Source organism: Zeus faber (assembly GCF_960531495.2).
Source record: "Zeus faber genome assembly, chromosome: 10".
NCBI classification, from domain to species: domain Eukaryota; kingdom Metazoa; phylum Chordata; class Actinopteri; order Zeiformes; family Zeidae; genus Zeus; species Zeus faber.
Window position 1 is genome coordinate 14,561,462 of NC_137199.1, and position 70,787 is coordinate 14,632,248.

At 44.4% G+C, this 70,787-nt stretch overlaps 6 protein-coding genes across 11 annotated transcripts; 1 reads left to right on the forward strand and 5 right to left on the reverse strand.

The window, feature by feature from the left end:
- Nucleotides 1-6,554: 6,554 nt before the first annotated feature.
- On the forward strand, nt 6,555-10,735 carry LOC307235879 (signal-transducing adaptor protein 1-like; the record flags this gene model as incomplete). The annotated part of the gene is made up of 10 exons (XM_080008137.1): nt 6,555-6,644; nt 6,761-6,832; nt 7,073-7,189; nt 7,450-7,506; nt 7,982-8,166; nt 8,343-8,477; nt 8,622-8,691; nt 8,995-9,097; nt 9,217-9,390; nt 10,719-10,735. 10 exons carry the CDS (start codon nt 6,555-6,557, stop codon nt 10,733-10,735), a joined length of 1,020 nt encoding a protein of 339 aa, XP_079864263.1.
- On the reverse strand, nt 10,418-19,382 carry ankrd13d (ankyrin repeat domain 13 family, member D). 2 transcript variants are annotated; one of them, XM_080007694.1, is made up of 16 exons: nt 18,970-19,382; nt 18,739-18,874; nt 18,516-18,640; nt 18,009-18,054; nt 17,283-17,426; nt 16,516-16,705; nt 15,868-15,934; nt 15,511-15,592; nt 15,338-15,399; nt 15,115-15,245; nt 14,460-14,617; nt 13,728-13,841; nt 13,300-13,470; nt 13,037-13,116; nt 12,077-12,307; nt 10,418-10,995 (listed from the first exon to the last, which is right to left on the reverse strand). In XM_080007694.1, the coding sequence occupies exons 1-16, from the start codon at nt 19,048-19,050 to the stop codon at nt 10,921-10,923; spliced, it is 1,893 nt and encodes a 630-aa protein (XP_079863820.1). In that variant the 5' UTR covers nt 19,051-19,382; the 3' UTR covers nt 10,418-10,920. The 2 variants fall into 2 exon arrangements, with proteins under 2 accessions (XP_079863820.1, XP_079863821.1); XM_080007695.1 differs by having other exon boundaries at nt 13,300-13,475; nt 18,970-19,379.
- Nucleotides 19,383-20,472: 1,090 nt separating this feature from the next.
- Nucleotides 20,473-36,775, reverse strand: kdm2ab (lysine (K)-specific demethylase 2Ab; the record flags this gene model as incomplete). The annotated part of the gene is made up of 22 exons (XM_080008451.1): nt 20,473-22,104; nt 22,441-22,656; nt 22,776-22,922; nt 24,557-24,720; nt 25,288-26,321; nt 26,943-26,972; nt 27,103-27,324; nt 27,843-27,929; nt 28,011-28,139; nt 28,771-29,034; nt 29,735-29,812; nt 29,913-30,211; nt 30,885-31,011; nt 31,892-32,007; nt 32,113-32,266; nt 32,485-32,578; nt 32,886-32,992; nt 34,035-34,213; nt 34,598-34,644; nt 34,760-34,838; nt 35,034-35,172; nt 36,740-36,775. The coding sequence occupies 22 exons, from the start codon at nt 36,773-36,775 to the stop codon at nt 21,923-21,925; spliced, it is 3,930 nt and encodes a 1,309-aa protein (XP_079864577.1). The 3' UTR covers nt 20,473-21,922.
- Nucleotides 36,776-39,448: 2,673 nt separating this feature from the next.
- Nucleotides 39,449-54,202, reverse strand: stx3b (syntaxin 3b; the record flags this gene model as incomplete). Of its 5 annotated transcripts, none has more annotated exons than XM_080008717.1 (11): nt 54,013-54,202; nt 47,553-47,627; nt 47,352-47,451; nt 46,281-46,355; nt 46,111-46,181; nt 45,741-45,849; nt 45,204-45,277; nt 44,548-44,682; nt 43,767-43,877; nt 43,415-43,525; nt 39,449-39,526 (listed from the first exon to the last, which is right to left on the reverse strand). In XM_080008717.1, the coding sequence occupies exons 1-11, from the start codon at nt 54,040-54,042 to the stop codon at nt 39,449-39,451; spliced, it is 969 nt and encodes a 322-aa protein (XP_079864843.1). In that variant the 5' UTR covers nt 54,043-54,202. The 5 variants fall into 5 exon arrangements, with proteins under 5 accessions (XP_079864843.1, XP_079864841.1, XP_079864842.1 ...); XM_080008715.1 differs by lacking the exons at nt 39,449-39,526; nt 43,415-43,525 and adding exons at nt 40,064-41,731; nt 42,175-42,297; XM_080008716.1 differs by lacking the exons at nt 39,449-39,526; nt 43,415-43,525 and adding an exon at nt 40,064-41,731.
- A 1,893-nt stretch (nt 54,203-56,095) lies between these two features.
- On the reverse strand, nt 56,096-58,672 carry ran (RAN, member RAS oncogene family). The gene is made up of 7 exons (XM_080008010.1): nt 58,611-58,672; nt 57,735-57,797; nt 57,533-57,617; nt 57,181-57,306; nt 56,833-57,020; nt 56,563-56,733; nt 56,096-56,437 (listed from the first exon to the last, which is right to left on the reverse strand). The coding sequence occupies exons 2-7, from the start codon at nt 57,768-57,770 to the stop codon at nt 56,393-56,395; spliced, it is 651 nt and encodes a 216-aa protein (XP_079864136.1). The 5' UTR covers nt 57,771-57,797; nt 58,611-58,672; the 3' UTR covers nt 56,096-56,392.
- A 4,683-nt stretch (nt 58,673-63,355) lies between these two features.
- On the reverse strand, nt 63,356-67,654 carry ndufs8b (NADH:ubiquinone oxidoreductase core subunit S8b). Its single transcript, XM_080007875.1, has 7 exons — nt 67,629-67,654; nt 66,275-66,335; nt 66,106-66,171; nt 65,909-65,998; nt 65,261-65,433; nt 65,033-65,161; nt 63,356-64,268 (listed from the first exon to the last, which is right to left on the reverse strand). The coding sequence occupies exons 2-7, from the start codon at nt 66,321-66,323 to the stop codon at nt 64,137-64,139; spliced, it is 639 nt and encodes a 212-aa protein (XP_079864001.1). The 5' UTR covers nt 66,324-66,335; nt 67,629-67,654; the 3' UTR covers nt 63,356-64,136.
- Between the last annotated feature and the right edge of the window lie 3,133 nt (nt 67,655-70,787).

The following is a 70,787-nucleotide window of genomic DNA, read 5'->3' on the forward strand; positions in this document are numbered from 1 at the left end:
GAAGGAGGACTTCAGGTGAAGGGGAGTGAGAAGAGTCGGCCGTTTATCATTATAGATTTCTTTCACCATGATTGCGATTTATTGTGGAATGGCAAGTACCATATAAATATAATATATAGGTATAATATCGAGGACTTTCATTTGACGTTTGAACCGGACATTTCCATGTTGGTTACATGTTGTGTGCTCCTAAAACTCAGTCCCGAGTTACAGGTTGAATTATACTGAAGCTCGGTGACCGAACCACATTCCGTTTCACTGGAACTCCTGTCGAACACTGTCAGGTTCTATTATCGTTTCAAAGTGAATAATGAACAAGAGTAATCACACAGTGTCAAAACCATAAATCTCACTATTGCGGCGACTGAAAAATTGCGGCGGTGGTCGGTATGTGCGGCTGTGCCGTCAGGTGAGATCACATGACGTATTTATCGTTGACGAACAGCAGCTATACCCAGTGAGACCAAATGATGAGGACGTTTGACTTCTCCGATCACGCCTATAAGCTCAAAACCATCGGCCGACGACGTAAAAAAAAAGAAAGATATTTAATAGTCAACGTTTTATTACGAACACACAATTGCATGAATATCGGAATCGGCAGGTCAGATTGAAAAAAAAAAAAAAATCAGAAATTGGAATTGGCCAAGAAAATGGCAATCGGTGCATCACAAGTTGGCAAACGTGTTTGGTAACTTTGGGAGATGATGCATTTCAGGGGGTGTATCCTAATGAAGAAAGAAACAGTCTTTATTAGTCACGCAACACACCACACTACAACACATGCTTGCACACACACACACACACGCACATGCTTTTGATGGTGGCCGGTGAAATGGATCCTCTGCTTTTGACCCATCCTGGCTTGTCCTTCCTTCCGGGGCCACAGCCAGGAGCAGTGGGCAGCATACGTGGACGCGCCCGGGGACCAGGTGATAATTGTCCATCGCTGGTCAGACGATGATGGGTGCATGTTTTTGAGGGGGGTCCTTACTGACGTGAGGTGGAGGAAACCCCATGTGAGCACGGGGAGAACATGCAAACTCCACACAGAAAGGCTCCTATTTGGGAGATAACCCGCCGGAGCAATGACATAAATTAGTATACATTGTTTGCTTGCATACGATGTGAGTCGTTTGGCCGCAGGAGCTCAAACGCCACGGGGACTCCCTGCTACACCGGTGTGGTACTCGAAATAGTGGGATCAGCGTGATCGTTTTCAACCCGTCTCTTCCACGCTCTGCCTCCGGGGAAGGAACGTTCTCCACCCGTTCTGCCTCTCCCTGTCCGCCCGCCCGCCCGCCCGCTCCCTCCAGCTCGGGTCAACACCGCACCCCCTAAACGTGAAAGACACGCCCAGCGCTCGGAAGCGGCATTTTTAAGAAGAAAAAATGATAAAATGTAGGAATATAAAGAACTAGACACGGAGAGACTGCACAGGTTTCATTTTCTAGTCTTTGCAGCCGAGCTCCACGTTCCTGACCGGACTCGCCTTTTTCTCAGAATGTTTTGGTTTTTTTTTTTATCATCCCCAAAAACATTTTTTTTATTTTATTTTAATTTTTTTATAAATATTTGTACGAAATAAATATTCGTTCCGCCGGTTTTTCAGGAAATGATACAAGGTCGAGAGTGGGGAGATTTACGGAACGACTTTCACAGAACATCAACACCGGATCCCATTCCCACTGGACGCCGACGCGGAACATTGCCGGTAGATTTACGGCTTTCACTGCAAATGGGAAAGGGGCTTTCTAGTTAAAGGCACAGGGTTAGAGATGGTTACGTTTCGGTATAAGGTTAAGCCCCTTAACATCAGAATTTGCTGATATTGTCTGACTGACATTGTGAGGTGGTCTACTATCAATCTGAGGTGGAATTGTTCGTGGAAACAGGAAGTTTTCTTTCAATCATCATTTCAATTACGCAATACAATTTTCAGGCGGTAGTTAATATTCTTCTGCTATTATTAACTTTATTTATATTCAGGGATTATTATTTTTGCGTTATTTGGTGATTTGGTGTATTTTTATTTTCAATTTATTTGTTCATCCATTCACTCATTATTGGTGTGGGACAGGTTGAAGGTGATCACGCTGATTGAATGGGGGGCCTGTACAGCAAGGCGGAAATCTGTGGAAGTTGCGGGACGCAACTCGATGATCCTCACCAGTGTCCGTGCGGGCACATCTGCTGTCCCGCCTGCATCAGTCGCATGACGAACCCCGTGGAGTGCCGCTGTCGCAAGTGCAGGAGAGAGTTCCCCAAAGGCCGTTTCGTCCACCGTCACCGTCGACGAGCTGCCCTAAGTCTGACACCCCCAAAGGTTGTTGTAGTCATGTTGTGGTTTTTTTTTTTGTTTTTTTTAATGAAATGAAATTAAATGAAATTAAAAATCATTATATATAAAAATTGATTTAATTACAATGTATAGTTAAACTGTCAATTTAATGTTGTAAAAATCAATGAATTTTCAAGTTATTTATGTTATGTTATTTATTATTTATTTTATATTATTTCATATCAGTAGTTTTTACTTTATCGTGACGACACCCGGAATTGAACACTTTTTCATTTTATGTTTTTTTTTTGTTTGTTTGTTTTTCCTACTATTAAGACCCTGGGCATGTTTACATTCCATTACAACATCATATAACAATATCTGTCCTTTTGTGAAAATGTAAATATGTGCTTTTTTATATGTGTTTCTGAAGTGTTTAAAAGGGTATTTAGAATGTATAGAGCTGTGTGTGTTTGTGTGTGTGTGTGTGTGTGTGTGTGTGTGTGTGTGTGTGTGTGTGTGTGTGTGTGTGTGTGTGTGTGTGTGTGTGTGTGTGTGTGTGTGTGTGTGTGTGTGTCTTCTCATCATTAATGTAATAATTTTGCTTCCAATAATTTAGCCCCAGACACAACAGAGGAAAACTTGGCTCGGCTGGATTTTGTTTCATACCGCATGTATGCTGGCCCTCCTTCTGCCGTTTACTTTAATCAGTGAGTGAGAAAACACTTTTGTCTTGAAAAAAGGAAAATCAGTGTTCCAGGGGAAATTATGCCTATGTCAAAATATCGAGCCTTTTGCCTGTAGATTAGATACACACTTGAAATTTGTATTTCATTCTATGGTGATTCGTGATTTCAAACAGTTATTCAATTTGTGATTATTTACATGTAATAACTGGATAGATACAGAGAGCAGTTGAAACTGACTTGATATTTGCTTGAACAATGTAACAAGGTTTTTTTTTTTTTTTTTAAGTCAACATTATTTCCAATGAGGTGTGGGAAAGAGTGTACGACCTTGATGCAATGAATCATTTACATGAACATGATAAGTGGATCCAATGGAGCTGGATTTAACTGTATCGACATCCCCGGATACAATGATGATGATGATGATTCAGTGCCCATGATATTTCACATTATTAATGGTACAGTGTGTAGAATTGAGGGGCATCTAGCGGTGAGGTTGCAGATCAGCCTCCTCAAGGCAGTGCAACATGATCTCTAGAGCCGATGGTTGGTTTGTCTGTTCTGGGCTACTGTAGAAACATGGTGGTGCAACATGGCCGCCTCTGTGGTAATATACCCGCTCCCTATGTAGATAAAAACAGCTCATTCTAAGGTAATGCCAACACAACGATTCTTATTTTCATGGGATTATACACTAATTAAAATGTACTTGTGAATATTATATTCCATTTCGGCCAACTCCATTCCACAAATTATACACACTGCACCTTTAAAGTTTTTGGGTTCTCTAGTTCAGGGGGAATTAGCTTTTTGTTTAACTCACACGGATTCAGACGAGAAGGTCAATACTAATTTCATCCCTGTGTGTCCAGTACAGCGATAGCAACGGGCTGCATGCTAACTGTGTTAGCTCAATGCATGGCTGCGGATGGAAGCAGCTAGCCTAGCTCCTGTGCAAAACACACTTTCCAGACTCGGTGTCTGTATGACAGTAAAAACATGAAAAAGAGATACTTGTTTTTAAAGCAGCTTCACTAGCAGCTACTATTGTTGACGCATAATTATTTATCTATCACTGGGCGCAGTGATTATTTTAGGCTGTGAAGCGCCACTACTACTGAGTCGGGGGTTGCCAAGTGCGAACTGCGATGCCCCGTGACGGAACATTACCATAGACAAAACTCAACTGACAAAAATGGCAACCCCACCGCGCCAGCATGTTGAGTTTCTCAGGTGGCGTACGGACGCCCTTTAACCCTGTGATTGTCCCTTCAACCATTGAATTGATTATAAATACTTTGTGCCACCTTACTGCGGACCTGCTCACTTGCAGAGAACTTCCTAATGCATTTGGAGAGATTTGTGTGCTTTTTATGTTTTTGTAAACGTCAATTTCTCTCTGTTTTTAAGTGGGAGAACTTTGCAGGGACGGCAGGGAAGACAAGCTTGAAGGCCATGTACGTGAACGCTATTGAAACTTTGACGATGAATAATGAAGATGGGAATGCCGCGTGGCAATTTGAAAGCATCTTTTAATCCAATCCCCACCCTCCGCTTTTAGGTACACGATGTTGATTCTTGGGAAAAGACGCTTTCTGGGCAGTTCTGGTGTGTATGGCTTCTCCTCCACCTTCTGCGGATTCTGCTCGAGCTGACCGACCACCTCCTAGTGCTCATTTCCTGTGTGATGATTTACTGTTTGTCACCGTTACTGTCCGGGATGCAGGTGCTTCTTGCTCATGTGTGCGATGCAATGTACTATGCAATTGGCAATCTTGTGTTTATGATTGGAGTTTGGGTTATTCTGTCTTTTTACATGTCTGCATTTCTCATAACTGTTTTTCGACATTGTATTAGGAAGGATGAAAATTAACCCCAGCAGAATGGCACTATTATAATCACTTCGCATTTATAATATAAATACTGGAATGCTCCGCCGTCGGGGATTGTAAATGAAATGTCGGTACAAAAACGTCTATGGGCTCAGTACTGAGCTGTTTGCGCGATACTTTTTAATAATGTTCCATCAGTTGAACTCATACATCATTCAAGATTCAAGATTTTTATTTGTCACATACATATACATACTTTCATACATATATGCAGTGCAATGTAATCAAAATCATAAAACAAGCATAAATCATAAAAGGGCCTCCACGCCCTCTAAGCTTTTTCTTCCTACTTGTGCCGCACATCACAACGCTCCATATCCGCTTCGTTGTTCAGTCCTCACCCTGCATGTGTAGTGTCCATAGTAGTGTCCATACTTTTGTGTATACAACATTTCATTGGTGGTTTGGAAATGATGTAATTGTTGGCATACCTCATTTCATTGAATATTCGTCAGAAAACAAAAACTGTTTGAAAAAAGGAACTGAATCTTACGGCTATTGTTTAAATTATTCGTACAATAACCATAACTTCGCAAGGATATTTGTGTTTCTTTGTGTACCAGGTTTGAGGCTGGACTCTGGTCCCACATCCTTTATTTGTATTGTCAGTGTGTGTGTGTGTGTGTGTGTGTGTGTGTGTGTGTGTGTGCGCGCGCGCTTGTGTGGATGACGTCTTGCTCTCCAGCCACGTTGAGCCTTAGTTGATGAAAAGCGTCCTCACATATGAGTTCCATATCTAACGGTGACGGCATCAACTCTGCACGGGTTTGCTCTTCAGGCCAGTGGTTCCCAAACGAGCGGGGCGGAGAGAAGCTTTTTAAAACCAGATAAAATAAAGACAGGGTAGAACATGAAAAAAGTCACGTTGAAAAAATGTGCGCTCTTTTTCTTGCAGAGGTTTATCATTTTGGGAAATCTAGGTTGTTGCACTGTTTGTAAGTTAAAATTTTACTTTGAATGTAAAATATACAGGATATTCAAGCATGTTCGCGAGAAATATGTCAGAAACAGCAATCTATACAAAGCAGTCTATTTGGAAGTTTATATTTATTTATTTTATAGCTGAAGTGATTTGTCTAATTCATTTAGAAAGAAAGAAAAAATCTCTTATGGAGGTTATACACCATTAATGGTGTTTGTATTTTATATTGTTTATAGAGCTTACCTTGGTATGCTCTGTTTTCTGCTGTGTCCTTTTTGCTGCTGTAACAATGTAAATTTACCCGGTGTGGGACTAATAAACGTTTATCTCATCTTATCTCATACAGTATATTATAAATTATTATAAGTATATTATAGATGAATGCAATTCATTCAAATTAAAGAAGGTGCTGCACAGCGTGTGGATGAAGTGTGTGTGTGTGTGTGTGTGTGTGTGTGTGTGTGTGTGTGTGTGTGTGCTCGGAAGACTGAGGCACAACTCCAGCCCGTCTTAATATGTACAGGGGTCCAAAGTTGAAAAGTGAACACAGCCTGGTGCTTTCCCCCCACCGTAAAGCCACCGCCCCACTTCCTCATGCCCGCAACCCTTACCGTCCAGGGACGGATCGGTCGGCGGTGAGAGCAGAGAGGCGCGGTCACCTGAACAGGCTGGAGCTCGACTGAAGTGAGTGTTCCAAAAAAAGGATATTCAAAATTAAATAAATGAATAAATAGATAGATAAATAGATAAATAAATAAATAAATAAATAGATGGCTGTGGTTCACAAGAGGAGGGCCGCGATCACAGCCCTGCCGCTTTACCACTCTGGACCCCTGCTGAAGAAATACACCGAAAAGAAGGTGACGACACGGGAGGGAGGGAGGGGGCTCGATAGCGTCCTGGCAGTGCTGTACTCAATTATAAGTTTAAAAAAATATATATAATAATAATAGATAAAAATGTTGTGTTGGGTCAGGACTTCAAGAAGTATTTTGCGGAGCTCCGCGGATCTTCGCTCTTCCTGTATGAAGATGACATGCAGGAGACGGTAAGGGAACCGCTCGCTCGTTGTGCATCTCGCTTCGACCTATGGGACGTTGAGAGTTAACGCCGGTTGCCCAACGTGGGGATGAGAGAGGATAAAGCACCTTGAACCAGAGGCGGGGAAAACCCGGTTTCAGAAAGCAGAATAATAATATCATATATAATTGCACATTCCTTTGCGGTATTTCAGGACATGATGGAGATGGGATTCGAGTGTCACTGATTCTCTTTTTTTCCTCGCCAGTACACAGAGCAGCTGGACCTGCTCGGGCTGAAGTGCATGCTCACAGGTTCCCCAAGTCGGGGGAGGCGGGCGGTCGTCTTCACCCTCCGCCTGCACCGGGATGAGGTGCAGCTCAAGGTCAAACATCACGTTTTTCTGTGTTTTCTCGCCGCTGGTGAATTCATGTTTCATCCAATCTTCACCAAGATGTCAGGGGTTCCTCATCATTGATCATCCCGTGGGTTACAGCACACTGGTGCCCTTGCATGGATTTTGAGTTGGAGCTCCCTTGGCTCCCAACTTGATAAAGTTAGGGGTCTGTTTTTTTGTTTTTTTTTAAGTAAATAACAACTGGCGGAAGAGTGGAAACAAAGCGTGTTGTTTTGCTGTTTGCTCAGATGGACAACCCTGCGGCGGCGGATGTGTGGAGGGGCTTCATCATGACTGTAGCGAGGGTACGTTCAGTCGGGTTATTCCATCAGCCCAGCTCCTCTCTTGCTCTATCTACCAGCTGTAAACATGGAAACTAGTATTAAACTTATATCATTTATTTTTGAAGCACGGTGTAATAATAATAATAATAATAATAATAATCATAATAAGTACTGTTTTTTCGTTTTTTTTCTAAAATTATGACGGAAAACTGCAATATGCCTCTTGTACCCGCTCAAAGACGATATTATTCATCAACATTGGACACCGTCCCTCAGGCTCCTCCCTTAATAATTTGACCACTTATGGTTTCTGAGGTCAGAATCCTATAAAAACATCATAAAGAATAAGGTCATGTACGGCAAAAATGCAGTAAAATTATAATTCATGATCAGGGTGGTGTATTTATTGGCGCACACCGTTTATACATAATTATGATCATATTGGGCATAGCTCCTGAAATTCTTGTATTGTGCTGGAATCCCCGTCTACCTGCAGAAGGCGATCCCCAGCAACCTGGGGCTGCTCCCGGGCCAGATGCTGAGGCTGGAGGAGGTGCTGGTCCAGGAGAACGAGAGACGAGCTCCCACTGCGACCCTTCCGCCACTCCCGCCCCGTCCCTCCTTCCTCACCTCCACCTCGTGTCCTCCGTCAAAAGACAAACACGCCTCTGAGATGCCTGCGTCAGTCTGAGTGTCCTTTTCATGCACTGTCCCATTCCCTCTATCTATCTATTGACATACGCACCTAGCCATCCATCCATCCATCCATCTACATGTGCATGTTTATGTGGCTGACTGTGGCAGTTTCTCCCTACCACGCACCACCCAAGTAGCGTTTCCTGGGTTTCTATCTGCAGTTGTTTCTACACCATGACTCGTCAGGAAGCAGAGCAGATGTTGGAGGAGAACCCAGAGTGCGGCAACGTCGTCCTCCGTCCCTCCAGCCTGGCCAACAACTACGCCCTGACTGTCAGAGTGATCCACCCCACAAGGTCCGCACCGCGACCACCACCACCACCACCACCAACCCCACCCCCGGGCTGCACTACTGGCTTCCAAACAGAGTGGCATCTCATTGACATGACATTTTGTTTCAGAGACAGTAGCGGTGACCTCCTCTTCCTATTCCATTTCAGGGGAACCCTCATGAGGAACTTCAGGGTGGCCGCCGTGGAGGAAGGGTTTATCATTGAACTGGATACACCGGTAAGTACAGTAGAACAAGCTGCTTATGCTCATTTACACATGGACAAACCGGATAATCCCCTCAACATCTAATATCCCCTCTCTTGGCTCTTGATTATGAGAGGAATGCATTAACAGGATCAATTTCCCGCAGGAACTGCAGGCCGCCAAAGGCACCACTGCAGCGCATTTGACAATTAAAAAAAACCCCAAAGACTTGACATAAATGTGACCAAAATTTGTTTAAATTCTGTGAACATCCTCGGAATAACTACTAATCTGCGAGTCTGCACGCCTATCTCCTTTTTCTTTCCCCTCGTCTAGGTATCAGCAGCCTCGTTGGATGAGGTTCTTCAATGCTTCTTTCAGCTGACAGCATTTCGTCTTTATCCCTTCAACAAGTCACAGCCCTACAGCACTCGCATCGGTGAGCGTGGGACCGGGTCCTTGCTTACACATGAGCTTTGAACCGGAGTAGGACAGTGCAATCGATATACAGCACGCTCATTCCAGTGTTTGTTTGTGTGTGTGTGTGTGTTTTGACAGATCTGTCGCCAGCACCCGAGTACATCACCATCTCCTCCACAACACCCAGACTGGTCCCGAGGGCTCAAGTGGCGCCCATGGTCCAGTCACAGCCCGAGGAGAGGGACGCGTCTCCCCCGAGCAAGGAGGCTGAAGGCGACTACATAGTGCCCGATGAGGACGAGCCAAAGCCAGGTGTGTGTGGAAAAAAAGGCATGACGGCAACCAAGGAAACGCATCTGTGACCAGAACTCCAAAGCAGTGGACCATCAGGTCCCGTCCCGGGAATCGGCGCCTGATACAAGGCGTCCTGTGCAGAAACATCTGAGCCGCCAGCCCGCAGGGAGTGCGCTGATAAGATACCGTCGGAAATAATGTCATTTGTAATGTGAAGCACGTCACTTTTCAATTTTGGTCAAGCTTACAATAGTAATCTGTATCAATTGGTAGCACTTGTGGTGCTGATGCACCATTTAATCCCGTGTCAAAATCTCAACAGCATGGCGAAGCGCATGACCCAGATTTAATGTATGACACAGATTTTAGTTTGTATTTGATAGGATTTTGACTGAACATCATCAGCATCAGTTGATGCATGTATAAAAAATATGGACACACACAAAGTAGACATCGGTTACGCTGGTGTGATACGCATAATTTGGTTGAAAACGTGGCAACCGCGGGTAATCTTTTTCTGCCAAATGAGAAAGAAAATGCCTATCTTGTGGCATGTGTGAGTGTGTGTGTATATACATATACACACACACACACACACATATATATATATATATATATATAATCTCAGTATTAATCAACCTTAGAAGAGCTTTTCTGTATCTTCAGGTGAATAAAATCAATTTTGGACAGACAGTGTGATTCTTTAACAAATGAATGTATTTAACTGTAAGTTGCAGTCAAAAAGTCAATAAAGATAAGGTGTGCAGGCTGGGTTAGTCTCAAAGACCAAGTGAATGTGGGTTTGAGTCCCGCCATGTTTTAGTGTGTTTTCAACCTGCACTTTATCCTGTTAACTGATTTTATTCTGGGGTTTTTTTGGTTTGTTTTAAGTCTCTTATTTCAATGATTTCAGTTGTTTGTATTGCCCCTGTCCATGAGATGTGCTATCCAAATAAACCTGCCATTGCCTAAAGTTGGCTTCTGTGTATAAAGATGAATAGCCTAAAAAATATAAAAAAAATAAATGGAAACAATTATTCAGGATCATATTTTATTCCCCACCCCTCACACTGAAATTGGCCAACATAAATCTGCTTCAAATATTATTTTTCATTCATTTATTACATTATAATATATTTATTTTTAATTTCATATCATTATCGGCAAGTTTATATATTATGTTTTAAGTTTACGGATCATTATGTGTAAAGTTTAAGGTTCATTTATCACTCAGTAAAAGACAGCAGGATTGTGAAAAAAAATAGATATATAGAAGAAAAACAAAGACTTCCTTTTTCCCCCCCATTCCTATTAGTGTATCTGTTACAACCCGTTATTCCTCCCAGTCCCGCTCACTCCGTGACCAGTCAACAATGGTTACACACACTATCTGGTAGCAGCCTTTGTGAGAAAGAGAAACAAATTCAAATCCAATATAATAAATAAACATATCGGGATAAAAACAAAAAAAGAAAAGAACATCCAAATCCAAATAAATTAACAGGGTTGTTCCGCCAGCCGTGACCCGCATCCACACTGTAGCAGTCGTCACGGCAACATCACTTCTCTGTGAGCGACAGCTGAAGGATCCTCTCGAGCTCCTCCTCTTCCTCCTTTTGCTTCCTGTGATCAGAATGGAAGTTAGGGAGATGCTCGCGGGAGGATTGAACACCGGCTGTACCATCGCTCATTAACCCCACGCCGCAATAACGGCATTAAAATCCTTAAAAAAAAGCAACCTTGTTGTGTGGGAGGAGGGGGGAGCGGGGAGTTGACTGAATGGTTTTGAAGCTGAAGAACATGTTTTAATACTCCGCTTGTTTCAGAGAGAGATCATTTTCCACAATGTCGCTTTAGATCATATTTGTTTTAAAAAACACTTCATGACTTTTACTGAGTTTTTTTTACTGACTCTTACTGGGTTTTTATTATTATAACGCATTTAATTTATAAATCGATTTTCTTTCAAACTCCAAGCTTTGTACAACTAAGTAAAAATACGCATAAAAAGGAGATCAGGTAGATATAAAATATATTAAAAAAAAATTATAAATATAAATATTAAATATATATATACACACACACACACACACATATATATACATACATACATACATATATATACACACACACACACACACACACACACACACACATATATATTAAAAATATAAAAATTCTAGAAAAGTTACAAAAGCTAAAAAATAACCAAATAAATAATAATGTATAATAAATAAAGTTTAAGCAATGTTATCAGAAGAAACGCAAAAGATGTGGAATGTAAAATCAGACATATTAAGGTTTGTAGTGGGCATTTTCCAAGATTTCAGCGAATACCACCAAACACTGGTACTCTGGAAGGGAGTATTAGGATGCAGTATTGATTGTTAAAATCCATAAAGCACAACTCCTGATTGGTTGGATTTCTCAGGCAGCGCCCCCTACGGCTCAGAGTAACGCCCACTTAACTGCTTCAACTCATTTCAGCTAGGAAATGCTTTTCAAGAGTTAACGTCAGTTGAAATTACAAGGGGGTGTGTTCTATGATGCGCTGGCCACGGCCATCCGGCGGAACCCCGCCCACTTTCTGAGCACCCCCCCCCAAAATAAAACAAAAAACAAAGAGGAGGCGAGAGAAAGTGACTCCTCCGGGTTTCGAGGCTCTTGGAACTGGACTGGACCGTCCCTCCCAGCGTCTCCTCACCTGTCCATCTCCTCCTGCTCCCTGCACGACAGCTCCATGGCGAGCCGCAGCTGCTCGTCGAAGCTCGAGGCGGCGCCCTCGTCTCCCGCCGGCCGCGGCTCGGCCACCGCGCTGTAGGACGGCGGGGGGGCGGCGGCGGGCTCCAGCGGAGAGACGGGGGAGGGGGCCGGCTCTCCCGGGGAGCCGTCCTCTCTGCCGGCCAAGGAGATGGACAGCGACTCCTGGATCGCCCTGCCGCAGACGACACAGCGCGAGGGGCGGGGGATTTTAGATGTGGATGAAGGAGCGGGGACGTAGCGTTACCAAGGAGCAACGGTCAACTGGTGAGAAACCTCTAAACGGTAAAAACCAACTTTGGTCAAATTAACTTTGACATTTTTTTATTTGTTATTATGTAAGCGCGGATATCTTGGACGGAAATCTCTGCTCGAGGACTTCTAATTCGCTGGAGCAAAAGACAGGAGTCGAATGGCGCTATATATCTCGAGACATCCAATCAGATTCATCCTTTTCGGCCGCGTCTCCCGCAAATCAGACACGACGCCAAATCGCCCGTGAGACCTCGCGAGCTCCACCACGTCTCCGGGACACAATCGCAGGTTTGATCTCATCTCATCTTCGCCAATTACCGCTTTGCAACCTCCGAGTAACAGCCCTGCTCCTGTGGGGGCGCGAGGGCTACAGACCGCGCCATAATGACATTCTGTGGGAGGACTTCATTTTAAGCCAGGCTAAGCCGCACTAAGCCACCGACGGAGGCTGACGGAGGACGATTCCTTCTCACTTGGCAGAGGCCACAGACCCAATTTGACCCAAAACGACTCCCCGTTAATAATCCGATGCTCATGTGGACGCAGAGGTTCAGAGATATTGTTAAGTTGTACTTAAAGATGCACATGGGCACCAACGATAATATTCCTACTGACGCCTTGAGCTGACTGAGGGTTGAGAGAGTCTCACCTCTCCAGCTGCGAGTCTTCCTCGTACAGGGGAGACTGAGACACTGGACGACTGTTGGTCAGAGCCTCCCAGATGGTCACCTGGACACGCAGACGCACACGCGTGCACACACACACACACACACACACATTCACACACACACATACACACACACACACACACGCGAAAATGACTCAACCAGGAGGAAATGCTGGTATGTACAACGGCGATGCCAATGGCATTTATTTAAAATCCAAAGTGGGATGAATCAGCGGCGCTCTGACCTGGTCGCTCTCTGTGCCGGCATCCAGGAGGCTCTGCTGGATGGCGAACTGCAGCAGGTTGTCGTCCTCGTCCCGCATGGGCTCGCTGCGCCCGGGACCCAGCGTGGTGTAGTCCTCCGGCGGCTCGAACACCGAGGGGTCCACCTCGCAGTGGAGCGGGGGCGGCGCCGCCTGGCCTGCGGGGTGAAGGCGCACGGCGTAGAGCGGGGGGTTTCCAACGTTTTCTCCTTAAAAGACCCCTTAAATGATTCACTCCGATCAAACCCAACCCCCCTCTCTCTATTTAAAAACTGAGATTGTCATTTTTTTTCCCCGCAGATGTTTTGGATTTAATTGGTTTTATTTTTCTAGTAGCGAAAGTGAGGATTCTAGGGCGTACAATACATTGATTAGAACGTGTGTGTGTGTGTGTGTGTGTGTGTAGTTACCGGCCTCAGTCGAGCCCTCTGGCGTGTGGACGGTGATGGAGCTGACCGGCTCGTCGCACCCACACAAGTTGCTGAAGGTGACTCTGGCATTCAACACGTGGAACAGGGGGATCTCTGCAGGACAGAACAACACGTCATCACACGTCACGCACAGACCACCAGGCACGTTCCCCAAACAGGGGAGAAAAAAAAATAAACCAATGCATTTAAAAAAATAAAATAATAATAATAATAATAATAATAATAATAATAATAATAATAAAAAAAAAAAAAAAAAAAAAAAGCATCACACATCTACCACCTTCCCCATTATTCCCCAAAACAAAAGCTCTAGTCCAGTGGTTCTCAACTGGTCTAACCTCTATTTTTCCACAACCTAAACCTGATCTAAGATTTGAACCATTGTAATGCACTCCTCCACAATGCTTGTTCTTTGGCTTTGCTCTGCTTGAGTCAAGCAGTGTCTTTAAAGATCCGTGCGATGAGGTGATGACAGCCACCCTCCGCGGTTTGAGACGGTGTTTCAAAATAAAAGCGCAGAAGTTGAAATTTCGCACACTTCGCGCAAGAACGTGATCCGCCCCTGTATGGCAAACCCCCTCCTGACGCGCTGCCACAAAAAATTACAAATAAAAATTCAAAAATAAAAAGCAGCCTGACCACAGGTTCTCCATTCCAAGTCCGCCACTACCACCAATATCAGGGGTTCTCCACCCCCCCCCCCGTACCCACCTATCTTGACGGGGAATCCCGGCGGGAGGCGCAGGGTGATGAAGTCCCTCAGCTTGGCGAAGTGGGCGTTGGAGATGGCCATGAGGTCGATGATGGGCGTCACCTGCTCGGCCAGAGACAGAGGGTGGGCCTCGCTCAACCACAGCGTGGCCTTGAACCTGGGAGGGAGGGAGGGAGGGAGAGGGACCGAGTATAATGTGCCGCTCGCTAGTTGTTGTCGCAGGGCGGCGCGAGATCGACAAAAATCAAGTATCACAATATATTTATCTTTTCATTACTACCTCGATATCGATAATTTGAGGATATTTTGGGGGTGGCGAGTGGTGCGTTCATACAATTTTTACACACAATAAATAGCTGCGAAACAATAACAATTATTAGTAATGTAGATATCACGATGGAAGTTATTATTAAGTTATTAATAATTACGATTATTTCATATGGATTAGAAGCTATAACGGTCTATGGGTTCCGGAAATTGCATTACTTCACCGTAACATGTAACCAGGAAGACATACTGAATTGTTGGCAATGCCGCTTTGGAGTACGCTTGTCAGCACCTCAATGATCTGCAACACTTCCCACGTTGTGTTTTATCGCTAAACCTTAGCTTTAATTGGGGTTTTTTTCTTCCCCCCCCACAGTGACACGGTACCTCTGGACCTTGCTGGTGAGCTCCACCGGCCGCCCGATGTCCCGGCCATTCAGGTTGAACTCCGGGTCGAAGTATTCCTCGGCCGTTATGGCCGTGGGGTTGTGGGGGCTGGCGCACTGCGACACGTTGCTCTGGGAGAGGACGACACACGCGGATGAAACCCAGTCACCGGTGGGTCCACACACACCCAGACACTCAGGCAAGCCGCCGCGGGGACACTCACCCCGTTGTGAGCGTTGTGCTGCTCGGCGATCCCCAGGAAGGACTGCAGCGGCGTCTTGGACCCTGAGTGGGAACAGGCGGCGGAGACGGGGGGGGGGGAGTCATCTGTCTGTGCGTGTATTTTACAGTTTACTGGTTAAGAAACAAGGCGCCGCGTTCGCCCGTGAGCTTCACCTTTGCTCCTCGACTTGTCCTGGTCCGACAGATGCTCCGTCCGGGATCTGGTCACCAGCTCCACATTGGTAGCACTGTAAACCTAGCCCCCAAAGCGGACAAAGGAAAGGCCCATCAGATCGTTTCATACGTGTTGAACTTCGCTCAGAGCACATAGCGGGGACGAGATCAAATTGGTGAGTCATGACGATTTTGGTTGACCATTACGAGACCGACTTTGACACAATCCCCACTTTGTAGGGCATCTTGTATTATCAAGGCATGTGGCGTTTGTTACCTCAAACGATTGAGAAAAATAAAGGATTAATAAGCTGTGATGAATGCTCCCTCTGACCCGAGGCCTCCACGAGCACTGACCTTGGCTTCGTAGCCGCTGACCACTTCGCTCTTCTCAGAACGCCAGCCCCAGATCCCAGACTTATTCCTAAAGGGGAGAGTTTGGGCGGAGTAGAGGTTATTAGCACACACACACGCACAACCGCACGCGCACACACACACACACACACACACACAGTAAGTTATGATTGGAATGCTATTGGACAAACATGCAAGCAAATGTGAGTAACTTTTGTGAGTGTGAGTGTAAGACCAAAAAAAATCACACGCACTAGATGTGTTAAACTCTGTTCAGTGATTTTGGAAGGAAAAAAAACCCAAAACGATTACAAAAAAAAATAAAATAAGTTGCACATTTATCGTTCTGAAACACAAGTAGGGCTGAGTACCCTCAGAAAGACTTCAGGAGAGGAATACAGATTACTAGGTCATATACGGCTTTTAAATAAAGACGTTTCAGCCTAGTTAAAAAAAAAAAAAAAAAAGCCTCTTATAACAAAAAATATTTTTACTATTTAAGCATCATTTTTTGGCAAGAAAAGCCACAAACAGTTTAGATGATGGATAATATTAATGAAACGCCGCTATTAATTTATCTTTAGCCAGCCCCCAAATGAGGTTCAAGTTTCCCGCGTGGACGGGTCCCCGGCGCAGAGCGGCCCGTCTCACCTTTCGAAGGCGATGTTGCGCGTGTTGAGGTGCGTGGAGACGATGGGCGACGTCAGCCTCTGGGCCGTGTTCTCCTGCGAGGGCTGCATGGCCGCCAGCAGCGAGGGGGCGTCGCGCGGCGAGAGCACCAGCGGCTCCGTGTACACCACCTGCTTGTCGTGGTCCACCTCCATCACCACGGCGCCGTCATCTGCTCGCGATGAGGGGGCCGCGCGTGACAGTTAAAGGGGGCTACGAAAAGTGTTCATTGCGATGACACTCAAACCCCGACCCCACCCCACCCCTCCACGGGTGTATCCGGATATTGATAATTGGCAGATATTTTGGGGATGACTGTCGGTGCTTTCATCAGATATGACCACTGAAAAAAATGTCCTTGGGAAATAGGATTTACGCGGAACCGGTTCAATGTTAGGGTCTTGCACGAGAGACCACAGGGTGGAAGCAGAGAGGCGCTCTGGTCGCTCCAGACAGGAGACACACAGGGAGGGGGAACCTGTCTTAAATACACTTTAGTCCTTAAATACAGAGCGACGCTTGACTTACTGTGAGCTGCGGAAATAAAACCGGCCCAAACAGTCTCCGGACTTCCGCCGTCAAAATCTCCCCTTTAAAAAGCCCTCTCCGACTCCAACCCTTTCCCAGATTTATACCGAGCGTAATGAAAATAACATCACGGGAGTTAGCCCGCTCAAGGAACAGGCGACTCTCTGCGGGAACCTCCCAGACTCGCTAAACAAATGCACGGCGGGTGTGTCGTTGCGTACCTCCGCCCTTGAAAATGTAGCTGCGCCGGCCCTTGAGCCAGGTCATGTGCTCGAAGCCCAGGAGGGTGGTGTCCACGCGGAGGCACGAGCCGCTCTTCCAGACCCTGTACACGTCGCTGGGACACACCTTCGACACCAGCGGCACTGGAGGAGTGGAACGCCGGCCGTGGGTGGATGTCGGGGCGTAGACATCAGGAGAGAGAGAGAGCGAGGGACAGAGAGAAACAGAGAGCAAATTGTATGGAATGTGATAGTGCGACAGCCCCAAGCGACGGTGGTTTCTCTGGGAGCTGTCAATTTGTACGGTGCTGCAAATGATGTGAAATACACCCACCTTAAAAGGGTTAATACCGCGGCTTGTCAGCATTGAATCGGAAAAAGCAAAGCTATGCCACCAGTCGAGAACTCATTCCTACAATTCTCTGTTTCTGGGAACAGGGCAATCAGGCTTTTTAATAGGCTGGGCTAACGTAAGGCCGATGTACGCTCTGGCACCGCCCGTACAGACGACTGGAGAATCCCAAGTCCATTTCCCGGCAAAAGAGCGATGTCTTCGCGGACAGAAAACATAATAGTATGCTACCTCAGACGGCCGGGATTTGCGGTCGTAGTAAATTTTCTCCCCTCCTCACCTCACCTTCTGCGATCTCGGTATGCCCTTATTTGGAGTTCCACATAATTCCCACATGAGTTGAGAAGAAAGATTTAAAAATAAATCAAACTGACCCCAACTGGTGAACTCCCACTTCATCTCCACATAAAAGTCCTGCGCCTGTTGAGACAGTGAATCACCGTCACATGAGAGAATAAACCTGAAGCCTTCATAATGAAAACAACGTTGTGTCATGATGCAGGTGATGGAGATGTGGTGCCGGTGATGACGATGTGATACTGGTGAGGAAGATATGATGCGGGTGATGATGATGATGATGATGTGATGCAGGTGATTAAGATGTGAGGCGGGTGGTGATGTTATGATGAAGACGTGACGCGGTGATGAAGATATGACGCCGGTAACGAAGATGTGATGCGGGTGATGATGATATGATGCAGGTGATGAAGATGTGAGGAAGCTGTGATGCAGCGGATGAAGATGTGATGAGGGCGCCAGAGGTCTTCACGCCAAGCGGCCCGGACCGGAGCGTGTGTCGAACACCATGTCATGTCTTGCACACGCTCCGATGGTCCTCTCCCATCTCCGATCCCCCCCATGGAACCACTTCCCACTGGTACCTGTCTCAGTTTGCTGAGCAGTTCCGGGATGCCCGCCAGTCTCTCGGTGGCCCGCTTGAAGTCTCTGTACTGAAGCACCAACTGGACCAGCTCCGGGTCACCGGTGCTCACCGCCTCCTGCAAAACTAAAAGAAAAACAAAACAAAAAAAAAACACACACACGTCCAGATTTGACCGATTGAAATCGTCCAACACACTCCTGGTCTGACATCGGAGCACCCACTGGTCCAGCTCTGTGCGTTGCAGTAGGTCGGGTCGGCTGAGTGCCGGAGCAGCACCCGGGTGGACTCCAGGTGACCCAGGCACACGGCCAGCTCCAGCGGGGTGCGACCCCGAGGGTCCGGGCGCTCCACGTCGTGCTGCGGGACAAAAGAGCACGGGACGAAACCCGGCGGTGAGAACAAGGAGCCCGCGGGGACCCGCGTCCGAACCGTCGGACGGTCGTCGCATTTACCTGGTTCTTCTGCAGCTCCCGGTCCAGCTCCAGGTACTGGTTGTTCCAGACCAGGGCGTGCAGGGGGACGGGGAGCGCCATGGTTGCCCGCCTGATAGTGAAGCTAAAAAAAAAAAAAAAAAAAAAAGCCGAGGCTTTTATTAAAATACTAAAAACAACTGGTTCTCGCGGTAGAAGTCAGTGGCACCACATTTAGGATGGGTGGAGTCCCTTTCGGTAGGAGCGATCTAACTACACCAGCGTTGTACCCAGGCTACGGCTAGCCTGGCTACGCTGTGACCGCAGGTCCAGCCCCTTCCATCGTGCATGACTTTTATTTATTAAAAAAAATATATATAAATAAAACATGCCCGTCGAATGCTACCGACCAGTCGATACTTTAAAAATCATCTTCGGCTGATCGCGATTTATTTAAAAAAAAAATTTTCCTTTATAGATTTTAAAGAAATGACCCCGCAGATCCTGCGGCGGCCCGCCCTAGTTTCCCGGTTTCACATCCAGGTCAGCGGGGTTGCTCGGTCCCGTGGTGCGGGAGGGAGCGCGTCCGCTGCGGGGAGTTGCGGCCGCGCCGCTCGGTCTGCAAGTGGAGGCCGAGCCGCGTTGTCATCCCGCCGGAGCCGGGAGGGAGGACGGACGGAGGGACGGAGGGACGGAGGGACGGGCGGGAGGGCGGTGGTGACACCCGAAGACGACGCCTGCTCGCCCCACGCGTGTTGTTGTTGTGGTGGTGGTGGTGGTGGTGGTGGGGGAGGAAGTCGCAAACAGTAAAAAAATAAATAATAATAATAATAATTAAAATAAACGTTATTTCTCGCATCGCTTTATTATTCTTAATAATAAAAATAATAATAATAATAATAAATTCTAAATAGCAATCGAATTCTCGACCTACTCGTCCCCAGATAAATGAAACGTATTGGCTTCTCAAATTTCTCAGTCGAGAAATATCAATAAAAAAAAAAACATGCTGTAAAAGAATTAAAACACTATAATCCACCTTTGAAGAGGTTTCTGAAGAGTCGCCACCAGCTTTGCTCTAATGCATTCGTTCTATTGTCTTTCTTCCAATGTGATATTGTAATTCATCTTTTGAATTTTGCACTTACTTTATATTAACTTCAGTTACTATTGTAATTCTAGGATATATGTTTAGAATGGAACTCTATTCGCTGGTGATTTTCTACTCTGACGTTCTTTGCATCGTTTTCAACACTATATATATATTTTTTTAATTAAATAAATGGCGTCGCTTTATTCCCAGGTGAACGCGCCGGCTGGGGCACGGGCCACAAGGGGGCGGTTGGGATCAAATACCTCCCAAAACAAAAGCAGTCAGTAATACAAAAAAAACCCCAAAACAATAAAAGCCACATCATGTTAACAGCAGCCGATGATTTCCCGTGACACCCACACTAGAGCAATCACATCCGAGCGAATCGCCCTTTCTTTCCCCATTTTTATTTTTCTTGAAAAATAACACAAAACAATAAACATAAAGTGGAAAAAAAAAAAAAAAAAAAAGTATTCTGAAAATAATTACAATGCTACAGGATTTCCAATCTCATCTTCTAAAAGAGGAAAACAAATGTACACAAAAGTATATATTTATATATTTATATTCTTTATGGGGTATGGCATGGCAGGGAAAGGGGCCCTCAACAGAGAACCAAAAGGACTCCCAACGGAAATGAGAATCAAGAGAAAACGTTTCTATGTTGAATTCATCAAAAGTGGAATTAAGTGAAAAGTAGGTAACTTGCCTTTGTGATTAAGGGATGAACAAAAGATTGTGTGTATCAAAAAATTGGGCAGGGGGAGGAGTTACTTCTAGAACGTCAACTTTCATGTTCTAAATCTTAGCTCTGTACAAAAAACAACAACAACTAAAACCAGAAAGGAGTTTAGGAAGAATAGCACCTGAATTGTAACAGTTGAGACGCACCAGTTATCGAACATGCACCCTTCACACTGCTTTTGGTTCTAACCCGTCATACCATTTAAACTCACCATTTGTTTACGTGGTATCATCGCTCTATAGATTTGCCTTCTGCGACTCTCATGAGCGCGCGCGCACACACGCACACACACACACACACACACACACACACACACACACACACACACACACACACACACACACACACACACACACACACACACACACACACACACACACACACACACACACACACACACCTAGGTTGAGGTTGGAACAAACATCCCAAATAAAAGATGTGAGGGCCAGTCATAAATACAAACGTAAACTTCGGCTATTTCAATATTTCACTTTACAAGTGACCGACCATTGTGAGTGAGTGATATTTTTGTGCATTAAAACAAAACAAAAAAAACAAAAACATTTGATATCGGTACATTTGATTTATGGGGCTCAGCTGGAGGTGACAAACCAGTAGTACCATTACTGGAATCTTTAAAAAAAAAAAAAAAAAAAAAAAATAGCCCTCTGTCACAGCTCGAGAGTCGAAAATAGATTTAAGAATCTTGAACCTACTCAAAAAAAAGAAAAAAAAAAAGGAAATAAAAATAAAAAATAAAACCTTGAGGCAGCTTTGTCATTTGGTGACTCCCCTGGGTGTATACTTTAACAACAGATAATCTTTTCCCAATAACCCATCTGCTAGAAACACAATGGAAAAAAAAAAAAAATACCTCCTGCTTTGCTGCTCATTAAGTGGTTTCCCAAATTCCCCAAAAACTCCTGAGACATCTTTTTTTTTTTAATTATGTGTAAAAAGAAAAAGAAAAAAAAGAAAGAAAAAAAAAATACAATTGTATTCAGCATTGAATAGAACAAATGTTGCTCCAGTCTGGATAACCCCACCACCACCACCAGTATGTAAGTGCTCCCAGTTTTGGCCCAAACCCTCAATGTCCTGCAGGTGCTAGTGAGCGTCCCTGCTGCTCAGAAGTCCTCTCCGTCCGTCGCGCCGCTTCAGGATATCCTCTGGATCAGCTTTTCGTCCGACAGGCAGTAGAGGGTGTTGGCGGAGAGCTCTGAGATGAAGGCCTCGCAGGCCCTGCGGGAGACTCCTTTGCAGCCTCGCAGGTCGAGCAGAGAGATGCAGGCGAGGCGGCGGAGGAACTTCAGACAGGCGTCCGTCAGCTTGCTGCAGCCTGAGGAGAGGGACGGGGCGTCACACTGTGTGCCATCGTGGCTGCCGGTTCTACGCCTCGTACGCAACCCACGTACAACAAAGAATGAATGCGAGTCGATGGAGTGAAAACGCAACTATTCCATTTTATATTCTGTAAAGGTCAGATTTTGTGGCTTAATAAAGCATTGTGATTTTTTTCCATTATTTTGGGGGCCAGATTTAACAGTATAATACAAACAGTAGCTCCAATAAATTGCAGGTTGGATAATAAAGGAGTAATATATTAATAGTGTTGAGAGGCGCCTGCTAATTCCCATTTCTAGATGGTTGGTCTCATTTCCGTGCCCTCTCTCACCTCCCAGGTTGAGCTCGCTGAGCGTGTTCCGGGTGGAAGAGCCCACGGCGGTGAGCAGGTTGATGGAGTGGTCGGAGAGGCCGTTGCAGTGGGAGAGGTCCAGCCGCGTCAGCTGGGGCATGTGGCGGATCACCAGGCGCAGGGTGGAGTCGGTGATCTCCAGGCCCGCCAGGCGGAAACACTGCATGCTGCGCAGCTGGCTGCGGTTGTCGCAGCCTGGAGGGGGAGGTGGGTGAGCGACGGGGCGCGGATGAGAAACTGGGTCAGAGAGGAATGGATGCTACAAAAAAAAGGCACAAATGCGACCGCGGCTTCAGGACCTTTTCTCTGCTCACCTGGAGGCGTCACAAGATCCCTGATCTGAGAGTCTTTTACCCCGTCTGCAAATCGCAAGTCCAAGGAGCGGAGAAGAGGACAACTGGAAGAGCTGAGAGCAGAGATTGATGACCAGGAGCAACCTGACACAACCAGATCCTTAAGACCTGGGGGAAAAAAATAAAATAAACCAGGGGATAAAGAACTTGGCTCACAGTATGGCCTACGGAGGCTCAAAGAACGAGAGATTTGGTTTTAGGGGCACCGACAAAAATAAGTTCTGTGGGTTTTGCACAGAAATTGGAGGTTTATCAGAGAACAACACACTGCAGTTGACATAGAAATGTATTTGAAAAGATGCTTGGCAGCTTGAAGCAGCACTGTGTCATTTTTGGTATTTGGCGCCCTCACAGTTTCTGAGTGCAATTGCACTTTTACGTCACTCTTAAAACTTGGTCCGGTGTTTGAAAATAATCTATTTTACCGGACAAATAGGAGGCATATCGGTCACATGCAAATAACAGTCTATGGTAACTCAAGACATAATGTACACCTCGGTTACAGAGCCACTTGCACAGATCTCACCGCTTCCCGGGCTCCAGGGGAGCCATGGGGAGAGAGGGCCTCGGGGACAGAGCCCCCTGCCAGTAGGTACCAGATGTGCTCGGCCTGGCAGATTGGCTTGCACACGCGAGTCAGAGGGTGAAACAAACCCCGTGGCGCAATGAAAGCAAGTGATGTGTGGGTGCCGGGCGCACCACCGGCCCGTCTCATCCGCGCCGTTGGGGACGTTTTGTATGAGCCCTATTACCGGACATTTTGACCGGCAAGTTCATATTTATTGTTTGTTTGTTGTTGTTTTTAAAATACATTTTACCAGGCAAATCAATGGTACCACCAAAATGATTCTAAAGCTGTAATTTTAAAGTAAAAAAAAATAGGTAGTGTTGCTTTAAACAGGTTAATCTGGTGTTTATTTTATATTACACTGTGGTTCACGGATGTAGACTACCTTGTAGACAGTTTTGGTGTTTGAGCTACAGCCTTCCTCAAGAAACTGTACTGGCATCACTGAGGATGGAGCTGCCAGGTGATTATACACCAAGCGGCAAGACAGCGACACCTGGTGTTTCGTGGCAGCTTTTACAAGACATTCAGAGTGAGGAATACTTGGTGTGCCGCCTCATTCCGATTTATTCTCCACTCACTATCATATGTTAACAATCATAACGCAATTTCATGAAAGTACAATAAAACACATCCACCTTGTGAAGAAAGGTTATTTGCGACATTGAACATTGGGTAGGCAGTCAATACGCCTCAACCCAACTGATTTCACCCAACTCACTTCCTGTTCAACATTGGCTTATAATTGCTCTTAAACATAGATAGAAACATGATTATGGAATGAGTACAATGATTTTACAACATGGCCGCTGGGTCAGCTCAAATAATTGTGATCAGGCATCTATGTCATAATTGCGACAGTTCTAACAAGGTGGCTCTCTCAATTACTCTGATCCAAAATGCTGATTAAGAATGTTCCTGCTCGGCTGGATGTTTGGTTGAACGTGAGCCCCAAGTGTTTTCTTACTCCTCTTATCGTACTCTTTCCTGACAATAAAAGGCCTTCCAGACTGTCAAGATTGTCCCAGGAGAAACACAGAATCATGCATCACTTTTCCTTTGCCAAAATTCTTCCCTGGTCTAACCACATATTGTATCATAATAGCTAGTCGGCAGGTACGGTATGTGTGTGTGTGTGTGTGTGTGTGTGTGTGTGTGTTTCGGGTATACACACCCGGCAGGCGTCTAATAAGCCAGCTGAGTTGTTTTTTGGAAATGTTGGTCCAGGAGAGGTCTAGCGTGACGGGCTGTCGTTTAATGATCCCAGTCAGGGCCTGGGGGGTGATGGTGCGCTTGATGCTCAGGTCAATTCGTGACCATAGCCGCTTGTCTAGGCACCTAGGGGCGAAAAAAACAACAACAAATGAATGCAAAAAATAAAAAATAAAAATAAAAAATACATCACATTTGCACATAAATCTCAAAACAACCACATCCTGTTGCACAGGCCCAATACACCTACACGAACGAACGATACACAAGCAGCTGGGCCCAAAATAGCTTTTGGTTGCCAAGACTGACAAAATGGTTTCTGATGGTTTTATCATTTTAATTATTGATCCTATACAATCATAATCCATATTTCAATATCAAGAGAGTGGCATTAAGAAAGAGGAAACTTATTAAAAGAAATCTATTTTTGGTAATATTTAACAGATCTTTGTGTGAATGAGTGTCTTGTTTTAATGTAAACAATGCATCATCAATATCTTGATAGAAGTCAAACTTCAGTTTCTAAACCAACGACGAGATTTATTGCGGTTATAATGAAAAGTGGTTGACAACAGGGCAACCGGGTCTCACAAGGTGGTCGACACTTCAATAAATCAGAAATATAAATGAAACCCCTTCGGATAATATCACAATAAATGATTGCACATCACCCTAAACCAGAGCCAGACTTACCATTTGTACCAGTTCTTGCAGACGGCCATGCACACACACAGATCTGCTCGACTCAAGTAGCGGAAGACGGACACCCACACCTCCCTTTCACAGATCGGGCCGCTCTCTCCGTTCTCCCTGTCCAGCTCGCTCCCTCCTTCCTGCAGGGCCGACAGCGGGATGCGGTGGGGGGGCGACTGAGACGATGAGGAAGCACCATTGTTCAGTTTGTCCGGCCTACCGGGCCGCGGTCTTTTAGAAATCTCGGGTCTTTCCACCTGAGAGGTGCGCGGGTGCGAGTTCGCGCTGTGGGTGTGTATGTCGGAGAGTGCCGAGTGCCGATTGGGCCGTGGCCCGTGGCTTCGGATAGGGGGTCGGAGGAGAGGCCTGGGCTGGTTTTGCATCGCCGAACTGGCAGAACGAGGGGCAATGGCCGCCTCTAGTTTGGGGACGATGGTGGAGGGGTCCCGCTTGGCCCTGGAGGGCCTCTGGAGTGTGACGGTAAGATAAGACTCCTTGTCCACGGCCGGGCCGCCCTGCTCCATCTCTTCTCCTTCATCCTCCTCTGCGCCATTTTGGTTTGCCTCCTCATCTCCTTCCTCTTCCTCGTGTCCTCTCTCTTTGGCTGCTCTTCCTCCTCTCCTGGCCTGGGGCTGGTTCTCCTTGTCCACACCCCTCCCTCCATTCTCCTTCCTCTCACCTTCTTCCTCCTCATCACTGCCGCTGCTGCTGCTCGTGCTGGTGCTGCTGCTGCTGCTGCTGTTGTCCTCGCTGTCTTCCATCTCGCCATGGCCCCTCCCGCCCATCCTTCCTCTTCCAGCCCCTCCGCCCCGTAGTCTCACCCCCCTGCCCTTGCCTCTGCGTGGCTCTCCACGGGGCTCGGTTGCCAGGCTGGGGGAGGGCACCACCCCTCCCCTGGAGATGGGGTGAAGTGATTCGCTCCCCCACGTAGAACCCAGGCCTCTCCCCCGAGACAGTCTGCTGGTGGGAGAGCGTAGCCTGGACAGAACACTGGAGCTCAAGCGCCTGGGGGAGCGGTCCAGAGAGGAGTGCTTCTGTTGGGATCAGAAACAATGGTAAAATTGGTAAATAATTAATAACAAAGTAACAAACATTATAATATAACAGTAATAAAGTTTGCTGCAGCAATACACCATTAACTATTCAGTTTTAGTATGTTGTACTAATAATTAGAATTATAAACAGAGTCTCTGCAGGTAACAGAGAGTTAAATGTAAATCATTTTTAAGACCTGTTTCATACAAATCACATTAACAAAGTTTTAGAAAGACCATCTCTTATTAAATATTAGTATTCAGTATTGCAGGTAAGTCCTATACAGGTGTAGGACAGAGATAAGTAAAATAGGGTAGGTTATGAACTTTTTCCTTTTAGGTCAGATAGAGAGGCTTGCTAAATCATATGAGAAGGTGAGATATTGGAAGATTAGATATGGACAAGATAGAGACGGCATCGGCCAGGAGACTAAATGACAGTAACAGTCATAACAAGGGAAGTTTTATAGCACTGTTGTGTACCGTTTCGGTACACAATTGCAGAATACATTGCAGAAACCCAGATAGAACCCAGTTTAACCGCTCTGCATTACAAAAACTCGCCCTTGCTCAACTATTCAGTCATTTTACAGAGCCATTGCAAAGTTGCACATTACTTACCGCTAAGATTTTGCTGCGCTCCATTTTTATCTGTGAAAAGAATAGAAATGTGGGGAAAAGAAGATATACAGTATATATTGACAAAGCTGCTTACAATGCATACAATGCCCAAATAAAAGTCAGATGTTATTAAAGTCTCTTGTTTCTCCCTCTCTCTTACCCTCTTCCTGAGACGGAGCTCCAGTGCATTTGCCCTCTTGCGGTTTTGTTGATGCTGTAAAAGCAGTCTTTGGGAGGGTGGAGGCGTTGCCTGCCGAGCCGGTCGACCCCGTGTCACCTTACTCACACCTTCTTCAACACCGATGCCCTCCCGGTGAGCACGGTCGGATGGCCCCGAGGAGGCGGAGTCCTCCGACTTGACGCTATCCTCATCACTGGAAGACTGGGAGAGAGAAGCAAATCACCAGTCTAATTAAAGCGCTTGTGGTATCGGTCGAATATTGTACTGCAGTATTCTATTCGATACTAATATGACGTTGTTAATTAAGGTCCTTTTTTTATTGTTTATGCATGTCATATTTGATTTGTTTTAACAAACAGTGAATACATCAATTAAGATATACAGTACAAGACTTTATTGATTCCCAGAAGTGATCAAATCAGTAATCAAAATAGTACCCTAGAATGGGAATATGATCCAAAATAGGTATCTGTGCGCCCCCCTTGAAAAAAAGGAGGCAACTACATTAACTTCTGCCTATCAGTAAATGTTTGATTTTTTCTGTATTTTCTTTTTCTGAAAATTTTGGGTTGGCAGCAAGTTGGTTTGCACAGATGATTTAATTCTGACTTCTGCATCTACAGTAAATACATTTGCCCACAGGAACAATAAAGAGCCATCCAATATCAAATGAATAGTGAAATCTGAACAAGTGAGAAAGGCAGAAATCTTGTAGGTACCTCTGCAGCTGAAGCTTGGCCTTGGTAACATTTTGGGCATTCCCAGCAGCTCGGCAGGTCCTTGTTGATTTTCCCTTCACCGGGGTCCTGACAAGCCGCGAAAAAAAGTGAGCTGGGAAATGGGGGGCAAAGTGAGCAGCTGACGAGATATGGGAGTGAAATCCTCACCTTGACGCATTCAGGGTGGCTGATCTGGCTGCAGCTGGTACATTCCATGAGTGTATGGGTGAAGGGGTTCGAATCCTCTGCCTCCCCTTCGCCACATAGTGCACAGCGTGCCGTGTTGGGCAAGGCAGGCTGGACGGACATTAAGACTATTTAATATATTGAATATAAAAACTTAATTTATTGACTTGTGCAAGAAATGCCTTGTTTCTCACCAAATTTTTAGCAAAAGGGTGCAAAGTAGGTCTGGGAAATATATCATTATAATATCAATAATGTGATACAAGGGACTAGATATTAGTTATCTTGATATTGTTACATCGTCAAATGTTGTCTTTAATTAAATAAAAGTACTTTTAAGCTTCATAGACTTTACTAATCGGCAACTCCACCTACTTGGTCATAATATCCACATTACTAATGATTATTTCTCAAATATTTCTCATTCATTAAAAAAGTGTTCAGTGAAGTATTCATAAAAAAATGTTTTGATATTTGACTTTGTAAATATCGCCAAGCCTGAATGCCTGAGCATTAGCACCATCACAATTATTACATAATGAACTGATTGAGATTATATCACAGTTGCCGTGTCCACCCCCGCCACCCTTTGGCGGCACCCCTGAACAGGGCGTCCCCGGCCACCTTCTCATGGCCCGGTCCGAGGCCCAGTAGTTGGGAACCTCTGTATTAATACACACCATTATAAGCATATGCTATGAAAATGTCAACTAAAATTTCAAGAATGTGACGGCGAACTCACAGACAGACACTGCCTCAGGAAGCAGCCCTTCTTCATGCGGCCTGGCCCTCCGAACTTCCTCATGTCGTGGCAGAACTGGCAGTCGCCGCACTCCTTTCTGCAGCAGCCAGCGCAGTACTTGCACCTCACTCGCCTGCGCCTCAACGCCGATATGGAGGGGAACCGCTTGGCAGGCCGTGAGGTCAGGGGCTTGGGGACAGTGGGCAAGCGAGGACGGGAGGGGGCAGGGGGGGACGGGGGCGTGGGAGGCTCGTACCACGAAGGCTGGTGGGCAAGATGTTTGAAAATTTCATGAGATCTTTTTGAAATGGCAGTTGTTGCATTACAGGGTCTCTGCATGAGTGAGCAAGTTCTATTTAAGACATTTTGGAAGCATTTAATGCAAGTTTAGGCTCAATTGAGAAGCAATTTTGTGTAAGAAAAATAGACATAATATTTTCATTGCATGTTTAATATGTTAAACAATATGACGGATTGTTTTTGGGATAAAGATTGTGTTTTATGTTTTTTATGTTCTAACTAAGAACATCTCATTAACTTCAAGTCAGTTCTAGGCTAAAATGTTTTGTTTTTTATCTTCCCCAGTGGAATTGGCAAAATTCTTAAAACAAAACTTATTTTATGTTTTTACCTAAACCTCATTATTTATTTTTTAATCATTGGTTGTCAATATGAGGGACGGGCATCAGAGTCTTTTAAAATGATCCACTATTGAGGATTGCCCCAGTTCAGACTTTATAATACAATACCTTAATCTTTGTTTTATACTTTGCAATGACCCACAGAGACTGTGATTAAATCTGCTTGACTTTAGCAAGTCAGTACAAGCACATCAGTCTAATCACAAAGGCATACTGAATAGGCTTTACATGGCTTAAACGTTTGACAAAAAAATGATCAAATAACTATTCTTAATATGATTTGGACTAAAGTGAAAAAGTAGCCGAATGTATACTCTGCTAACCCTTTTTGGCCACCTGACGATGGGCTCTCCAGTGTAGGACAGCGTGGGGCTGTCATTTGAGTGCTCTTTTAGAAAAGCCTACGGAAAGGAGAGAGAATGGGGATGAGAAGTGCTCAACCAGCACAATAAGCAATTCAATATTCCAAAAGGTGTTTGAGAATAGAGATGGGCTCCCCACCCTCATGTCCTGCAACAGCGCTGCAGCGTTGTGGATCCCTGCCGGGACGCACTTCTTATTGGCTGGCAGCTCCTCCAACTTCCCCAGGAGGTTCCATAGCCCCTCCAACTCGAACGGGGTTAGAATGGACTGAGGATGGTTGGCCGGGGTCTGCTCTTCCACCTTTACCTCTTCTTCATCCTCTTGCTTGATTTCTTTTCCTTCTGTGGTTTTGTTCTCCGTTTCGGTGTCACCAACAACTCCATTCAAAGTGCCATTCTCAGTGTGGCCGTTGGACTGGAAATCCTGACGGGTCAAACCTAAGATGGAGCGGATAGAGGAAGACAGGCATCTTTTATATCTTATCTCACTGACCTTGTGAAAGCAAGGTGTCTGCAAATAAAATGTTAAATTTTCAAAGTATTAGGTCAAAGACGGTGGGTTATGAAATACATGGTTCTATGAACTGCTATTCTCACAATTTCCATTTGCACTCAATCAAGGTAGGTGATTAGGAACTGGGATACATCTAACCATGACATTTTTTGGTTCACTTCACAGAACTTCAGACATGTAAGTACGAGGGGAATCTTGGATTTTTCTCTATAGGTAAGTTTGACAGGTACAGTATGTAAGTATCAAGTGAGTTGGGTTTGTGTAGAGCGGGTAAGTATGAAGGTAAGAAGATTCAATAGGTTCTGCCAATATCAGAAATACTGACAGAACTACTTGACCAATTTTGACAAAAAAGAAAAATAGTCATAACTTCAATTTAAAAAAGATTTATGTTGAAATTAAGAGCTGATAGATTCAAATGTAAGACCATCTAATGACTTTAAAAGGGTACTATTTGTAAAACTGAATGTATGCCATTAAAATATTTTTTAAAAGACATGCAGAGACCCAGGAAAACATCAGCAAGAATAATGCTGAAGACTTCACTACACTCTATCAGTCATTGTTTTTTGTAAACATAGGTATGACGGGCCTCACCTATTCCCAGGGAGTGTTTCTGAAACTCAGGGGTGAGGTGGGAGATGCTGGTCAGACAGTAGAGATATCTCTCCATGACGTACCAGCACATCTCGTAGTAGAATGGGTAGCGGAACTTTGCTGGCACCTGAGAATCGCATGAAGAAGGATTATAAAGGAAGTCAACATGAACATACATGTCTTTCACCATCATGTTGAAACACAAGATAAAAAAAAAAGTGTTTTGCTTTTAATTTCTTTGAATAAATCAATGTTGAAACAAACAATTTTGGTGAAAAAAAAAAAAAAAAAAAATCCCATATTTGATATTGATCCTATATCTATTTAGCTGGCACTTTATAAGAAACAGCCATTGAATCCATTTTCATTATGTATGTCCTCCTCTATATGCTGCTGTGGTTGTTGGGGGCAGGGTCCACCTTTCCCCACCAAGAATGCACTGATCTGGCATGCACAAGAAGTGAAAGGCCGCCGTGGTGAATTTCACAAACCAACATAGCAGTTGTAGTGAGTAAAGGATAAAAAAAATATATCCCCACCACCTCAAGCGAGCAAGAAACAAACTCAAAAATAAATCAAACAATCAGAAGAAGGCAGACTTTAAAGGAAAGTGAACGTCTTACAGAGGAGACGGGTAAACCAGGATGTTGGGGGGGGGGAAACATTGCCGTTTTGAGCAGGGATTATAATCTTCCTCCTCAAGCACCTTTGAGCATTTGGCTATAACCTCTTCAAGAAACATTCCAGGTATTCTGAATGACTGGAGAAACTACATCGTCACTGAATTCTAGTGCCTTAAAGAAGCATTTGCATCAGAAATTGTGTCATAACAAGTTTGCTTGTGTCAGCATTTCACCAATTTGCCAAATAGAATCAGCTACTGAAGCATCCACTGCACAAGCACAAAATCGGAGGCAATTGCCGAAATTGCAGTGAAAACAGCTTGAACAATTTATCAACAGTCATGACGAGAACAAAGAACCTGCGTGTGCATGTGTTCATCTCACCCGTGTACGATCCTCAATGCTGTATATGTTAAGCTGCATGGGGATGTTGAAGCTATGAAGGAAATTCCCCCCAAACACTAGCGTGTCCTCTGGGGTGTACACAGCATGGATCCATCCTAAAACACAGATTACACAGCAGTGGATAAGTGGGAGTGGGCGGAAGGGGTGTTGTGTCCGACATGAAAAGAACTTGATCTGTGTGCGTGAGCGCCACAGCTTACCCGATGGAATCATGAAAGTATATCCTTGCTTGAGCTCGATCCGCTGACAGTCGTGGCATTTGTCCCCGAGGAAGATGTCGCCCTGTTTCCCTGACAAGACCCAGTTCTCATATGTCTCCAGGTTCTGGGGGGTGGGCGGGATAAGCCAGAATACCTGCACGGGTCAGGGGTGGAAGAACCAATATGGCAGTCAAGAAATTTTTTTTTAAAAGCAAGAGAACGGCACCATGTTGCAACCTAGACTAATACACAACATTAATCATGTCTGCATGAAACAACTGATCCCATGGCACTGAACTAAGACACAGAGCATGAACTTTAAATTATAAGTAGCAAAAAGGCATCTTAATGGTACTCAAGACCCAAACGGACCTTTCCGCCACGCAAGATGTGGTACCAAACCGATGTCCCTCCAAAGTCAATGTGGAAATCTGTGAAGCAGCCCTGCACGCTCATCAAACAGTACCTGGGATGAACAATGTTGCGGTTAACCCACACAGTGTTGCCACAACAGAGACAGGATAAGACAAAGCATTGATGAATCGTATTGACAAAATCAAATATCACAATATTTTTTTGACAAACTGCATTACTTCACTGTAATGCAGTTTCACAAACAAAATTGTAATACTACGTGAATTAATTTCTCACATCCCTAGTAAAGACATATATATCTGCACAAGAAGAAACACTGCGATGGACTAATCAAAACATTGACAGAAGGCTTGAGAACAGTAGAAGTAAATACATTAGAAGTGATTTGCTTTACTCACTTTTGTACTTTGGGGTAGTGCATGTCTATGATGGCATTGGTAGTCTCTCGTTGTCTCTCCTTGAGGTGGCGGGGCCACATATTGTCCACCCAGTCGATCAGATCCACCTATGTGGGGAAAGATCCTGTCTTTATATGTGACTGAGCAGCGTCCCGTCTGCAACAGAGCTTTCAACAGCAAAATCATAAATTCATGAGTCCTTTTATGATGTATGTGTACACCGTATTTCCTCAAATAGTGACTGGGGCTTTTATTTATCTCAACTGCAGAGGGTACCAGGCCTTAATTGGAAGCAGGCTTATATTAGACGCAGGCTTTTATAAAGAATTTAAGGTCAGCAGCACAGTGTTTTATCTTGTTTTATCTTTATTTTATTCTTATTTATATTTTTATTCTGATTATCATTACATTCTTGGTTTATCTGTGAGCTCTTACTCTTACCTGTACCTCTATGTTTCATTCTCATTGCTGTTGACACCTGAGTTTCCCCCTGGGGATTAATAAAGGTTTATCTAAACTTAAATCCCTCTGTTTATCTAGTATGAAGCCTCGAGTGCTGCCTCCTGAAAGTCAGTCGGAACCCGTCAGTCGACACAGATTCAGGTAACAGGATGAAACAGATGGAAGCTTACAAAATGCACAGGGATAACATTTCAATAGGGAGTAAATAATCTAAATCAAGGGAATCATGAACATATTTTTATATGTGTGACTCGGACACGGCTCTCCGTGCAGCATTCCTCCAAATAAAACAACTTAAAACAGTGTTAGGATGGGGCACGACTCGCAGATTATCTTCTAATACATAGAGAGGGGGTGATCAGGGAGAGAGTCACAGAGAAAGTGTCCCCATTACACAAGGTTTTGTTCCATATTGTTCCAAACGCACTTGTTTCATTCCATAAGCAGATGCTTTTGCATCTGCTTATGGAATGAAACAAGTGCGTATAAAATAACGTATAAAATAACCTACATCTAAAATTAAAACACACTGTTTTGGCGCGCACCTCATCGCTATTTGAGACGGGCTTTTATTTATTCATGTCGACCACTCCCCCGGAATTTATTAGAGGCCCGTTTTTTATTTGAGTAGTGGTTTATATTTGAGGAAGTATGGTATAAAGAGGGTTATCTTATTAAGTGACTCACTGAGGCTGGACGCTTCACCAGGTTCTCTAGTTTGGTGTGGCTGAACTCCAGGCTGATGACATTGTACAGTTTCTCGCGCTCCGATGGTGGAGTCTCATAGTAGCGGCGCCACTGGGCCATCGACATTTCGATGCCCTTCTGAGTATTCACGTCCATCACGTCCACAATGCGCCTGCTGCCTGTGAGAAATAGCAGTTGGAGAAAATCAGCAACTGACACATAAAAATCGGGCACGAAAACCCAGCATACTGGAGCCACATCAGGTGTTTTCTTTTCAATAGAAGGTTTGCTTTTTATTCTCCTTGTTCAGGATTTTCTTCAAACAAGGAAAATTATACTATTTTCCATTTTCTACTGTTTCAAATAGTTTATGATACTTGATTTTGTTGGCCTTGTATGGCTATGTGGTTAGAGCAACCTTCATTGGTTAGAGAAACCAACCGGCTGCTACTAGCAATTACAATAAAATCATGTTCCAGCATGTTCCCATATGTACTATTAAATTATACAGGTTGAAGTATAAAAGGAGTTGAAAATGGAGGGCTTGTTATCGCAAGACTTACCAACAAAAAACTTGACATCGCTCACACTGAAATCAGGGTCTGGCATTCTGAAAGAAAATGATGACTTGTGAAAATTATGAATTATGATGAAAGCCCCACAAGTGATGGTGCTACTAATAAATAATAACAATAACATAATAACAATAACACAGTTTGTCTTACTCCAAGCCGAGTCCATCAGCCATCTCAAAGATAATGGGGTCTCTGAGCCCTTCCCTCTGGATGTACTCAAATGTGAAATCTAGAAGCAATACATACAAAGACAAAGACACAGTTATTAAAACAGCAACATGCTCAAGCATTCGATGACCTAGGCAAAGACTGACTCGATAACTAATCATAAAGGGCTAGAGGCCATTATCTGACACAGGGCACATAGAGAATAGCTGGCTGTAAATGTCTTTGCACGGCAGCAAAGTTTAGTTTGACATCTGACCTTTGCCTTCCATACGTTTGACCAGGTCAGAATTGAACCTGTCAGACTGCAACTTCTCATCCAGGTCAAAGGTGCGCTTCCCTTCAATTTCGTCATCAGAGATGCCATCGTCCTGGTAGCGACGTCTGGTGCCTGTCCGCTAGTGGTGGTCAAGAGATTTTGAAACATTCATGTCAGAGCTGAACAGTGTATTTGCATGAAACTATAAAATGGCTTCAAAACCCAGATGAGCTATTTGGGCTGTTGCAGTTTTTCCTCATATTCTCTCTTGAAGCCTTATATGAATGTGCATTTCAGATACTGCAGTCTAGTGATGAAATCAGAAAGCAGAGGTGATGCATCACCACTGTGTAATAATGTTGGTCTCTGTTATGCAGGAACATGTGGGGAAGGAGCCGAGTTGCCTTGGGACAAATGTTAGCTATAATGTACGATAACTCTGCAAATATGTACCTAATGCAGCCCTTTGGAATACTCACGGATGAATCATATTCTATGCTATAATAAAAATTCCACAACGCTCAAATTCCAGTTAAAGAAAGCTCTTTCCCAATTGCAAAGTTGTTAATTGTTAAGTTGTTAATTTTCCAATTAACACAAAAGTGTTACAATATAATAATACATTTTTGAAAGTCACAGTTTGAAGACTGTATATATATATATATATTACGAAAAAAACGACAAATGATTCCAAGCCGACAATGACTAGCCAACCAGCAACTCAACAGTTCATATGGGAACCAAACAATAAATTATTACAATAGCCAGAGTTAATCTTCCACATATGCCCCCACTCCCTCCCCCCACTCCCATTCACTAGCTTGGCGAGACAGATGGATAAAGCACAACAACCACACTCCCAAACCACCCTGCCCCCATTCCTTCCTTGTAAGTCTGGCATTATCTAAACTCAGCTGCTCCTCCCATGAATCGTTATGAGCAATGCAAAGCACAACACAAATCCAGATATTAGCCATAACTATCACACTTGGAGAACCCATTGTTTGACTTGGGAACGTTAAAAACGATGTCCATGGCACCCGGAGAAATGCATAAGAATAAACACATCGGCCTTTTAATTCAACGGATGGATCCTCAATTGCCTTTACGATTTATAGTGAAGTGAGTGAAAAGGTGCAAGTTTACATAGAAATATACATGTAATTATAATAATAATAATAATAGTGGTAATTATCGTGGTATTTTCCACTAAATATATAGATAGATACTTTATTCGTACCCGGGCGGAAATTGCGGTGCTGCAGCTCAAATCAAAAGAGGCGTCAATAATAACAAAGGTAATAAAAATAAGAAGCAATACAGCAAAATGCAATAAACATATTAAAAAAAAAAAGCATGGTTTCATCCTGATGAGCTCAACAACGGCACGGATTACTCGCCGGTAAAATAGTACGTTTGGGGGGGCTTCGTTTGGCTTGACAGCAGCGGGGCGGTGTGGGGGTCAACAGCCACTGTAAACGCCAACAGTGAACCTGAACTTGGAACTCACCGCGGACAACACACGGGTCCATTGTCCACGGCGAGTGCAACGACCAGGACGCGGCGGGGGGCGGGGGGGGGGGGTCACGGGTCGAGAATACTAAAGCAGCGGGTTGCGCAACAACTCGGGCAGGAGTCGGGCCAGGTCATGTTTACCCCTTATCCCACCGATTTGAAACGCTTCGGCAACAGAAACGTCTACTCACCAGACGCTTGCTGTATCGGGTGTGCGGGTCCTCCATCACCTCTGGTAGAAGAACGAGAGTGTTAGGAGCCAGACGTTTCAACCAAACATTGCGTCGGCGTCGTTAAATAACCAGTTCGTGCGATACATTTACAGCAGAGTACGTGCAGCCCTGTCCGTGTGGAAGGCTAACTAGCTAGCATTGCCTAGCATACGTTGACGGCCATAGTGGTTAGCTGGCAGGCTGGTATTTGCGAACAATACGAGCCTAGCCGTTAGCGGTAGTATCTGGACACGACTCGCTTCAGCTTGCGGGGCGGGGGGGGGACCCAGTAAACGCGAACTGGCGGTTACCGGATCCCCTGCCGCTCCCATAGCTGTTCGGCCAGCGCTAGTGCTACATGGCTAACGCTAAACCTGGCTAGCTGACGTTAGCTCCCACGGCAGTTTTAAAGACTCTTTTTCCTGATACCTCTCGTGTGACGTCCTCGGAGCGGTTAACGGCGCCGTTTCCCCCCACTTAATGCTGGTCCGGACTCCCGGTGAAGTGTTTCCCCATGTTACGCTACGGTAATAACGACCGGACGGGTTGTTGTGCTTGTTATTGTGCGATAAAGTTAAAGCGATTCGCGTCGGGCCGCCATTTTCAGCTGGTCACAAAACACACACACACACACACACAGCCACACACACACACACACCAACGACAAGCTGGGGAATGACTGCACCCGCCCCCTCTGTTCACCACTGGCCAATAGCGGACGAGGAGCTGAGCAGGGCGGGCGATCTGATTGGACAGAATTGGTGGCATTCATCACAAATATGGAATAGATAATGACGCAGTGGACTGGACCCGTCTTTAAGAATATCCTTTTTGGAAGTAATTATATATATATATATATATATTATATTATATATTAAAAAAAAATATATATATATATATGATGATGAAAAGCCACACATCTGTTTGGCCTTTAATAGCTGCTCCTGCATTACGCACATATTAATCCCATCTAAACGATGCCACATTTTTGGACAAAATTGGATTTGCACAACACAAGCCGCACATGTTCGCCCCCACCTGTGTTTGTTTTGTGATGTCTTTTTGGGAATTGTGCGACATAATTCCCCCCGTTCCCTTCCACCGCACACCGACACTGTGGTAGAGGGTGGAAAACAAACAGTACATTATGTCATATAATGTACAACGTCAATAAGAGGGATTGGGCCCGTGATTTTTTTCATGGATAGTATTTCGCTTCCCTTCTTGCATGTTTGAAAAATTGCATTTACTCGCTGCGCAGTGCTACGAAACGCACATGTTTTAATGAAACGCACCCTCTTTTAATCGTTTTATTATCATACTTTGTGAATGGATTTTTCTTGTTTGCTTTGCTATTGTCACTATCTGATGTGCTTCTGATGTAAAGCACTTTGACCTACATGTTGTGTATCAAAGGTGCTGTACAAATAAAGGCTATTATTATTATCATTATTATTAGTAGTAGTATTTTATTTTATCATTATTTTATTATTTTATTATTATATTCGTATATTATTATTGTTATTATCATCTTTTTGATCATGATTATTATTATAATAATAATTATTATTATTAGTATTTAATTTCATCATTATTTTAGTATTATTATTGTTAATATCATTATCTTTTTGATTATTATCATTATTATTATTATCATTATAAGTGGTAGTAGTTTTATATTATGGTAGTTTTATTTTATTATTTTGTTTTATTATTCCAAAAGAAAAAGATTATTATTCTATTATTATTCTTATATTATTCTTATTATTATCATCATTATTATTATTATTATTATCATCATTAGTATTATTATTAGTAGTGGTAGTATTATTAGTAGTAGTGGTTACTAATTAGTAGTATTTGATTATTATTCTGTTTTATTATTATTGTCATCGTCTACAGAAGCCGCAATAATAAAAACGAATATAAATCTCGAATGCAAGATACAATGTACATCAATGTTTTATTACATAACAAGCTTCACTGGATTTACATGCAGTGATGACCAAACGATCCGCAAAACCCTTCACCCAAAAAACACGCGTGACAGTCGGAGCAGGTGGGGTGTGCGGAGACGCCCCAAAAACACCATTAAGTAAATGTAAACACAGTCAACAACTTCATACGAACAAATAGGAAGTAATAGGAAATAGAACACACACACACACACACACACACACACACACACACACACACACACACACACACACACACACACACACACACACACACACACACACACACACACACACACACACACACACACACACACACACACACACACACACACACACGGGGGCGCCAGTGGACATTTGATATGGTTCATTTTCAGCAATTAGTATTAAATATTAAATATGTGAAAAACAAATCAACAGCACATTTATTATCTTGTGTTTTTCAACACTTCAGACTTGAAAGAGGACACACACGGGAGGAGGGGATCACAGGACTGGCTTGGTTTGACTCTTTTACTTTCCCTTAAAAATGGGATTTTTAATAATTGACAGGATGGGATGGGGAGCACTTCAGTGAATCTTCTAGTTTTCGGAGAAAAACGTTTTTCCTGAAAACAAAGAAAATCATATTTAAAAAAAAAAAAAAAAAAAAAAAAGTTTAATTAGGGTTTTGTCAATGCTGAAACATAGTAATGTCACTTTTGAGCTTTGGGTTTACCTGTTTTATTCACCTTTATGAGAAGAAGCTGTACAGATAGGAGAAGCCAACAATCCCAATGATGGCACAGCACAATGTAATCATCATCTTTTTCTGTGGATATGACAGATATGGAAAATAACATCAGTGGTGATAGAGATTGGGGTGAGTATGATCAAGAACTGATAGCAAAACCCCCTCGCATTTATAAGCATATATTTTTTTTTAAGTGATGGGGAATAAAGTACAATGTGTGGTTGGGGATATGAGGAGAAAAAGGGTGAGGCAGGTAGGTGTAGGTGTGTGTGTGTGTGTGAAAGAGAAAAAAAGAGAAGTGAAAGAGAACCTCCACCTACCTCCACCTCACACGAACTGCCCAGTGAAACATGATTCGGGTAATACTATACAGTGGTGTTAAACTGTCACTTCACTTCACAGCCAACCCTGTTAGATGTAAACAGCTGGGGCCCATTTAAGAAGCATATTTACCGTTCTTCATTTAGTCTTGGGAGTGGTCACAATTCTGAGAAAAAAAAATTGCATTAAAATGTTTCTCACCAAGGCCAGCAACTTGGACCAGAAAGAGAAAGAAACCGGGATTAAAAAAAAGATAAAATCTTTTAATAAAATTTGATAAAATTCGTTCATTGAAATCTTCAGTATCATAACTTATGAGTACAAATAGAAGTCATTGAAATGAAATGGCTTTAATCTGCTCACTATAAACATATAATATAATTTCCACTTCCTCGTGTGGTGAAGTATTGTTCGTGGATAAAGGCATTTCGATTCAGGTGATCAAAGGAACAGATGAGGATCTCAAACTCGCACATCATATTTAAATACTCATATATGCAATATTCAAACCACCTTAACAAAACCACAAAAACAATGTTTTCAGCACTGGTGGTTGAAGACAGGTAGTGGGCTTTGATTTTGAGATGCATGTCTGTGTATTTCCATGGAATATGGCAGGTGTGGGAATGCCGCCTCAGTTGTTGTTGTTGTTGAGGAATGGCTCATTTACACTTTTATATTTGATTAAAAAGTTAAGAATGACGATTGGAATGCATGGTTTTGGATGTGCTACAGGAAAAGGACATCCCAAAAGCAAACGCACAAAACCCAGAGAGCTCTTTGCACTGGTAGCCTTTGGAGAGTTACAATTGAGGAAATCCCAGTTTAAAACCATCCAAAACCACATATGAGATGAACAAAGCTGATATGACATGATTTTGTTATTCATTAAAGTCCAGAACTATTTTTGATTTTGATTTGCTTCACTATGTGGTGGCTTCCACAAGAGGAGTCTGAATCCATCCTTTAGTTTCATCCAGTGTTATTTTTCTTAACCTGTTCTCTCTGTGCATCTATACAGACAAGTATTTTTTTTTTCTAAAATATCAACAGTGACAGGCTCTCTAAACTTAGGAATCATCAGGTGAGAATGAAAAACATCCGACCCCCTTTAAGTTTGGAGAACTATTCAGCACTATAAGGCAATAACGCACACATATTAAAAAGAAAAAAACAGCAATATAAGGCAAATAATAAATTACATGATTTAACTAAATCATGAGCAGATTTAATCTGAAAGTGCTGGATTGTGCCCCCTTTCTCTGAAAAAAACAAAACAAAACAAAAAAAAGCCCAATGCAGGAGGCAATAGCTGGCTTACTATCTCACTACTAAAATGTGCCACGGCTCAAAGCAGCTCGAAAACATGGCAATTTGGAATAATGTAATTCTTTAAGGGTAAAGACGAACCAGAAAACAAATGGAATAAACAACAACGTGTCATGGAGTCACTCAGAACAATCTTTGAAATGTTATGAACACATTAAATGCTCTGCAGAGTCGGTTTGTGTTCCCTTGGTGAAAGGATCTGGCATTTTTCAGTTCCCTTTTTGTTTTTCCCCCCCATAGGAGTCTTAGAAAAGTATTGTACAGTCGTCTTTTACCTTCTTTGCTTGTTTCCTAATCTGCGGCAGTGTCCTCACACTACGAGATCCCCCGCCACCCTACACCACGGGGGAGGGGGAGACCTAAGAGTCCTGATGCCAGTGGTACCAAGGCCTGGGAACATGGAACGATTTCCTCACATCAGCCGTTGGAAGGACGCTGTGCATTTTCTATAAATACAGAATGGTTCTTGTGCCTTTGTTCCGCTGATGAAGGGCCGGGTGGGAGTGGTGGCGAGGACGAGGAAGATGATGATGGTAAGGAGATGAGAAGCTCTCCCTATAGGGTCTGGGTGAGGATGATGATGAGAATGACAACAGCCAACACGGCACAGCACACGGCGATAATGATCATCTTCTACAGCCAGAGACAGGGGAGACGGAGAGAAGGAGACAGAGAGGGGCAGACAGTGCGTCAGGGTTGACGATGAGGCATTTCGGCATCAAGACCGACCCTGCACCAAACACAGACTCCGACCTCCGTCTGTCACGTGCCCACAACCTCTGCTGTTTGTTCTGCAGTGACCAGAGGCCAAGTATCTTAAAAGTGTTGGAAAGCAAACATAGGTGCACACCAGACACATGCACACACACGCACACACAATCTAAAATACAAACAAGCACACCCCACATAAACCAACTGAAGGTTGAGAGCAAACACACACATACACACACACACACACACACAGCAAATACACCCACCCACGAGTTGAGTAGAGAAGAATGCAGTCCCTTTTGCCCAAAGCTGGCTTCACACCCTCACCTAACGCTATAGCGGGGTCATGTTGTCCAGTTACTCACCCTTTCAATCTCTCCTTTACTCAAATATCCCCATCATGTCTTGTTCAATCCTACCGACAACCCCACAATCAGAGCTATTATGGCCAGCAAGATCAGCACGGCCACTGTTATTATCACGATTTTCTGTTGGGAACAACCAAGTGGATACAGTGAAGACCAATCTAACACACACACACACACACACACACACACACACACACACACACACACACACACACACACACACACACACACACACACACACACACACACACACACACACACACACACACACACACACACACACACACGTTGGAGCGCAACATTATGCAGGGGAACAGAACACAAATGCGAGGACGACCTTTGGAAGAGGAAGTGCATTGTTATCGATGGGAAACAATGGATGTGTCAAATATCATGAACACTTTTCGTAGCTTGGTCACAGCTTCATTTCAGGACCCCGTGCCCAAACCTTATGTCAAGAAAGGCATGCACATGCCAGCAGGCACACAATAATACATGAGCACGCGTGTGCGTCTGTACACAAACCACACACACATGCAAGAGAAACAGAACACAGCTGTAATAAACAGCAGTTATGAGTCAACGGTCGGAAAAACATGTTGAGACATTAATGGCAGACAGGAATGCAATAATAAAGTATGAAATACTAAGAAAGGACAGCGAGAAAAGGATGTGAAATCTGTTAGAGAAAAAAGAGATATGCGTGTGTCTGTGTGTGTGTGTGTGTGTGTAGGGATCTTGTGGGTTTTGGGGGTAGTCGGTCAGGGATACAGCGTTGGCGTACGGCACAGGGATCCAGTGGGCCAGGGTCCGTCACAGATCAGGATCAGGGGGGAAAGGTCGAAAGGTCGGGGTCACAGAGTCCAGAGGGAGGATGGTGGTGATGGTACGGAGTGGGGAGGGGGTGTATCTTCATGTCAGCCAGGCTTCCCAAAATCAGTATCTAGAGTTTGTGCGGTGAAGTTTAGAGGTGACTGTAACCTCACCGAGGCCACGAGGGGAAGACAGACTCCAAACATGCCCTGTGTTTCAGGGTTCGGGATATACTGTATTTTGCCATTTGCAAACCCCTTGTGGGTTTTAAAATGTGAATCAAGATGGGAGTGACATCACGCCCATTTTCTCCCCCTGTGGTTCTCCCCATTTCAAAGCGAGCAGTACTCCGAACCAGCCTTCCGCTTTTATGCGTGTTACACTGGGAAGCCGGGCTGTCGGGGTCAGGGGCGCCGCCACTCACGCGGCGAGCCTCTTGCTGAAACTTGGCGGCTTTCTTGGTGTCCGCCACGGCCCTCTCCACAAAGCCCACGGACTGGTCCATGTTGCTCTCAATCCTGTCAATCATTCCACCCTGACCCGGGGGCGGGACATCACAGGCGGATAAACGTGTCCGTGAGGGAAAAAAGGTTGATAAACAAGAGAAAGAAAAAGAACGGGAAGGATGTAGAAAAGCACGTAATTTAACTTGTGTTAGGGAGTGTGTGTCGCCAGTCTTTGTGGTTAGTAAACATGAAATGTTAAGTGGGTACAACATAAACCGCCCTCACAGGAAGCGTCACATTGCATCGTAGAGACAAAATGGAGTATAGTACCTTACGAGCTTTGGTCTGGTACCTTACGGCCTTTTTGGTCTCCATCTTGGCCACTGCTATGTGGTCCATTGACTTGGATACGTTCAGCTCTATGTTGTCAACTATGTCTCCCTGGAAAAACAAAAAAAGCATTTGAAGATGAATAATATCAAGCAAGATTAACAATAAGCCAAAGCCATTCAAATAGAAAGGACTCCATCTGTATTTCTAATGTAGACACAGGAGCTAGGATTACGAGAGCAGAAGAGAGTCTTTAATGCTTGATATGACGTCATTTACAGCAGGAACGATTGGCCGACGCAAACAAGAAAACAAACCAAATATGCATCCAGAAACAAATCACAACGGGGCGTAATCAAAACATACAAAAAAAAACAAAACAAAAAAAAATAGAACTGTGTTGAGAAAGGTTAAGAGCCTTACCTCAAAAAAGGCTTTCCCTCAGGAGGCATGGAGTAATCAGTAAGAAACACATGTTTACACAGCTGTATTGTCTATAATACGATGAAATATCCACGGTACTCGCGCCTTATTTTTGTATCTCTGATAAGAGGGCGTTTGCGATGAATTCCACAACGCAAGGAACTGAGCAGTGAGATGGAAGTGAATCAAAAGGAATGGAAGGTGGAACGGTAGAGGGCCGCATGAGCAGATGATAATATATCTAATAAATATAGATCAATGGAAGACACACTCGAGAAGGACCGCCGAGAAAACGCAGACGGCAAAGGAGTTGGATGGAACCACTGATGGATGGATAGCAAAGGGTAAAAGAGTGTACCTGGCTCTCCACCAGCATGGCGATGTCTACAAACATGTCATGGAGCTCCTTGATGCTGCTTTCCAGGCGAACGATGTCTTTGTGTCTGGCTTCAATCTCACTCAGGGCCTGCTTGGAGATCCCCGAGTCCACAATCTGTACCACGGAGACGCTCACAATCACAATCAAAATGACTTTATTTCACCGGCTGCGTTTACAATGTACTAGGAATTTGTTCTGGTGGTTATTGGTGCATGCCTACAGACGATTCGCATGACAAAAAACCTTCAGTCTGAGAAAAAAAACAAAAAAACTAAAATTTTTAAATTAAATAAAAATTGTAATAAAAGACTAATAAATTAAAATAGAATAAAAAGTAAAGCAAAAGAATAAAATATGATTTCCCAAATATACACAAATATCCGAAAAAAGCATAAAAAGTCAAGTTAAATATATAATATACACAGAATATACAACGTGATCCTATGCACAGGATAGATTGTTCTATGGGTATGAATCATATTTAATTAGAAATAATTCCATCTATTATATCATATAACCAATATGGTAATGCCATTTGCACTGTGCAACAAAGAACTTTCCTTTCAGATAAGATCAGTCTGCGTATCATTAAAGTATTAGTTTACCATTTCTTTACTCTTCCCACATGAGCTTACCCCAGCAGTGAACACAGCAGCATTGCCGCTTTCCAACATCTCCTCCAGTTCGTCATCTGTTGTGGCTTTGCCGGCTGGAAATCAGAAGCACAAGGAGAAAAAAAGAAAGTTAAAATGCTCCCATGAGTATATTGGATAGGAGGACATTTTGTTGGATTCTCCTCTTGTAGGGTTGCAGCATGGAGGTCCAGCATCCGTACTACAGCATATCACATTGCATGCATCAGTACGGTATTAATTACCTTTTTTTCTTCATTGTGTGTCTCTCTCTCTCTAAGTGTGTGCATATGCATCGTTGTTTGACTGCACCATTTCTGCCGCCTGTAAATGCCTGAATTTCCCTCCGGGGGGGATCAATTAAGTGTTACGTTATCTTATACGACTGCGTGTGTGTGTGTGTGTGTGTGTGTGTGTGTGTGTGTGTGTGTGTGTGTGTGTGTGTGTGTGTGTGTGTGTGTGTGTGTGTGTGTGTGTGTGTGTGTGTGTGTGTGTGTGTGTGTGTGTGTGTGTGTGTGTGCGCGCGCGCGCGTCGCTCACTGATCTCCAGCTGTCTCTGGATTCGTCCTTTACTCCTCTCCCTGAAGTCCACCTGGGCCTCGTTGTACTTCGTCATCACCTCCACAAACTTCCTGGACAGCACTGCATGCTGAGAGACACCGGGAAGCGCCCCGTTGGCGTGGCCACACATTTGACTTTTGCACGTATCAGATTATGTGTGGGGGGGGAAGGGGGCGAGGGTAAAGCCAAGCATTTATCAGCCAATATTTATCGGACTCCAAGCTAGGTCACAAAATCACATTTAGATGAAATGCCGGTGTAAAGACTTGCACGTTGAAGCTGTTCTGTTGAGTTGGTTTTGGTCGTTTGGTTATCGTTGACTCTGTTACTGGAGGCCCCTTGTATTTACCTGTGATTTACGTATCCGCATGTCGGCAGACACTCTTTCCTGCTCATCCGCCTCCAGATTCCTCTCGATGGCTGGGAATCAACACCAAGACAGGGATTAATCATCAAAATTTCCAATAAGTATTTTTGTATTTCCTGCTATTTGTATGCGTTTGGGGGGAGGTGAATTACTCTTGAGCTTGTTCCTGGCGTTGTTGGCCATCTTCTTGATGTCGTTTGTGATGGCCTCCAAGTCATCCTGCGTTTCTGTGGAAATAATGTGTCAGGGCAGTCAGTGCGTGCAGAGGAATCATCCCCTTTTTATTTATTATTATTTTTTTTTTATGTCCGCATTGCAGGAACTAGGAACGTTGGTAGTTCTAAGAATCCCGTTTTTTTTTTTTTTTTTAGCTCCTGCTCCAGGACAGGGACTAACCGGCACCAGAGGAACCTTCGGTGACGTACGTGCACGGCCCCTGGCCCCCCTGCGCACCGAGGACAGTCCGAAATAAGTGAAGGTTACTGAGTAAATACAACACGGAACTCGTGCTGAAACCCTGTCGGCTGACGTCACTTCAGAGTTCTTCTGCTGTTGCAAACGCAACCAGGAAAAATAAAATAAAAATGCCCCTCAGCGGTTTCTAGTCCTCAGGGGACCTCCCCGGGTTCCTAGCTCCCCTAGTTCCCACAACTGTTCGCTGCGAAAACGTCTGACAACCTTTAATTTCAACAGCAGCAAGATTCTCTTGCTGCTGTTGAAATTAAGGTTTTGTTTTGGCTTTCTCGTATAGAAAAATGAAAGCATTCAAACCGGGCTTATTTTTGTTACCATAGTTATAACGAAAAAAGTATCACAACAAGGTCGTAACTGGGTGAACGTCGACTTCCACGATTTCAAAAAATTCTAACATTTATCTCACACATTCCCCCAATAACGGGGTGGTGGCGCTGTACGGTTCCTGCTGCTGTACCGTTCCTTCCTGCTTCAATTTTGTAGAATCCTTTGCACGAAATCTTCACTCCATAATTATTTTTTGGGGAATATTCCCTCATTCCCAATACTGATATCTGCTTCTCTATGATAGCTCAACATTCTTGCACAATACCTTTGCATCATACACAGCACGGCTACAGATATTGTTTGAAAGAGAATTAGTGCAAATTGGATCCTCCGCAAAGAACATTGAGGAAATGTTAGAAAAGCAGCAGATAGAAAGGCTTGGAAGAAGGGAGTGAAAGATGGAGGGAGGTTCAGCGTCTTACTCTGGTCCGACGTGGGAGCAGACAGGATGACCGAGAAGAGCTTTTTCACCTCGGCCACATTGTCGTCAATCTTATCAATGCTGTTCCTGATGTCCTCAATCTAAAAAAAGACAAAAAAAAAAAACAAACAAACACCAAAATCTATCCCAAAACCAAAACAAAACAAAAGATTGTTTGTTCCCACGTTGATAAAATTCACACCTGAGAGAAGAACTCGTCCATAAAGGCTGCGTTGTCCATCGCGATCTCCACTTCTTCGTCATCTTGGTCGCACGTCTTCAAGACAGAAGGGGGGATAAGAGCAAAGAAAATATCAGACGTGTCGACTCCTGTGGGCAACCGCTTAACGCATAGGTTTCGCAATTTTTCAACCCGGGTCTTATTCAAATGTTGCTTCCCATCACTGATGAACTTTTCATTGCAATCGGAACGCTCTGCTGCGGCATCAAACTGTACTTGAGTGCAGTCCAAGGAGGCAAACTTTTAAGCCTTGGAAAAAATGCCGAATCTCCTTTCTCGAGTCATAATATTTGCTGACAATGTTCATATATTATATCAAAGAAGATTAATTGTTGCAAACCAAGCATTTTAATCAGGTTGTTATTTTGCACCACTGCTGATCAGCTCTTTTGGCTACATACGTGATAATGTTAGAGACTAGAAACAGGAAGTTGCATGGCTTCCTACTGTGAAACTGCTGTAGCACGGGTTATACTCCTCCCAAAAGGCCACAAGAGGCGTGTGTAGCTGGAAAGTGTAAATGTAGCACAAACTAACTAATCCGCTAAAAATGACATAACCTAATATAAACGCATACCCAGATACCTGTGCTTCAGCTTTAGGCGCATGTATGTGGGGAAAAAAGGTAAAATGTCTCAACATGGCTTCCAGCTGTGGGAGGGTCAATAAAGTACTCAAGTCAACACTGTCTCCATAAAAATCAGAGAAGATGTGAATGAAAGTCTTTACTCAGCAGTCTAAATAATACAGCAGGTCTGTGGACACAACACATCACAAAACTCCCTGTTAACACACACTAACGCAGCAGTCGGGCCACACGCCAGACTGTTGAAGAGCTCGAGGTGGACTCGAAAAATAATCACGTAAACAGACGAGCTGGTCGGAGAAAACCGCAGCACTATGTGACGAGAAAAGTAGTATTTTTCTGCTTCCCTAAAGGAAGAAATCAACAACATGGGGATCCAAATAAAATGAACGTTTGAATGAGCACTCGACGAGTTAGTGCCTGAACCGAACGTTTTAATAAAGTGTTAACATTTTAAGATCCCCGTTAATCCGCAATGGCCAAAGTCAAGACCTACAAAGAAAAAAAAAAAAAAAAAAAAGCTTCAAATATAATTTTACGACTTCAAATCACCCGACTGCGCCGCACCTTTCCTAAGTCAGCTGACCTTAGGACGAGAGCTCTGATCTGCCCTCTGAGCCCCAAAATGAAAACTTGACATCCAGGTCAGTGCTGTACTTAAGGCAGGCCACGCAACCAAGATGAAACATAACTACCACAATATATGGCTGTAATTATAGTTATTAATGTATTATATTGGCTGTTGACACCTGAATCATGACACGCAGCACATCTCGAGTACCACACAACCTACTTGGAATTTACAATAACGGCCTTACTAATTTGAGGTTACTACACTTGGTCGAGTCAAATTCCTTGGTTGGTTCTATTTGACTACAAATGAGAATACACTAGTCCTTTGATCAAGTCGTAAATAGTCATAAATAAATATAAAGAAAGATGGAAAACGTTATTGATCCCCAAAGGGTAGACTCATCTGCAAACATACACTGTGTGCACGCTGTATGTAGCACACAGACAAGAGGACTTGTGTCTTGTTGTGTTATACCTTACATGGTTATCAGGCTATAGACACCCACTGGGTGCATAACCGAGAGCTTGTCACGTTTAAATACAAAATGCAATTCAAGTACATAAAACACCAGAAAGCAAGGGGTCTCCATTCCAGATAACCGGGGCGGATTCTCCCCAAGTTAAGTCTGTATTTAGAACTCAACTTTCTGCACACTTGTACATAATTTGAATTGCAAATGATTCCCTAACTACATTGTCCAGGCGGCCCCTGCATCACAAACAACTTGTAGGAAAATGCGCCGTGCACATAAAGGGACGCGCAACTTCCTGGAATTAGACAGCAAGTTGTTTATGCCTGAACAACTCACTTATGCCAGGCTATGCGAGGGCGTGCGCAGGTATACAAAGTTCACACACACACACACACACACACACACACACACACACACACACACACACACACACACACACACACACACACACACACACACACACACACACACACACACACACACACACACACACACACACACACACACACTTTCTGCAGCAGTGAGATAAGACCCAGCATTCATTTCCTTCCTGTGTCTGTCATGATTCAAACGTGTCACACGCTTACACCAACAGAACAGGTCAGAGCCGTGCACATTGGCTTAAAAAGACGCAGGATAATATTTGTTTTCTTGAACGGTTTAAAAACGCTGACAGGAGCAGGTCCAGGGGGCGACTTTTCCCCGCCGAGCCCGTTTCTGAGGAAGCCTTCACAACAGCCTCATAAAACTCTCACCGCGAGACGAGCGTAAAATGTTCCTCCCGCCGTCGTCAACCCGTGAGACGTCACCGTCACGAGGGGAAATAACCGACACGCCACGAAACAAGTCTCAAGGACCGGCGATTCAAAAGGTCCCTTCCAGGGAGGGGCACTTGGTGTTTGTAGAGCACAACACACTATTTCCCATCACAAATAACGTGATATGGACTGAAGTAGGACAAGACGTTTTCAGCTGTATGTTAATTGTACAGAAAGATCATTTACACAGCAAGCAACATTTTCTATCAGAGACCTGACGGTGATGTGCCCGTCAAATAGATAGAAACAGACCCATTTCATGGCAGAGTAGACATTCAATCAACTCAAAAAGAGGCTTTTATTGGGAACTACTTTCTTATCCTCTTTTGTAACTCTACATAATTATATTCCAATTCTATGTTGCAAAGCTCAAATAAAATAACATCTAAGAATCTTCATTTAGAAGAACCTTCCCGTCACTCTAACGTACTGTACGACGGTGCGTTTTAATGAGATATTTGGAAGCAGCTTGTCCATGAACACCATTTCTGTTTTACCATCGCCGTCATTTATCGAATTCTGTTGCTATATCAGTGGTATGAACGTTATTAATGTTTTTTCTGGGGTTTTTTTCCAGGAAATTTAGGATTGAGGGAACCCCGGAAGGCCTGGAATCAATCTCCATCTTTATAAAACCCAGATAGCAATAACATGCCACAATCCCACACTTGGATACTACGAGATAATCCTGAAAACCTCCCATAATTCTCCAAGCCTGAAAAAAAAAATAATAATAATAATAATAAAAAGGACAACATAAATTCTTCAAAATAAAGCAATAAATACATAATAATAATAATGATAATAATAATAAAGTTTTAAGTATAATGTTGCTGAGATTGTGATGTGGTGGGACGACTGCACACACAATTTAATTTGTCCAGCATCAGTGATGATCAGCAAAATCATTATCGTATGAGGCATTTGTTCACCTAACATTGACACATTATGCTTAATGCCAGTAATTCAACAGAAACATCTGACCGGATGCACATTACCCTTCAATAGGGAAATTATTGCAAAATGTTATGATTAATGCAGGTTACACTGTGTGTTCTGCATCTCATACTGCATGTGGACCTCTTAGTGGTCATCACAGCAAACAGCTCTCTCCAAATGAACTTCATCGTAGTAAATATTACACTCGAATGACAAAAATTGGTTCACTGGAGCAAAACTAAGTAATAGAGCAAAGCACTGGGAGGAAAACCTGTGGTCCTGTTGTGATTCCGAGAGAGAAAAAAGGGAAATCCCACTTCAGCCAGAGATCCAAGTTCATGCACAAATCTGTGAGTGCCTGCCGTGTTGGAGAGTCCTTGAACATGTCTTCTAACTTGGGAGCCATTAAAGGAAAAAAAATAAAAATAAATTAAAAAAAGGGGGGGTGAATTTTACAAAGAGGATTAACAAAACTTTTCATTATAAAAAGGCAGAGAAGAGAAATTATGAATGGAGAGCAGACAAAGCAACAGGTGGGCTGACAGAGAGAGAGAGAGAGGAATGGAGGAAAAGGCAGAACGTCATCAGGGAACGAAAGGGTTGAGATTGATTCGTGGATCTCTTGTCTTCTGGACCGTCGGCCGGAAGCACAAACACATGCGCCTCAAAAGGATATTTGCGGCGCGCCGCTTAAAAAATCTGCCCGAAACAAACCACCTCGGTGAGTGAGTTGACAAGAAAAAGGCAAGAAAGACAGGCATCATAAAAAATCGTCATCGTGAACGCATGATGCCGGATGGAGCCCGCTGGGTGTCCAGGTCCCTGGTGATGGTCTACAGCAGTGGTGCTCAACACGGAGTCCCCAGCAAAATCATTCATTGTTTCTTTTACCATTGTTTCATTTTGAGGATGTCTCTTTTCATACTTCCATTGTTATCTATCTCACTAAAGCATTAATAGGGACTGAGGTTTGGTAGGTTTAAATAATAAATAACAATAAACACCTTGTCAGATTTGGGTCCCAGGGACAAAATCGGACCAAATGGGGCATGATACTGTCCATCAAATGAAGTGTTCTTCACACGGAAAAGGGTTGAGCATCAGTGGTCTATGGCACCCACCAGTTTGCATCCTCCTCTCTTGCTTTCTTAAATTTTGCAGTCACATCTTAAATAAGGAAATGGCACCCGACATCACATCACACCTTGAGTGGAAAAACTCTGAACACAAGTATTTGCATGTGCATGTTACGTGGTATGGAGATTGAATTAATAAACTGCCGAGAAAACAAGGGATGGACAAAGATTCCATTGTGTGTTCAATCAAACTGAAATATTTGACAGTATGAATGTGAGACAGCATTGGCTTAAAATAGAAAGAAAATGACCACCACATCGACAGCTGGGGCAAGTAAATAAAAGGAATTCAGGAAAAAAAATACAATTCCAAGGTCAGTCGTTCTCTTAGTTGGGAGTTTGCTAAGTTAGCAGGAAGGCTGAGCCCTCACACACACAAGCACAGCTCCGGGCAAAACTATTATCTGGAGTTTCCTGTTGCTCCTCTTTTCCCCAAAGACAATCCGGTATTATGTCAGCTCACACACACGCACACGCACACACACACACGCACACACACACACACACACACACACACACACGCACACACACAGCTAAACATTAGGGAAATGAAGGGTGAAAATCCAGAAAAGCTCACGAAAGGTGAAGGAGAACTGGGAGGATAACTTGTGAGACGGGTTGCAAATCAGAAAAGAAGAAAGCAACACTTAATAACCTACGCTGCTTGTGCTCCGTCAACCTCAACAACAGTAAACTAAAGGTCACACAGACGGCCGCGGCCTACTTTGTACTTCATACGTCTAACTGCTCCTTCCCTTCGTGGAATTGATACCAACTGTGTGAGCTCCCGAAGCCGGCGGCGTCACCAACTTAAACACAGCAAATATTTGGCCAACAGGTCCTGGGTGGCCATGGAAACACATCTCAGCTGGGCGGCCGGTCCAGATCCCGGCCCCACCTCACAGTTAGTAAAGACTCCTTATTGTCGGTCGACGGCCGGATCCTGTTTCCTGCTGAGAAATGGTTTGATAAACAGACGGGTGTTCTCCTAGGGGCCTCCCGCTCTTTAGCCGGCGGCGTGACCGTGTACAGGGGTTTGTTACAAGGACATGTGGGTTCGTGAGGGAGGCTCAACCCAGATCCGATGTCCATTGACGGCGGTTGTGCACCAGGATAAAGACACCTATTGAACAGATTGGTTTGTTTTTGGTGTATAATATGGCGTGCATAATATGGTGTATGTACTGTGGTGCATGTATATACCTTCTAACAGTGTTTTCTTCTATTGTGGATGCCCATAATGATTCAGGAAATTTGAATAAACATGTAAAGTAAGGCGTTTGACAGAAGCCGGCGTCTTTTTTGTCTTTTTTTTTTTTTTTGCTTTTTTGAGGCTTCCCTTAGAATCTACCCAACCCTGTAGTTGACACTGTGTCGTATTAATATGAACAAGAGTTATTTTGATTAAGCAAAATGAATTTTGGGTGAATTGCGAGAAGATTTGCGCATTGTGCGGATGTGGAGGGAGGACTACACGTCCTCTACACCTGCACAGCGTACGAGCACGCCCATGTAATATTTCAATTACAGTATTTGGAAGACTTGATCTCAATTTCAATATTACAATTTAATTAATGACGTGATTCCCCTTATTCGTCGCCCTCTGGGTCGGAGTATTCCACATTAATCTCTTGGCGGTGGAACTTCACCTCCGACGCGCTACGCGGCCACGGCGCCGCACCTGCGGGGTCCAACGGCTTTAAAACCCAAAACTTCCTTCAAGACATCTATTCTCCAGGCGACCGAAAGCGGGACCAGGCCACCGGCGGGACATGCACTTGTCGGGGGAGGGGGAGCCGGCGGGTTAGGATGTGTTGCCGACCCCGTGCCGAGGCCCCGCGGGTCCAGCCCGGCGGCACCGAGAGGAATACGCGGAGGTGTCCGGGGAGACCTTACCGCTTTGAGCTGCTCCAGTCGGTCCTTCATCTCGCCGGCTGCTGCGGAACTCCCCCCGACAGACGCGAAAGCGCCGGTACAAACGACCGAATTCAACCCGACACGCTCGCTCGCTCGAACCGCCGCGTCCTCGGCCGGCTTGGCAGCGGCACGGATCCCGGCTGGAAGAGCGACTTCGGAGCGGTCCCGGCGAGGGGGCGTCGGGCGCGGCGGCGCGGCGGCGGGGTGGGTGGATGGGTGGGTGGGCGGGTGGGGGGGGGGCTGGGTTCAAACTTTTCAACCACCGAAAATGAGTCTTCCCCGTCGAGTTTCCATCCAATATGGCTGCTGCGGGGTTATTCAATTTTTTTTTTTTCTTCCTGCTAAACCTCTCGGCTCCGGGGGATTAAAACGACAGTTGTGCTGCGGCCGCGTAATCTCTCTCCGTCCCCGCTGCGCCGCCTCGGATTAATCGTCACGAAAAAAAAAAAAAAAAAAACGCACTTTTTTTTTTTTCTTTTTTTTTTTTTCCCGTGAGCGCGAGTGCGCATGCGCGCGCACGCACACCGGGGCCCCGCCGCGGGACGCCTCGCCCCGGCGCACCTGCACGCGCACCTGCGAGCCGGTGCGACCGAGCCCGATTCTGTGACACCGCTTTCGGGGTCGCGGTGGGGGTTGTTCCCCCAAACTGGGGTCCGCGGTCCCCGAGGGAGTCATGGAAAGAATTGTTTTTGTGTGTGTGTGTGTGTGTGTGTGTGTGTGTGTGTGTGTGTGTGTCTGTGTGTGTTCGCCAGTTTAAAACAAAACAAAACATATTTCGTATTATAATATATGATAAGAAATATACACTTTGAAATGGAGCACTTCTCAAAACACATTTGTATAGATCTGCTTTTGTGCGATCTCTTTTATTTTTATTTACTTTTTTTTTTTAATATATTTCTTACTATGATATAGTGTAAAAAGAATTTGTCTCTTCATCCGAAGGTATGATTATTATAATTATTATTGTATATCTTGTTTTTTTCTTTCACGTGTATTTTTCATATTTGTTATTATAATGCAGTTTGCGGCAGAGAAACTTTGGAGGAGAAAAAAAAACCCTTCACAAATCATGAATGACCACGATCCGCGATAAGGAAACGATACTTCAAATCACTGTAATTACTGTTATCACTGTAGGTTACTACCCTGTCATCCCTGTGGATAGGAGTCTATACACAGTATATTGTTTTTTTTCATAACTTATCCCTTTCCAAAACAAGAGAAACTTCTCAAAATTCAGTGGGGGGTTTTTTTTATGCAGTGGCTTTGCTTATCTGGATGGGACCAGGTGGTATAAACCCTTCAGTAAACCCATGAAAACGTGCTGTGAGCAACGACTGCAGAGTGTGAAAAGTACTTTATGTAACGTGTGGTATTTCAAGCAGGGGATGGGCTGACACCCAGCGGCTGTTGTCTGTAACTGAGCCTGCGTTTCTCAAAATGACCCAAACCAACAGGTTTGCGACGCACAACACATCGGGGTCATTCGATTGGGAACGCACTTGCAATTTAAAAGTGAAAAAAATTTAAATTGTGCCTGCAGGAATTACACACGCTTTGAAAATGCAAACCCACAGGATGCCATAATGCAACTTATCCAGGCTGCATTCGTAAGACTAGACTTCATGGCTTTTCTTTTGGACAAATACCTGCTTATTCAATGAATTATCGCAGGCAGAAGGAGGGCGAGTACTAGATTGGATGAAGTCAAAATATTGGGTATGTTATGGTTTTCAACAGTTAATCCAGAAACAGCATTTTAACATTAGGTCCAAAAGCAGGTTTAGGGTTTTATAGCAAATTTGAAATGGATAAATAAAATCTGACAAAATGAAGACGTCACAAACCCTAATTAATGCCTTTGAACACTTTTCAAACACTCTACAGATCTGCAGAGAACCTGTTTTACAGGAAACATTTCAGACAGCAATTTCTGTGGATCTACAATTTTAATGTTCCTTATAAAATGAAAACCTAACCATGACATGTTAAAGGCCAAATTACAAAACTACACCCACACATCCAGCATTATTATAGCACATATTCCAAAGTAAAGCAATGATATTGAGAATGTTTTTATTCAAAGTTTATTCCCATAGTGCTTCCAGTGGGTCTTACAATAGCATTATGTGAGCTGGGGAGGTCGAGTGGAGATGGAAGGGGGCGGGGCGTGTCTTAAGTGGAACATCCTTTCCAGCAAATCGTATTAGTTTTAAAACGTAAACAAAAAAGTTCAAAAAATAAATCTGCAACATCATTTAGGAATCTGCAAATATGCAACAAGGAAAGGCGCCAAACTCCGAAGGGGAACCGGACAAGTTTCTGTGAGCTGAGGGGGGGGGCGTCTGGTAACAAGTTAGAGTTCATCGTCGTCTTCTGGGAGCGCCGTTTCTGCCGCCACCTGCACAGAAGAAACACCCAAGAGTTTATATCAACCAAACGGAGCGCCCGAAAAATCAAGACGAACCACTCCGTAAGTGACTGCACACGTTAACAGTCGCTCCACGCAGGGTGGGCGTCACTCACTTTGAGTTCGTCCTCGTAGCGCGCGGCGAGGCTGGGGTCCATCTGGACCTCTGGGGGAGCGAGGGCGGGCATCTCCACAAACTCCAGGTTGGGGTCGCCGATCAACTTCCTCGCTAGCCACAGGAAGGGCTTCTCAAAGTTGTAGTTACTCTTTGCCGAGATGTCGTAATACTGCCAAGGGACGGGACATTATAAGCATTGAGGGGGGGGTCACAAATGGGAACTCAAATCAAAGATGGCCGCTGGGTTCAACCGGCATTTGGGGTTTACCTGCAGGTTCTTTTTGCGGTGAAACACGATGCTCTTTGCTTTGACTTTCCTGTCTTTGATGTCCACTTTGTTGCCGCAGAGGACTATTGGAATGTTCTCGCAGACGCGCACCAGGTCACGATGCCAGTTGGGCACGTTCTTGTAGGTGACTCGAGAGGTGACGTCGAACATGATGATAGCGCACTGAGCTGCGTGCGGGAGGGAGGGGAAACCAAGAGTTTAAGGTTACTCGACATCAAATCATAACAAGGCCCTGGAAGTTTGAAGTAGTGCACAGGGCCGTGTCCCGCCCTCAATGTTAAACTAAAGCGGAGATGCGTTACTTTGTCTGCCCGTGGGGATTCTTACCTTGGATATAATAACCGTCTCTGAGCCCTCCAAACTTCTCCTGTCCAGCCGTGTCCCATACATTGAATTTAATGGGCCCTCTGTTGGTGTGGAAGATTAGAGGGTGCACCTCAACTCCAAGGGTGGCTGGGATGGAAACAGATCAAACGCATCAACACAAGTCCCCGGCACAGCGGCTTCCATTGGAGTGAATCACATATATATATATATATATTCTATATCATTAAGCAGAATCTGGTGTAATAACTTCACTACATCAACTTCTGGCAGAGTCACCCATTCCACTGTATTTGTTGACAATTTGTAACTACATTAAATGAATTCAATGGAACAACAAAACAACGGCACTGACCAACATATTTCTTTTCAAACTCCCCGGTTAAATGTCTCTTCACAAAGGTGGTCTTCCCAGTTCCTCCATCTCCGACCAGCACCAGCTGAAACACCAAGTCGGGCACGATTTAACACACCGTGGCTCGGGTTACGCCGAGTTACAAACAATAAATGATGGGAGATAAATAAGCAAAAATAATATTAAAATAAAATGGCTTTACCTTGAACTGAACCGTGATGTGTTGCCCTTCTGCCATCGTAGAGTCGTTGTTTCTGGAAACGATCTGCGGAAACAAGGCGGGATGGTCAGTCGTGCAGCACCACGCACTACCCAGCGACACCAAAGCGTGTTCTTATTGTGACGGCGGCTATTTAGAAGACCCCGTTTTAGGGCTGAACCGGTCGCGGTGTTTTTGTTGCAGCCTGACAAACTCCCGGGGCCGGCGTGCGTCGGGATTGCGGCTTTCGGGCGGCCCAGCTAATTTAGCTCGACACTCTAGCACTTTCTTTCCGGGCGGCGTCAGCTTAAAATCACACATTCGGATCGCGATGCCCACTGCGTTATCACTAACGCCGGACGCAGGGCTGGAAGACAGCCAGACAACGCGCCTGCCAACGCGAGTAGTCGGATCTGGGAGCAACCGTTAGCTACGTGCTAATGCTAGCGGCTGAGTGCGCCACACCGCACTTTGTCACAGTTCGACTAGAACAATCGGACGGTGGAGCGTTTCAGCCCGTTCCGCCCAGCGACCGACGGCCCGTAGCGAAATGTCATCGACGAATAGCGACTTCCCGCAGCTCGGGGGGACCCCGGGCACCTTGCGGAGAACAATGCAACGGAATGCGCCGGACCTGCGCTAGCCCGGCGGCGTGGAAGGCGCTCTTTCGACCAGGCTAACGGCTAACGGCTAGCTAGCGCAAGGGCTCAGCGGGAAAATCTGCGCACACGTGGTACAAATGCAACGGTCGGAGTCCCCTCCGCGAGTCGGCCGGACGCCGAGCCTCGAGGCCCCCGCCACGCGGCGCCACCCCAGGCGGCGCCTGGAAGCCGAATTTAGAACCGCGCGGCGCCGACGGCGGCGCCGAGCGACACTCACCCGGCAGCGAGGAGAGGGAAGAGGAAATGGCTGCGTTCGCGGGAGAGTCGGAGCGGACTATGAGGCCGTTTCCGCCCACGTCACGTGACCATCGCAGCGGTTAAAAAAAACAAAAAAAAAAAAACCGTGCGTCATAAGCACCGTGTCCGTGCCGCGATGCGAACCACGGAGGCCCGCGGGACGTTTGCGGGTGACTCGAGGCCGGGAAACTACCCCGAATTGTCGACGCGGGGCCCCGTCTCTAACAGCCTTTCCTTTCCAAGTTCTCCGAGTAGGAGATCTGCTTGTTCCCCCCGGTTCCAACGTCGCGCAGCGCCGGACTCCGCACTCGCCTGTCGTTTGCGTCAACAGCGCCGCCATCTTGCCGCGGTGTCTGAATGTGCGCTCTATTCGCGCTCGGTTAGATAAGATTCAAGATTCAAGATTCAAGATTTTTTATTTGTCACATACATATACATACTTTCATACATATATGCAGTGAAATGTAATGCAACGCACCCGGTGATAGCACACAATATGTCCTCGGAAAAAAAAAATAAAAGTAAAAAATTCCTTTCTAATAGACCGACTAACTGACGTGACCTAAAACGTAATACAGTAAGTTGAATACTTATAGAATAAGATAAAAATATATAGAATAAAATACAATAAAAATAAAATGGAATAGATAGAGGGAATATGCCTATGTATATACAGATATACAGATATCGCGCAGTTTTATAACAAATAATGTATAAATACACATATACACACATACATGGTGTCTGAACATATAATGATGTTTTTTCCTGTTTTTAACATAGCCCCCTCCCATTACCTCCCACCCAGTGCGACGGATTTGTGCACCAATTTGTAGCAAAAACCGTGCCATATTTCATTAGAATATCAACTCACTCGTGTAATTTGTTAGGAAAACTATACTAATACTTGCAATATGCCCACATATCAATCTCAGTGCATTTCGTTGGCTGTCATTATTGCCCATGTCACATGTCAACTCTGGGTAGGGCCTCCCTTTGCTCCCAAAACACTTAAATTCTTCCTGGCATGGATTCCATAACATTTTGGAAAACATTCCTTTGAGATTCTGCTCGATGTTGACACGATCGCATCCCACAATTCCTGCAGATTTGTCAGCCGCACATTCATGCTGAGAATCTCCCGTCATATCACATCCCAAAGGGGTTCTTTTGAATTCAGATCTGGTGACTGGGAAGGACACTGAAGAGCGTTGAACTCACTGTGACGTTCATGAAAGAAGCTTGAGACGACTTTTCCTTCGTGACACGGTGCATTATCGTACTGGAAGTAGCCGTTTGAAGAGTATTGAACGCTCAGCTGTGGCCATGAAGGGATGCACATGGTCAGCAACAATCAAATAGGCTGTGGCATTCAAGCGATGATTGATTTGTATTAACGGGCCCAACATGTGGCAAGAAAAATGTCCCCACACCATTGCACCACCGCCAACAGCCTGGACTGTTGACACGAGGCAGGTTGGGTCCATGGATTCATGCTTTTGGCGCCAAATTCTGACCCTGCCATCAGGGTGCCTCAGCAGAAATGGAGATTCATCAGACCAGGCTACGTTTTTCCAGTCTTCACCGACACCTTTACGATCCACCCATGCGTGACCACAAAAATAACCAGATGGCGTTGAATTTGTGAAAGGAGATAGCACTTTCTCTGTATAAAGATTTGGACTTTTAATACCGAGGGACTTCTTCATTATGTTTACACAGACAATTTGCACAAACCCACAACTTCTGTATATAAAAAAATAAATAAATCTGTACTGACTACAATACATACACATACATTTGACACTTTCTATTTTAATTTTACTGATCTTTTCTAGTTATACAGATCTGTCCCTCAGGGCTTCTTTGTAATGTCTACAGTAGTTCTTTCAGCCTCCCCCAGCGGTTTGTCCACACCGCCCCATGTCCTTCAGGAGAATATCCCCACAGCATCTACACGGCAATGCAGTGGGGCCACCTTCTACAGATTTCGACTAGGGCTCCAAAAAAGGGAGGGCCAGCCTTGATAATTCGGGATGGTTGCCGCCGAGGAGGCCTGGGATGATATTGGTAGTAGATGGAGACGGATGCTGGTTATACGCTATACACGGTAGTGTAGACCATTCTCGGTCGGTGGCAGACCATAAAAATATACAAGTGCAGCGAAGCGAGGGGTGGGATGGTTATAAATTAGATCATATCCAAAATACTTATTTATTATCTAATAGCATAAACCAAAAAGTAACACATACCGCGGGTCTGGTGCAGATATGGACAACTTCACACAGCCTTCCTTTGGAACACGTCCATCTTGAAGTGCGTATAAGACTCTCCTGGAATTACCAAGACAGTTACCAAAGCGCCAGACTGGAAAGACGGAGCTCTAGGATTGTTGTCAAAAGAAATTTGAAAACTTTTAGTGAACAGGCTTTCCTCAGTGACCTCGCCGACAGTCACTATGCATCACACGTAACAAATACCAGATGTAGAACCGGCGTTGGAATATTTTACAAATTCATTACTCACCATCACTGATAAACATGCCCCATTTTTAAAAGCTCTGGGTAAAAGATAGATCAAGCCCCTGGTTCTCCACAGAATTATCAATGATGATCAAGGCGAGGGACAAAGCCCGGGCTCTAGCGAGGTGTTCTGACAAAGCAACCCATTTAGACAACCTAGAAATAAAGACACATCTTCCTTGAGAAAAGCAAAGTACAATTATTACATAGAATTAATATCTAGCTCTTCTACAAACCAGTCAAAATTCTGGAAGGCGGTAAATATAAACAAAAACAAATCCTCTACATCTTTTCCTTCTCCTTCCTTCCTTGTTCTTCCTTCCTTTGATGACTGCTGGATAAATAAGACATCATTGCCTCAAACACACATGTTGTTACCGCAGGAAATCTGTTTGATATGGTGTACTCAGGATCGGCTGTAAATAGTAAGCGCTTGGCTTACGTACCCCCTTAAACCGTACCTCTCAGTTCACCCTACAGGCCCTTCCCTTCCTCAGTTGTTAAAGAGGCACTTTAAGCTGTCGATTGCAGGAAGGCAACTGGAGGGGATTAACTGGACCCTTATTTTCAAAAGCTCCATGCTCCATTTATTGCCGAACAAATCCCATATCTTTTTTTATCGCTCTTATCTCCCCCGGAGTCGTCCCTCAGGTTCGGAAACCTGCACATGGCATAAGGGTGGTAATAAAAAAAAAAGATCTTAATCCAACTTCCAAACTGTACCGGTCTTGCTAAAATCCTGGAGTCATTAGTTAATTAGCAGCTCAAATCCTTCCTCCCAGGAAACTGTGTTAAATCCACACCAATCTGGTTTCAGGGCTAAACATAGTACCGTGGTTATGAAAGATATTGTTTCTGCTGTTGACGAAGAGTCATATTTTGCCGTCCTCTTTGTCGATCTATCAAAAGCATTTGACACTGTTGGCCATGCTATAGTCCTACAGAGGCTTTGTGATTTTGGCTTTGACTATAAATCCTGTAAATGGTTTCAGGACGACCTGTCTCACAGACAGCAATGTGTGATTTGGGGAAATGGTTGCTCGGTATTTTCTGTCAAGATGGGTTCCACAAGGTTCAATATCGAGTCCGATCTTGTTCACAATTCATATCAAAATTATGTCCTTTATAACAAATTGCAATGCCCTATCTTCATGCGGATGATACAGTTATGTATTGCTTTTGCTGATACTGCACATTGACACAGACAGACCCTTTTTAATTTGAAATTAGTCCTGATTTCAAACAAAACTAAAAATGTGCTGTTCTCTAGAGCCAGAGATATTGTGGACAATAGTTTGCATATTACCAATGGGTGTAATATTGAGAGGGTCACAGTGTATAAATATCTTGCAACAAAAAAATTGGCTATTTGTACAGAAACAAAGCAAATTTTCCTTTGTTCAGTAGAAAGCGGATAATTGACGCCGTCTTCTTGTCTGCTTTGGATTAGGGGGACGTTATCTTCAAGCACGCCTCTGCCTCCACTCCTAAACCCCGACTCAGTTTACCACTCCACCCTAAGATTTATTACCGGTGAGTTTTTCCACTCATCATCGCATCTTATATGATAAGGTTGGGTGGGCATCTCTAACAGTAGGACATGACAGGCCTTGTTTTTTATTTATTTACAAAGCCCAAAGTGGCAAGTTGCCATCATATATCACCTCATTATCAAATCGGTCCTATCTTCATTATTCAACTCGCTGAAATGATCGGCTAATGGTTATAGTCCCACGTACAAACACTAAATTTGGGAAAACTGCTTTTAGTTTCTGTGCTGCACACTTGGAGCACACATTGAAACATGACACACTAATTATACTTTTAGGTCAATTTATTTCCATGATTGCAAATTGCTCCGCCCATTAATTCAACTGTTTTTAACTGTGTTTGACTGTGTTCTGTTGTTGTTTGTTTTCTCATTGGCTGTTTTTTTGTGTGTGTGTTTTTATCCATTTATTCTGATGTACTATTTATTCTAATGTACTCTCGTCATCATTGTAAATGAGGGCATGCCCTCAGTGATTTTAGAATGATGAATGAATGAAACACACATCCTCGGGTCCACAGCACAGACATAAACACATAATATAAGATCAACCAGTGATGCATAGATGCTGTGCTCATGTACTTCTAAAATTCCTAGATGCCAACAAGATGTGAGAAAGCTATATTGAGTCATCATTCATGTTTTATTATTAACACTCACTGTTAATGGTATATATGGGGTTTTTTTAAGAGCAGTGAATAAATCAGTTACAGATGGTAATTAACATGCAGGGTCTTAAAAAACAGTGGTCTCAATATCAGGCCCATTAAAAATTCAAAATGTGAGTAGTATGACTACTCAGTACTTGTACTGTATCTGAAAAAACGTGCAACTCTAAGCTTTGCATTTGAACAGACCCTTCACACACAAATAGTGCATGTAGGCATCATTGCATTCAAATCACTGAATGATGCCCTTTTAATTTCTCCAAAAGCATGTCCGAGAAACACTCCTAACATTTTTTTTCTGACCTCCACAACACTGGACAATAAATTACGATAGCTATTCAAAGAATTTCAAACCCTGAGGGTGGCTGGGACACCGCTTGTCCCGGATTTGGCCCGTTCACACGGACTAAACTGAGGACACGCGCATTACATGAAGATATTTAATAAATCAACTTGATGTGCTCCGTCCAAAAGCCCCCACTACTGAGGGAACTTAAAAAACTGATACGCAGTACATATGCCTTTATACTGTATTTAGTGTGGCTTCATCCAACATTAACAAAGTGCATTACGTTTTTGGATTGCTTACACAATACAATCAAAAACATTTGTGCGTTTATACATTTGTGCGTTTATCATGTATTCCTGAAAATATAATAAAACAGCAGTAAAGCTTGGTTAATCTCTTGAATGCATAGGATAACTATGGCTGACAGCGGTGTGGGTCATGCTGTTTCTACCGGCTGTTACCAGATTCAACAGGCAGCCTATCTGTACAAGTAATCAGCCTGTATATTAGCTGCGATCTCCGCCTCCCACCGGTCTCCATTGTTGAGCAGCTTCTCTTTGTTGTAGAGCAGCTCTTCATGGGTCTCCGTGGAGAACTCGAAGTTCGGACCCTGGGGAAAGGAGGACGGTGGTCGCGCGGAAGAAGAAGGAATGGGAAGAGGAAACATACCGATGAACATTCAAGAAAACCACACCCTTTATTGTGACATTGTGACACAACTCTATTATCAGTTAATTTGACATCCATAACTGAAGCTGAGATGAACGTATGCCTCCCTATACATTAACATTAAACCCATGTGACAAGATAAGGCATCCCCTGATTTTTCTCTGGGAGACTTTTTCCACCAAATGTGAGTATGATTTAAGAAATCGTCGCACACACAGGCCCATAGACCGCCGCCCCAACCCTTCAACAGCATGGACACTAGAGTTACAAGGATTTAATGATGTTTATTCTAGTTGCTGCACAATAACGTGCTTCTCCTCTCCATACTTAAGACTATACCGTTCTTAAGTGTTTTTGGTATGCTTTAGCAGACAAAATAATACGATACAAGCAATAAAATCGTCACACACACACACACACATCGTCTCAACTCAAAAAATATATTCCGAAAACACAAAATATGTAGTACATCTTGGGCTGGGAAATATGTCTTCAAATATTCAAGATAATTTCAGAAAGAAACAAGCCTTACCCACCCACTTACTTAAACCATACCCATGTCATAAATGTGGGCCGCATTCATAAAATATCGCTAAGTGTATAAATCAGGGTCAGGGGAAACAGAGCTGGCCTTCCCCGCTTTGAACTTTTCAAACATTATCACAACACCCACTTGGTTACAGAGTCTCCGTGTACACACTGTACCTCGACAATGGCATCGACGGGACACGCCTCCTGGCAGAAGCCACAGTAGATGCACTTGGTCATGTCGATGTCGTAGCGCGTGGTCCTCCTGCTGCCGTCGGCACGGGTCTCTGCTTCGATGGTGATGGCCTGGGTCCCACACAGTATTTCGGGTGTCATTTGATTTGGATTTCAAAGTGCACGGCACATTCAGAATTTAGATAGACCTATTTAATCGCCTATGTCCACCTGGGCGGGGCAGATGGCCTCGCAGAGCTTGCAGGCAATGCAGCGCTCCTCTCCGTTGGGGTAGCGGCGGAGGGCGTGTTCTCCGCGAAAGCGGGGGGAGAGGGGACCCTTCTCAAAGGGGTAGTTGATGGTGGCGGGCTCACGGAACAGGTAGCTCAAGGTCATTCCCAACCCTAGAGCCAGGCGAGTGTTTAGATGTGAGAATGTAAATACGTTACACAAAAAAGGTGATCACCCAACCACTCCGGGCCGTTATGTATATTTTGATGTGTGCAGGTATAGGCCGTTCACACCTTTTGACCACGGTGTTAGGTGGATGGTGGTAAAAGGGACAAACCGGTGAACTCCACCAGGATCGAGTAACGGTTTAACCCAGATTAGTTTTGTGATCAATGGTTTTCACGCAGCCCGTGCAAAGTAATAAGAGGTATTTAACAGCCTTGCCAAGTGCACACAAGAGCACATAACACCGTGAGAATGAATTACAGGACAGCCGGGACTCCATCATCGGGTAACGGTCGCGAACCAAAATGATGCTCGGCGTCGCGAGGAGACACGATTCTGAGGGGAGTTTTATTCCGGTATGAAGGCCGTACGAACAGCAGGGTGCACCAGCGGTGGGCCGGTTCACTTGAAGGGACATGTTACCTCTGAAGAGCTCCGTCCAAAGAAGAGTGGTGGCAGCCCTGTCAGTTATGGATCTCATATCTGTGGGCAGCTCCTGAGCATTTACATATTCTACAATGAGGGCAGCAAGAGAGAGAGCGGCGTCAATAAAACACAGTGGGTCCCGACCTTTTGAGTGGAAAAACCTCAATACATGTTTTGTTTTGAACATGACTCACTGTAACCCGCTTTCGGAGCACTGAGACTTAAAGGCCGCACGGAACCAGGGTGGACTCCGTAGGCGCCTGAAGGTTCATGCAAGTGTAACGCTTCGGTTGAATCACACAGGAAACAACGCCACGCTGTGACCTCTGTTTGTATCATTCGAATCAACAAATGCTTTATTACCTGATCTAGGGAAGCAGTGAAGAAGGCGCAGACGCTGGGAGGAAGACATCTCAGCGACAAACTAGAGAAGAAGGAAAATGGGATCGGGGCAAATTCAAAGTAGTTGCCCACCGAGGTGGGTAGTAACGTGTTGTGTAACCGGTCGGCTCATGAAGACTTTGCGTGTTTCTGGGTCCATTTTAGAAACACGACTACGTATATAGAGAGGTTTTTTCGAGGCCTATATTTGTAGAGCAAGTTATGTGTTTTTGTCCTCAGTTACACCGTGCAAGTCTCTGATGCGTATGTGATTTCATTCCCACACACACACATACACACACACACACACACACACACTGTTATAGTCAGTGAAATGAGGTCCACCAAAAAAATATACTGTGTAATTTCATTTTAATTAATAATATAAATATATTATTAATAATAATAATAATTATACACAACATGCAACGTTTAAATCAATAAACAAAAAAAAAAGATTAGATAATATTTAGTTAGACAATAAAGAAATTAGACAATAAAGAAAAAAAACAAGTAAAATACATTTAATAAAAATAAAGAAATAAAGTGAATTCCGGTTTTCCCCCGTGACAAATTTTCAATCATCGTTTGTCTTGAATTATTGGTCTTGCAATACACGCCTTGAACTATTAATAATAAAATAAAAATAATAAATATTGCTATCATTATTATTATTATCGTATTATATTGAATTGAACGAAGCCGCATATATTGAACGTCTTGCCACTGTGATCATTAATGTGAATTAAGTGGAAAAAGTCAAGTACTATTACTCGAGTAATATCGCTAACTTGACCCAACAACTTGCCGCCTTTCCCCATTTTGAACAACCCTATTTACGTGGGGTAAAGCAACGTTGAAGTAACGGTACTCTCACTGCAGTACCCACCCCGGGGTGCCAGCTCACGCTCAGTTGAAACGCCATAAAGTTGGAACAACGACACCGCGCTGTCACAGTACAAGCTCCACGTAATCTCCTTCCCCAAATCCCAGGACGTGCGTCACTTAAAACAGCACCAACGCCGAAGCAATCGCACCTAGTTATACTTATTTCGTCACTAAATCGTTCCAATTTCATCACACGCGAGGGTGCGCGTACCCCGGTGTGAATGAATCCACTTTATACTGTAAATGCGTATGTGGTCAACGCCGGGTCGCGTCGCGGCGTGTCCCTGAACAAACCCCCCCCCCCCCAAAAAAGAGGCAATTTCCAGGAGGCTTTACACGTCGCTCCCCGGTGACAACACGCGTGGGGGGCCGCGCTCGCCGCAACGCCCTCGAGAGATTCACGGGCGCCGGCTGTCAAACACCGACGATGCGCCATCCTCCGCCTTACCTCGGAGGGAGCGTGTGGCCGCCTGTCGATCGCCGCGGGACTGACAGGGGGCAGCGGAGCGGCCGCGGACGGGCGCGGAAGGAGGACGCGAGGACCCGGATGAAGGGCCGGGCAACGGCGGGCGCCATGTTTGTTGTGGCATATTTCTCTCCTCCTCCACCCCCTCCTCCTCCTCCTCCTCCTCCACCTCCACCCCCTCCTCCTCCTCCTCCACCGGTGGTCCGCGCAGGAACGGCAGCACGATGCGCCGGCTGTGTTGATCACAAAGTGGCTGTTTTTATGAGAGAAAATATACGTCTTTAATTGGAACACGGGCCGGGTTATAAACATTGGATTTTATTGATTGTTTTTCTTATAGCATATATATATATTTTTATTTTTTATTTTTTTTCTCAAATGTAAAAAAAAAAGATCACTGTTTTCATTCAAGCTATTTTACAACTATCTGCCGTGTGTCGTATTAAGGACACTCAATAGAACGTGTCGCAACGACCAACAAGAAATAGCATCATCCCCACATGGGATCACATGAACAAAATAGTGTTCCAAGAGAAACATGACTAATCCTGGCATTTTCATGTTTTATTCACTGAGCAGAAGTTTGAAGACACTATGTCAGAGAGAGGGCGGAGGGGGGAGAGAGAGAGAGAGAGAGAAAGGGAGGGGAGAGAGAAAAGGAGAGAGAGAGAGAGAGGGAGAGAAATGGAGGGGGAGAGAGAAAGGGAGGGGGAGAGAAAGAGGGAGAGAGAGAGAGCGAAAGAGAGGGAGGGAGAAGGTAGAGAGAGGCAGTGAGAGGGAGGGAGAGAGAGAGAGAGAGGGTGTGGAGGGTGTTTCCTCTTCTATTACTTCTGAGAGCTCCACTTCAGTGCTTCAGCAAAGCGTGTCAGGTCGACGTGGAGGGCACATAACAGGTATTTAGAACTGACGCTTGTACATATTTGGGAGAGCACTAAATGTGTGACTTGTAGACGTGAGAAAGAAAGCGGTTACTTGTCTTGTCACTCAGGATCAAAAAACTCAATCTATTACGAGCAGCACCGTCATTGAGTTTTGCCGGGAGGGTGTTTTTGGAAATCCATCCTCCTGTGCTATAACCAAGGAAAACACTTATTGTTCTGTATGGAGACACTGTAAATATTACCAGCACCAGTTAGTCCAGTTAGTTAGACCCATGAGACTAGTCTCATAGAACTAGTCTCAAATATGGGTCACAAGACTCTGATTGCCTCACTATGTGTGTGTAAAGTGACCTTGGGTCCCTTGAAAGCCGCTATATTAATCAAAGCCCTTATTATTGATTATCATTATAATTTATTAATATTAATAAGGGTGTTTCGGTCAATGAGTCGGCTTTTCCCCCCCTTATGTCATTCTGGTCTCCAGTAAGATGTTACGGTCATCATTCAGTGGAGAAGACCCCTCCGATGTTGACGCCGGCTCAGAGGCGGCGACTCAGACCGATCGGTTTGGATTTATTCTGGCCAATGGCTCCAGTGCTGGGTGAGTAGCCCGGAGGTTCACCGCTGCTACCGGGAGTACACAACAGCATCCGCTTCACGTCTCTTTGTTCTTATAATCACAACTATAATCACAACTATAGATCTATCCATCTATCCATCTTCATATTATTTTCAGAATGTGATTGACACTTGCTATGGGATGCATTATCCTTCCAGACGTTATTGTGTACAGTGAACTGCAAGGTTTATTGTATATTTCACTCCTCCCCCAGATATTGCCACTTATACATTTTCTATTTCTATGTTTTGATGTCAGCTGCTGGGACATTGCAATTTCCCTCCGGGGATGAATAAAAAACATTTATCTAACTAACTAACTAACTAACTATCTAACGTAATGAAGTACCAAGTAGTCCACTAGGTACACAAACAGCAAGGTGTTTAGAAATGGTCATCTTTTAACCGTGAAATCTTTTAACCTCTTCAAATTCTGTGTGTTGGCAGAATAGCCACTGCTAGAGATCGCAATGTCCTACCCTAGAAATACACACTTTACTGAAACAAAACTGTATCGTGAAAAGCAAAGGGAAGTCAGAGAGCTCAGGCACGACAACATCACCCGAGAACCATTAACACGAGTCACCTGTCGCCATGCGGATCTTACTGATGCTCGCCCGGCCCGTTGCCTTGACGACTTGCAAACCGCCCTCGCGTGGTTTTCCTGTTTCCTGTGTTGCTCTGTGTTTTTTTTTGTTTTTTTTCTTCGCAGCTCGTCATATAAACATACTAAGGCGGAGGCGTGCAGTTAACTCAGCACATTTAATTGTGTTTTATACAATATCGGCGGGTGTAATGTGCTGAACTCAAACCGCTCGTGTGGAGCAGGATGATGTATAACGGTTAGCCACGCAAGCTGTGGTTGGAGGGGGATTAAAGCGACACACTAAAAGTCTGCATCGCCACATGGTGCTGTCGTTGAACTGCCTTCTGTTTTGTGTGTGAGCAGCATGGGCCCATCCCCTGAGCTGGTCCGACAGAGGGAGGCCAAGTGGATCAGCATCATCAACCAGTGGGATCACGTGTTAGAGAAGAAGAACAGCAAAGTACGTTGCATGACCTGGACCCTTTTCTCCAATCTGTGAATCCTCTTTTCACGATGTTGAGTGTTGTTATGGAGAACGTGGGCAGCGGTGGCAGAAAGTGCTCACATCCCATATTTAACTCAAAGGTTGAACAACCCCAGAAAATGGTACTCTGTCCAAAGCCGGCGAAGGCAAACTCCTCTCCTGCATTCAACATTCCGCTCCGGTAAAAGCATTGGAATACTTCATATAAAATGTACGAGCGATCAAATTGATCTTGCTCCGTGCTGGGGGTTGCTCTGGAGCCCCTGAGAGCTAGTTGCGGAGAGAAGGATGTTGCACAAGCTGCTCAGCCTCATGGACAACACTGCACACCCCCTACACAACCTAGGGCTCAGACAACAGAGTGTGTTCAGCTGGAGGCTGCTTCAGCTCCGCTGCAATGGGGACCGATACAGGAGGTCGTTCCTGCCCACCGCAGTAGCCACCTACAATGACTCCCCTCTGTGCCAGGAGAGGAAACTCTACCTCTGAATGGCAATGCACAAGGCACATTTTTACTTTACATTTAACTTCCACTTTTAAGCTTTACCTTTCACTAAGTTTTATTTATTTTA

Bases quoted from the DNA above. Each gene is read 5' to 3' on its own strand.
- ankrd13d (XM_080007694.1), bottom strand. From the start codon at position 19,050: ATGGCGCTCCCCGTCCCCCTGCACGCCCTGGTCTGGAACAACCAGTAC. The intron at 15,935-16,515 runs GTGAGACGGGCC...TCTCCCCTTTAG, and splicing joins CGCAACATCGCCTTCGAAAG to GAATAAGTCTGGGATCTGGG. The intron at 15,593-15,867 runs GTCAGTGCTCGT...TTTGGGGGCTAG, and splicing joins TCAGCGGCTACGAAGCCAAG to GTTTACAGTGCTACCAATGT.
- ndufs8b (XM_080007875.1), bottom strand. From the start codon at position 66,323: ATGTCTTCCTCCCAGCGTCTGCGCCTTCTTCACTGCTTCCCTAGATCA. The intron at 65,999-66,105 runs GTGAGTCATGTT...CCCTCATTGTAG, and splicing joins TGCTCCGAAAGCGGGTTACA to AATATGTAAATGCTCAGGAG. The intron at 65,162-65,260 runs GTGGACATAGGC...TGTGGGACCCAG, and splicing joins AGGCCATCTGCCCCGCCCAG to GCCATCACCATCGAAGCAGA.
- ran (XM_080008010.1), bottom strand. From the start codon at position 57,770: ATGGCAGAAGGGCAACACATCACGGTTCAGTTCAAG. The intron at 57,618-57,734 runs GTAAAGCCATTT...TTGGTGTTTCAG, and splicing joins ACATCACGGTTCAGTTCAAG to CTGGTGCTGGTCGGAGATGG. The intron at 57,021-57,180 runs GTAAGAATCCCC...TCCCGCACGCAG, and splicing joins AGACGGTTATTATATCCAAG to CTCAGTGCGCTATCATCATG.